The 72,089-nt window shown below is 35.9% G+C and overlaps 1 pseudogene; it reads right to left on the bottom strand.

Annotated features, from left to right (window-relative positions):
• Positions 1–11,978: 11,978 nt before the first annotated feature.
• LOC124078251 (transcription factor Sp3-like) lies at positions 11,979–60,693 on the bottom strand (annotated as a pseudogene).
• Positions 60,694–72,089: the final 11,396 nt, after the last annotated feature.

Raw genomic sequence — 72,089 nt, 5'->3', positions numbered from 1 at the left:
GGGAACAAGGAGGTAACTGGAATTTACAAGCTCTTGGTATTCAAGTTTCTCCAATTTCATAACCAAAAGAGTTGAATGGCACCCTCAAACTTTCGAGGTGGCACAATGAGGTGTTTTTCCAAGGAACACCTTCTTTCTCCAATCCCCAGGCCCAAACATCCATTTATTTCAAATTCTTGAAGACTGACAAATGCCAAAATATTCCTACTGACTCATTTACCTCATTCACATTTTTACTGGACTTAGGGTCTAATGTCAATTGGTAAAATCTCATTTTAATTCAGATTATTTCAGAATAAGCATTTTTTTTCACTTTGTACAGTGATCTATGCCCTCTTAGATTAACCATTAAGGAGGAGGAGATTTCGGGAAGCTTAAAAGAATAAATAAAGAAGGTTTTTAATGATATTTTAGATTCCATTTTTTCTATGGTTTTGGATAATTCAGTATACATCAAGAAAGAAACATTAACTATATTAAACAATTATAATGATTTTATAGTCTGCATGTTTAATACTAGTCATTGATCAAGCAATTTAGAAACCAATGGGGAAAACAAAGAAATTTTCATTATATTTCATAGAATAGCTTCAAAAGATGAAAATAGATACATTTAGATATGTAGGGGAACATTTTCCAAACTTTAGCAAAAACTGAATTAAAAACAGATCCCGCCCCAATGAAAGGTTGACTGACCGCAATGAGTCCTCTAACAAATCATGACCACCATTTAGTTAGCACTTATTATTGCCCAAGTACAGCTCTTAGTATTTTATGTGTATTAAGTAAGTCCTCACAACACTATGCAGTAACTTGGCCATTCTCTCCTGACAATTTACTGAGATAATAATATGACTTGCCCACCTGGAACATCTAGTTAATGGCTGAATTGGGATTAGGAAACTGGGTATCTAGTTTCTGACTCTGGGATACTAACCATTATATACCAGATGGTTTCTCAAAGATATCATTAAATCTGTTGACGTAACTTATACTACCATTGAGGGTATGGCATAAAGAAAGGTATCACATCCTCCTGCAGTGAGTTGTCTTTGCTGGGCCTGATGGAATGTGCCCCACATTGCTCCTGTCTCAGAAAGGTAATGATACTACTCATTCTCTCCTTCCCTGGCATATTTATTCTAGGTCTTATACAGAGTTAATTCAGAAGGTTGGGTTGGCATTTCTGAGATCTGCAAACTTTAGATGGTGTCTAAATGGTTCTGGTGAGATTGCAGGCTTCTTTCTGAAGCTTTGTGTTTACTGATGCCCTTGTTTCTCTGGGTGCTGTGTCTGTTGTTCTGACCTCCATGCAATGCTTTCCTACATATATTACAGGCAGAGAAACTAAGCACAAAGTCCTTAGAGTGGGGCTGAAACAAGAGTTGCATAATGAGAAGTGGGGAAGGAAAAGAAACTGTGTTTCTGAGTGTTGGATGCTGTAGGACCTGATGGGCTATGGTATGGCAATGTCTGCACTGAATTCTACATAAAAGGGAACAACATGGCAGATTTTTGTAGGTGTAAATACCACCAAATTTAATATCTAGCTATCAAATAAAATTTGAAGCAGAATTTTCATGGCAAAACATTTTTGTTAGACTCTCCATCTAGCAAGAGATAAGTAGCTGGGCTAGTTTTCTGAAGATGTTTAAGTTTCCTTAAACATTTCCTACAGCTTATTTTTTATATTTATTTTTAATTTTTGTTACTTATTCTTTTTAGATATACATGACAGAACAGTGTATTTTGACATATTATACATACATGGTGTAATGGTTAATTTGAATTGTCAATTTGATTGGATTAAGAGATGCCAAGGATTAAGAGGTTTATGGGGGTGTCAATGAGGGTGTGTCTATAAATGATTGGCAACTGAAATGGAGACCCTCTGTAAGCTTGGGCACCACCGTCCAATAGGATGAAGGTTTGGATGGAATAAAAGTTGGAAGAATGAGGAAGCAGCAGCTGATGCAAACTCAGTTCTTCTTGAACGGGTTCTTGATTGCTGCAGTGATCATGTGAGGATATGGGCCTCTTGCTTCTTCATTCTTCCACAGTGGACTCTGTCAATGATTCTCCACAAGCCTTTGGTCTAGGACTAGTGTAGTGCCTTTCATCCCTCTTGTTCTGGGGCTTCAGCCTCTTGGATTTTGCAGTTGCTGGTTCTTCCAGCTCTTCAATCTGAAGATGGCCATTGTGGACTACCCAGCTTCTGGTTGTGTAAGTGAACCTAATAAATCCCCTTTTTATAATTATACTTCCTGTTGATTCTGTTCCTCTAGAGAACCCTGACTAACACACATGGAGTACAATCCACTCCAGTTAGCATCCCACTCTTGTGGTTGTACATAATGTAGAGTTACATTGAGTGTGTATTCATAGACGAGAAAGGAAATTATGTCTGATTCATTCTACTATTTTTCCTTTTTCCCATTCCTCTTTGTCTAATCCAATGAACTTCTATTCTTCCCCTCACTACCTTCCCCTGTTGTGGGTTAGCATTCCAAAAGCTTATTTTTTTAATCTCATATTTTATATGCAATTTCACACACTACTCTATTATGTAATTGAGACAGCTATTAAAATTTTTATGCTTATTTTTAATGCAAAGTTTGAAAATATTACACTTTAAAAATATATGTTCTGGAATTTATTGTATTAATAGAAAATTAATACACCTAGCAAATTCCAGAACGTATAACAAATTAGCACAAAGCATAGTGGCTTAAAATAGCACAAATTTATATGGTTACAGTTCTATAGGTTGAAAGTCATAGGTCTTACTTGGGCTAAGACCAATGTGTTTGCAGGACTGTCTTCCTATCTAGGGCCCAGGGTGGGGGGGAAATAGATTTCCTTGTTTTTTTCCAATCTTTAAAAGTCACCTGAATTCCTTGACTCCCGAGGCCCTTCAAACCTAGCAATACATCTCCTTGGTCATTCTTCCATGGTTACATCTCCCTTGAGCTGGTAAAGGGTCTCTGCTTTTAAAGCCCCATGTGATTAAATTGAGCCCACTCAGATAATCCAGAACATTCACCCCATTGCAAGGTCCTTAATTAAATCACATTGGCAAAATCCCTTTTTCCACCTAGGGTAACATATCCACTGGTTCTAGAGATTAATATGGACATCTTTCAGAGGAGGGGCATTGTTCTGTCTATCTCACTATAGGTTTAAATTTTATAGAGTTCCATATAACATAAAAGTTTGGAGCTGCTTTGAATTTGGCATTCTGAATGGTGATTTTTCATTGAGGTTTTCTTTTTTCTCTATGAGATCAACAAAATATTTCATCATTTTCTGAAACCTTTACCAGCCCTGTTATGCCTTAAATGTGTACAGAAGCTTCTATATTACACATAAATTGTTTTTCTTTCAATTGTTTCCTCTCCCCAAGTATTCTTTCCTTTTATTTGTGCATTATCTTTATGTCAAAGCATTTCTCAACTTGACATTTTCTTTCCAAGGTTTTAGCCTCCCATTGCACAGGCTCTTTATTGCTTCACAGGAGAAACTCATCACAAAATTGTTTTTATTTGCTACCTGATTATGTTTCTTTTTGACACCAGCATCATTTTAACCTCTAAAAAATATAAATGTTTTGTATTTATTAGAAAGAGATTTTAGAAGGAGACAATTAAAAGTCTATTGGTGTTCTTGGTTAAGTGTGCAATTTAAAATGGATTGATTTATTTTTTATCTGGTTTGAACACATGTCTTGGACTCACAGTGTAACTTAGTGGTAGAGTGCTTGCCAAGCATGCACAAGACACTGGGTTCAATCCCCAGCACTGCAAAAACAAATGGCAAAACCCCATACACACTGCATACATACCTATATTTATGTCTATATATTTGGGTATAGATGGATGTTTTCTGTGAAATTTCACTTATAATTTCTTCATGTTATCTTATGACTTTGCAGATGACTCCTATGAGGACTGAGAGCCACTCAGAGTTCTACTGAGAGTGTAAACACATATAGAAAGGGTTCGGAATATACAATCATCAGCAGATTATATATGCTACTGCTATCTACTTCCAAAGAATGTACTAGCCTGTTATATCACAGTTGCTATTAACTCCTTCACACAGAGTTCAGATTTAGAGTTAAAGCTCTTTAAGCAAGTCTTTAACTTGAAAAGTACATGACAGCCCATTTTTGTGTCTCTTCCACTTAGTAGAAAGGACCAAAAAACTTCTCACACGTTTTGTCATTTAATTTGCTCTGTCCCCACATTTTTGTAAATGTTATGGCTGTTCTTTGACAAGTCTCTAATTTTTCAAATAGAATGAATGTTCATGGGAGGATTTCAATTTTGAGCACTTGGCTTTTTCTTCTTCTTCTTTTTTTTTCTCCTTAAATATGCAGCTTAAATTGTGAAAATGCCAGTTTGAACTTCAGCTTCGCAAATTCAAATATCAACTAAAGTCTCCTTAACTCCTGTGATATTTCATTTGTGCTCAAATCCCCACTTTCTTATGGCACCTTCAGGAACTCTGCCTACCTACTCTTTAGCAGGAGGGGAGGAGAGTCTAATGTCTAGAGCATTCTGTAAACTTCATTTTTTTTTCATCTTTTGTTTCCAAAGTTGAGAAATTATAGTTAAGCTTTTTGCAGTTTGGAAATATACTTTGAATTTCCCAAGAGGTGGGGTGGGCAGTTGAAAAATGAACATAAAAATTGACATCACCATTGTGTGGGGCTGCCAGGGAGTCCAGGTTTCAAGAATGGCTTTTAGAAAATCTGTTTTCTTAATCTCTGAATTAAAACATATGAATCTTTGGAAAAGTATATTTCAATATAAGCTAATATAATTTAAGAAAATATTCAGGACTTTAAAATAGTTACTGGGTAAATTTGAAATGATATTACTTCTCAGTTTGGGAAGATATTCAGGTCAACTTACACCAATTTGAAAATATTATATTTGCAGACAAATGGCACAAATATATCATAGGCCTAAAATTGATTTATAAAACAATCTAAACATTACATGCAGAGTCAAGATATTTTAAGGATGTGCTTGAGGGAGTGCAAACCTTAATTTCATGGGAAAATAAAGAACTCAGTGCTAAGAAAATTGATGTTATGCTAGAAAGTTCCCTATCTAAAATATGTATATAAACTGTGAAGGGGAAAAGAAAACCATCTGTCTAACATATGACTTCCAAGCCCTGTATCAAATACAAAAGTCTATACTGTAGTGGGTATAGCTCAATATTTTAATTCTTCCATTAAAAACCTTGTGATAATTAATTCTTAAATATTTTTTGTATTGAGTGGGTGAACGATTGTGTAGTTTGTTGTGGAGTATTCAAAATCAAATCCAACATGGCTTGTGCACTCATGGTCATTTAATTGGAGAAAAAAATTATTCGTGAAAATAATTATTGAACTAGTACAGTATTTAGTGCCATAAAAAAGATTAAAACCTTGTGGTGCTTCAGAGGACAAATGGTTGTATCCAGTAGGTTCAGAAAAGGCTTAGTGAATTTGGTATGTGAAATCATCCTTGAAGGTTCCCCTTAAACCTGGGCACTCAGAAGAAACAGTGCAGGGTCAGCACAGAGGGAGGACAGCAGAAGTTGTAGCTATAAGTGTGAAAGGACAGAATGCAAGATAGGACACACATCCCAAGCCATGCTCCTTAGGCCATATCTTTTTGGAAGATGTGTTTTCATTGGCTCGAGAAATATCAAGTTTTCTTTCGAATTAGTTTTCCGCATTTACAAACCTAAGGATTTTATATAAAAATACAGACTTCTGGTTTCTCTTGAGATACCAGGCTAACCTTGGTACATGGCAAAAATCAGTTGGACTTGAGTGGCTACAACTCTTTTGATGGAGCCTCTAGTCTCTACCCCAAGACCACTTCACACATTTATATATCTGCCTCTCCTTTGTCAGTATTTGAAGTCTCAACCCCTGAGTTAGGGCCAGATCATGAAGGGCTTTGCATGAACAAGCTCATGTACTTCATGTTTAGCTTTTCCTATAAGAAATGGTTTTTGAGGGACAGAGTATCACAACCAAAAAAATGCATCAGAAAGACCTGTGTGGGAGCTCTATTTTAGATGCAAAGCCACAAAATAAACAAGGCAAGAAGCTAGAAAAATGGCCACGTAGAGAAATTGTCAAAGTGGAATTTATCAGTTTTTGTGACTATTCATATGTGAGGTTTAAGAGGAAATAATTAAAGTGTTTTATTTCCCTTCACCATCTTCTCCATGGTGCCCTACCTATTCTTTAATTCATTCTTAAAGGAGATCAAAGGAAATAGCCCTATGAAGTTTTTGTTTTTATTTATTATATGAAGGCTAAGAATATTGTTCATATATTACACAGAATTTCTTTAGGTAATCCATGAAGGAAGTTTCTGTCTGATCTTTGTACTATAAACAGGTATGCTTATATGAAACTGTGGTGTCTCTTTTCTTTGTATGGACATTGTGAACAATGTTCCTATTCATATTTATCTCTCTCTCTCTCTTTATTATCTTAACCATTTAAATGTGTACCATTCAGCAATGGTAAGTACATTTATGTTATTGTGTAACCATCTCTATTATCCATCTCCAGAACTATTCATCCTGCAAAACTGAAACTCTAATAATAATTCCCCATTTTCCTCTCCCCCAGCCCATGAAAAATACCATTTTGTTTATGTTTTTCTAAATATGACTAAGGACCTCATGACTAGAATCACATAGTATTTGTCTCTTTATGACTACCTATTCCACTTAGTATAATGTCCCCATGATCCATCCATATTGAAGCATGTATCAGAATTTCCCTCCTTTTGAAGGCTGAATAATATTCCATTGTATATATACACTACATTTTGCTTATCCATTCATCTGTTGATGGAACTTTTTGCTTCCACATTTTAGCTATTGTGAATAAAGGGGCTATGGACACAGATGTACAACTATCTCTTCTTGATTGGTAATTGAAAAGACCGTGCTTTCAATTCTTCTGAGAATCTTCCCAGAAATAGGATCACTAGATCATAGTTCTATTTTTAATATTTTGAGGAGTAGCTATACTGATTTCTAATTACTTTATAACATTTTACATTCCTACCAATAGTCACACAAAAATTTCAGTTTCCTGATATTCTTGTCAAAAACTTATTTTCTGTTTTTATGACTGTAGCCATCCTAATGGGGATGAGGGAACATCTCATTGTAGTTTTGATTTGCATTTTCCTAATGGTTAATGATATTGGGCATCTTTTCATGTGCTTATTAGCCATTCCTATATCTTCTTTGAGGAAAGTTCTATTCAAATCTTTTGCCCATTTTAATCTTTTTTTCCTTTTCTTTTAAACTATTGTTGCTACTGAAGTTCTTCCAGGAACAATGCTTAGTACTCTGAAGCTCCAACCATCGTAAGAGCTCTGTCTGGCTCTGATTCTCACTTAAGGCCAGCAGCTGTTCATAGTACCAGAAATTTTGCCATTTTATTACACTTACCTTTATGTCATTCAGTGCTTGGTCACTTAATTTTCACAAATTATTGAAGTCAGGAGTATGAATTATCTTCTGATTTCACCAATATAAGAATGAGGAATTTTAGTTCCTTCTATTTTGTTTTCTATCATTTGTTCCTTCACCAATTGTCTGGATTTTGTTAAATAAAATCGCAGTTTGTGGTTTCTTAACATTTATTATGTATCTTCTCCACCTAAGAAAAATTTAAATTTCATTTATGTTTACTTATTTAGGATGATTTTTTTTAACTTTAGCATTATAGTGATTGCTTTTAATGAGCCTAACCAGTTCTTTTATTCACCACTCATTAACACGAGAACTGACATTATAATTTTCTTTGAAGTCTACTTGAGTGCATCTTCAGATAAATTTTTAAGAAGGATACATAGAAGCTACATTTTCCGATCCCTTAAGTTTATAGGAGTTTTTCTGATGCCTTTGGGAAATAATAACCTTAGTGAAAATTGAAATTATTATGTCTTAAGGATATTGTGCCAAGTTTTTATAATTATTGTCTCATTTATTCTGGTATAGAGGATGTTAGAAAAATATACCAATCAAGGTTTCTAATCGAGTTTGACTTTTGTTCTCTTTTGAGGAACATGTCTCTTATAACTAAATTAGCTTAGAATTATTCATTTGTTGTTCGTTGAATAACTTTTACAAATGTATTTTTAAAAGTTTTATTGATACATTAGAATTATACATAATGGATTCTTTATGCCATATTTGTACTTGCACATAATTTGCTCATTCTCCTTCTCAAGTACCTTCCTGTTTCCCTCTTCTCCTCCCTTTCCATGATCTGCTTATTCCACTTTGATGATCTTCCTCACCACTCTCTCTTTTTTTTTTGTCTGATAGAGAAATCTCAGAGCTACATATGTGCCTACATTAATTTTGCTACATCTACTTTATTCTTGGCTCCATCTTAAGTATTGTTTTTTTGTAAAAAAAATCTTTTTTCCTTTTGTCTTGCTTTTTTTTTTTTTTTTTTCCAATGCTGGGGATTGATCCTGGGGTCTTGTGCATGGTAGACAAGCTCTCTACCACTGAACTGCATTCTTAGCTCTATGCTACTTATTTTAAAAGTATTTGTGTAACATATGGCATTTTAAAATTGCTTTATATCCTCTTCAGTATAATCTAGTGTGTAAAGGATATGATAATATTAATTAGTTTCACATTTGAATTAGGCCTGATATTTCTTATTTTATAATTTTATAAATATAAAATAGGAAAATAATTGGATTTGATAAAAAGTAATTAACAGTAATCTTTTATGAAGATTCCTTAGGGTTGGAAATTCAGAAAAAAACTATAGATCCAAAGACATATCAAAAATGGATACTCATAAAAGGGAAACAGTTCATGGCAGGAAGAAGAGATCTTGTTCCACTATAAAAAGACTATTTAAAAAAAATGTATTCCAATGTTCTGTAAGATAACATTTATTCTGATTTTCATATAAGTTTAACCTGGAGTTACACCTGAAAAACATCATTCAGGTTTGGGAACAAAAACAAAGCAAAACACATAAACAAAAACAACAACCAAAAACCTGACTCAGTGACTGAAAAATGAATTAAGGAATACAACCCATTGAATTCAAACATTTTGCTAATAAGTAGATAAAAATTTGTTGGTTTCATTTCTTGATTCTTTTTTTGCTTGGATTTTCAAACAATTACATATCTTTTTTTTTTTTTTACAATTACATATCTTTACTCATCATCCCTTTCACTCTTTGGAAATACTGAAATAGGTGTGAGATGTTTCTGCCCTTTGAACAGAAAGAAATTGATCCTAAGACTATGATGAAAATATTCATGGCAAAACATTAAGCAGAAAGAAATAATTCAGCATGCATTTTTTGTTTATATCAGGAAAGTAATGTTATTTGCAAGGTCTGGGAAAATGGTGTGTTATTACCTATTTTGTTTGAAGTTAATATTTATGATACGATCCCAGTTTAGAGAAAAAAGCATTAGGCTGAGAGTCAGGCTTATTTTGGATCTGTTACCAATTGGCTCAATGATTATCAGCAAATTGGTTAATTTCTCTGCCGTTCATTTCTTCATTTCTGAAATGGCACAGATGTCTTAGAACAAGACAATCTGCAAACTCCCTTCCAATTGTAACATGGTATGATTGTCATCTCTATTATCCCTACATGGCAAAAAAGATTTATGCTGGACAATTTCTGTGTATTCGTGATGAGATCTTCAGTGGTTTAAAAATTTCCTTTTGGTTTGATATTTGTGATTTTGCTTTGTGCCTCCCTATTTTAAATTTCAAACTATTATTGATAGATTCACAAAATGAATGAAACTAGATCATGCTGAGCAGAAGGAAGACTGAAAAAAAGTGAATAGAGCAGAAAAATAGGAGGAATGTGTAGAAATTGAGAACATAGCTAACCAAGAGAGAAAGAAGAGAACATTGAGAACCATAGGCTCAAATTCTTCTGATGTAAGAGACATTTCTATTTGCTGTGACATTTTATCACTTTATTTGGAATTAAGTATATGGATAATTTTTTCAGACCATTTCTGTGTGTCAAGGTCCATGGGTCAGAGGTATTTGGCTCATCTCTTTCAATATTTATTATTTTGTGCTTCTTATTGATGTCTGATTGTAATTTTTGTGCGCTCAGTTCATCCACCCATTTGTATTTGAATTTATCCTTAGCATATTCTTATAGTCATTCCTTTTAAGAATAATGATGAAAAACTCCTTACCTTCTGGGGCATATTTTCTTGCATCTCCTTCAACCTCCCTGACAAATTAATTTCCAGATCTTTTGCTGGTTTTGCTCGTCTTTGAAATGGACTTCTAAATGCTAGAATGCCGCAGGCCTCATAATGTCTTTTTCTTTATTGATCGTTGGGTGATCTCATCCAGTCTTCTTGTTTTCCATACCATCTTCATATGCTGAAAACTCTCAATTGTCAGAGTACCTCTACAGAGACCACTAAGGAAACTTGCTCATCAAGTGCATTAAGTTTATTGAACTGGATGACCAAGAGAGCTTCATCTCAACAGAGAGTCAGGAATCTCTAAAAAGGGGGAGGCTTAGGGAACGGGTACATAGAGCTCTAAGGGCTGGAGTTAGTCCAATAGTAGTTGGACTGACTCACATTGAAGTGAGCAAATGTGTCTGGGCAGGAATTGGTCAGTATTGAGTGAGTTTCTCTTCCAATGCTACTTTGTCGGTGGCACTCTTGATCACTGTACATACAATGGAACAACTTCACCTTAACGTTCTTTCACTGTCACTGCTGGAGGATTCATGACATATTCTCATCACTTGACATGATCTATGTTGACCCATTTTTAATTGTTGCACTCCTTCCCCTGTCATGCAAGTGCTCTCCGAGGACAGTGTTCTCATGCAGCACTCAGAACAAAGCCTAGTACATTATCAGCAATCCAACATACACTCGTGAAAGAAGTAAGGGATACTCTTAATTAATGCTAGCTGTAATTGCAACTTTAACATTTAAGTCTCCAGTAATTAGCTATTTCAAGGATTGCATGTCAGTTGGTGCTTGCAGAGCTTCATCTGTCTGAGGACCAGTTTTCTTGTGTCCAGATAGATCTCCTCTGTCATGTGATGATAGGTCAAGGGAAGTGTTCTGACACTGTGCTTAGTGGATTTGAGAGACATGACCCATTGTTTTCATTTCACTCTCTTTTTGTTCTGTAAGACTCTATGAAAGGAAGCCAAAAGCATTTGTTTTTTGTTTTTCTAATTTTCCTCCTTTTTCATATCTCACTTGCCTCTTTCTCCCAGCTCATCTCCTTTTTTCCTTTATGAGGGAAATTGTTAGGTTAACATTTACCTTACTCACTGAAAAACAATTTGATCTAACTAATATAGTAGAAGAGAATGAATCATTATTTTTAATTTCTGCCAAAGCTTTCCAGAACTTTCTCAAGGTTGTATTTCTACTTATATAAACATTCAGCTTTAGTATAGGTAAAAAGTGGAGCATCTACTGGAGTGCCAATTTGTGAATGGGCAGACTATGTGAAGATAGATTTCATTTTATGTGGTATCTTCACTTGTGATTTGTGCTGGATTCTGGCAGAATTTATTATAGATTTGACAACTGACTAGAGCTTAGACTAACCAGGGTTGAAGGGTTGAATTAGGATTTGGGATCTGGATATAAGAAGACAGCCAGAATTGTACCTGAAGCTGTGAAGAAAACTAAGGAAGAAATCTTACTTTCATTTCATTCAGTGAATTTTCTTTTGTTTTAAATTTTTATTGGAAGGCAGCTTTACCATTTTTAACACACTGTAGAGTATCATACAAAGTAAAGCATTTCAGTGTTATGTAAAACCATTACCCTTGATCCAAATATTTTTGCACATGAATAAAAAGGTGTCTAAGAACTTAGGAATAACATTCTTTTCACAACTCTATAAAAATAATCATGACGGATAAGTATTGCCTAATATTTTCTCTATTGCCTCTTTTTGTGACCCAGCTGTAAGGGTATTTCAATGTTGGTAAGGATATCTTGATTGCTGGTGGTGGTATTAACAGTTTCTATCTCCAAAACAGAACCTTGTTGAATGTTTGCAAGGTTAAGTGTTGTTACTTCTGCAGTAATCCAAACATTGTTCAGCTTTCACAGATGCTAACACTGTACTGCTGGAATAAATAACATTTTTATTTTGATGTACTTTAATATACTTGGCAAGTGGTCACTTCTCATAAGGCATTTGAAACAGGCTGGACGAACAAAATTCTTCTCAAGTATTCTCTGTGCCTTTGTAATTCATCACTTTGAGTAAATCTTTGACCATGGAACATTTAGTTACACATAAAAGGTCACTCTCCAGAATGCCAATGCACATGTGCCTTCAGATGTGAGGTCTTCCTGTAGACTTTGCCATATCTTGGTGTATGACAGATGTGTTTCTTCTTTTTCCCAGCATTGTTCCCTCTCCCATCACCTTCTTTACAGTTGGGATAAGTGCAAGCTACCATCAGAAATATTTTTCCTTCTTGATGTTGTTGGTCCCTTCTTTACCTGCTCTCTTAAGTGTATTAGGTTATTGGTGTTCAATGAGGTGTCACTCTTCAGGATTAGGTTCTTCCTTGAGCCTACTATTGCAGGAATGTCAGCTCTCTGGATGTAGCTGGATTCTGGTGGAATCTATGGTTTATTATGACTGTGTATTTGGCAACTGAGTAGTGCTTAGACTAACCAGGATTGAAGTCAAAGCTCCACCTGCTGTGACTCAACCTAGCCCAAGTGTTTGAACAGGCATCGACATTATTATTTTTGGCAGTAATATTCTGTATTTGCAAATTCTGCAAGTTCTGGACCCTTTGTACTTAACATGTTTGCCAAATTATCTGTCCAGGAATCACTATCTGTGCCTGTATTAAAAAGGCTTCAGGATTCAGTCTCAGGTAAAAATTTTGAAAAGCCTGTTATATTTTGACCACTAGCTTGCACACCATGGCTTGTCTGTGGTATAAATCCTTGTGTAATTTGAGCATGATTGGTTGGCTGCTGAGACTCGAAGCTGTAGATGGTATACAATAGGCTGTGCTGCAGAAACCTGCATATTTTGTCTATGTTTCTTCAGAAACAGATAACTGGATAAAATTTCCCTAAAGATCTGAAGAATGGACTTTTCCACTAGAAGTAGTGAAGCTATTTGTGTCTTGTTGAAATGTACCTATACTATTTATTGTAATAGGCAACTGTGATGAGGAATATATTGGCACAAATAAATCTCTATCAGTCTTCGTTTCATTAATATCAGGAGAAACCAGCATTAATCTTTTCTGAATGTGTGAAGTATCCATAGCTTCTCCTGTGTTTATCAAGTGTCCATTAGCAATTAATCACTACAGTCACTAAGAATTGACCAGTAGTCCCCAAGAGTTTAGATCAACCCTATTGATGAGTACAAAGGTAATGGTTCCTGCAGACCAAGAGATACATTAGCAAGTACTTGAGTTTGATCACAAAAAGATGAACCAGCAGTTGCAACTCCTCAAACCTGAACTTGTCTATTCCACCATGAGATTCTGGATATTAACAGGAGGTATTCCCAGGGCAAGTAAGTTTTGATTAGAGCCACGAATGATCTGAATTTGACTGCTTTCTTGATTTATACTCCATTATCTGAAGAGCCTGTAAAATTATTCTGAAATTTCTGTCTGTTGACTGAATCTGTTGTGTTAGTTCATATTGAACCCTGGACACTGTGCCTTTTGATAAATCTGATCCTGGTGCAACTGAAAATGTTTGTTGTTTTGGCAAAGTCTGAAGGGGAAGGACATAATATTCACTGTAAGTATCAGCGCTTGGAATCTATACTAGATTTATAACTTCATCTTTTAATTATAGAGTGTCGGATAAAACCTTCCATCTGTTTGGTGTTCCTCCCAATTTTACAGAAGCCAAGTCACCTGTCACTCTAAGGGCTGTGGCAGGGGCCTGGGCTACACTAGCAGGTTCTTTTTTCTCATCTGCCAGTGAACTATCCTCCTATACTCCCGTCTTGTTTTATTTTGCAATACTGGTTATTCTACCATTGAGACACAGACTCAATCCTTAATTTTTTGAAATTGTTCAGATGACCTCATACCTGAATCCTCCTACTTCAGTTTCCCAAGTAGCTAGGATTATAGCCGAGTGTCACTAGGCCCTACTGGCAGCACCACTGCAGGTAGTGGCCAGTAGAGCTAGCAGTGATGGCTGAGTGTCCTACATGTGATCAGCCAATACATTGTATTTTTTTAGTCAGATAGACCTGTATTTGAGTGGTTATGACATTCATTGTCTGGATAACTTGGAAAAGTTTATAAACTCTCTAATCCTCTATAAAATGCACCTACATTTTTTAGTACTATTATGGGTATGTAATAAGAATTTGGTTAATATTACAAATATTAAATATACTTAGATGACCCATTATTCCCTGATGTAAGAGTAAGCCTGCTATATAATGAACACTTTTGAATAATCACTCACTTTTTTTTTTTTAGTATATACTTTTCTTTCTTATACATTCCATGGTATGGTATAGCCTTTTAAAATTTTGATACTGTTGATAGATTTTTAAATAGGAGGTTAATATCATTTTACATCACAATAAAGAATATATATTTCATTACCCTGGAGCCAGCATTGGACACTTTTCCGATGTCTTTAATCTTTGCCAATCAGATAGTTGGAAAATAACATCTCATTATTTTAATTTGCATTCTAAAATGTTTATATTTCTTTTTTTAATAGTCTTTAAATAGTCTTAATATATTTGATAATATTTTATTAGTATGAGAGCTGTTAAAATGTATCATTTTAGAAAAAATATATTTATTAAATATAATATATGCATAAATATATACAACATATATGTTTTAAGTGTTTTCTGTAAGATCGTTGGTCTGTTTTCTGCACTCCTTTTTTTTTCTATAGAAGATGCATTACTAAATATATGCTGATATTTTGATGCAGTTTTCTACCTTTTGGAAGAATTAAACTTTTTGGAATTTTAAGCTCAGCCTGAGGAGAAGACTTGGTTTTCATCCCTTTATTACCGAAAGGATATATAGATCAATACAGCTGATATGTTTTCAAATTATAGATATGAGGTCCTTGAAGTCCTGCTGGGGCTCTGAGGTAGGTTACTTGACAGACATAACTTGGCAAATCTCACAGAAGCTTATGAGTGTGTTTTTCAGAACTTAAGATATGTCATTTTCTGATTCCATGCACATTCAGTCCAAAAGTATTTAGAAAACTCTTGACTGTAAGGAAACACAAATTTGTACACATTGTTGATGATCTTGCTGCTTCCTCATGAAACACTGTGGTTACATTAAATGAGATTCAAATGATGAAATGGTGTAGTCAAAGAAAGGTATCATGATCCTCACCACCAATTTCAGAAACAGAGATAAAAACTGAAATATGCTGCCTAAAGTCTGATTCAAGTGAAATGGCATCTGTCTCTGCCGTAGCTTTTACCTGTCATCTTTCATTGGCCAAGTGAAGATGCTGCAAATGAAAGTATTTGGGGCCACTGCAATGATAGAGAATTTTTTAGAAACCATTTTTTTAATAGTCTGGTTGAACTTGCTTTAACCTGTCTGGTTTCTTGCTATCACTTTGTCCATCAAGGTATTTGACAAGATGGTGCATTAGTTATTTAAAGTCACCTGACATTGCCTTGTTAAACTTTTCTCATCACTGCTGTTCAAACTGTCTATTTCAAGTATGTCTATTGATATAAAATTCTGGAAGGCAACCTTATCTGCTTATTAAATTGGTCCCTAAAAACAGTTTATATTTCCCCAAATTTCTATTAATATTTGAATACATTCTGCTTTCCATCTGACATTTTTCTCCAACATGAGAATTACTAAGCTTAAGTTAAGTCTTAAGTGTTTTCATGTGGCCCACAGATAGCCTTGAATTCTGATAACCTGCTTCAATGCACACTGCAAACTTGCAAAGAAAGCAAATCAAAGTAAACAATATTTCTCTTGTCAATTGAGATGCATAGAAAATCTTGACAATGGTTTCAGTGTACAAGGAAATAAAAATCACTGATATCATGACTAAGCAAAACCTACTAATAAGCAAGAACACTGAGTTTAATGCTAATAAAAATTTCTCACTTGAAGTAGTTGTAGTTTACAATTTATTAAAGATAAACCATTGCCTTTTATTATCTACTCAAAATTTTATTATCTGTTCAATATACTGCATTAAGGTTTGTGGTAAGAGTGGATATATTTTATTGTTTCATAAATTCTTCTGGTTTTATTTGTCAATATTTACTATTTTGAGATGTAATATTTTTATTAGCCTAGTGCAATTAGCTTTCAACAAAGTTCTTAAATTATAATCTGTGCTGCAATAAAAAAACTAAGATTTTATTGTTGCTTTCTACTCTACTGTTTACTCAACATTTAAATACATGACATCTACGAATTCTTTGAAGAAAATTATGTGATTCAGAACAATTTTTTGTGTTTGATGTGTAATTTGCACCTGAGGGTTGTTTATATTTTTGAAATTTGAACAACTGTCTCTCATACTTCACTAACTAGTTGTTATAGACTTGTATAGGAGGAAAAAAAATCATCTATGAAAATAACAGTGACATCAGGGGTCAGCCAACTATGGCCTCTGGGTTAAATGCAGCCCAGTGCCTATTGTAAAGTTGTATGGGCACACAGTCAAACTCATTAGCTTTTGCATTTTCTTATGGCTGCTTTTATGCTACTTTGGAAGAGTTAAGTAGTTATGACAGACATCTATTGCCCACAAAATTAAATTCTATCCTATTTGGACCTGGAGAAAAAGTTTGCTAGTCTCTGAGCCTTGATTATTTTTTGAAGGCTGACTCACATGACCATCAAATATTTTATTTTTGATATACTGTCTTCTGTTTATTCATAAACACACTCTATTTTTAAAATACACTATACTCACATGATATAAAATTCAATAGAGAGTACAGTGAAAATTAAGCCTTTCTTCCATCTACTTGTCTTTGAGTTCTCCCACTGAAAGGCCATCATTTCATTTTAGAAATATTCTATATCAATTTTATATAATATAATTATAATTCACATTTTTTACACTGATTAAACATTCTTTTCAGAATTTCACTATTTTTAAAAACTATGTATTTTGCAGATTCACAATTGTACATGTAGAGGGGCATTTTATTTTTAGTTACTAATATTATTTCATTTCAAAAATTATAATTTAGGTAGCACCTTATTAATGAACTTTATAACCAGTTTTGCTATTATAACATTTTTGGATAGGCTAGTATATGTTTCTGTGAACATGTGCAAATATATCTGTATAATAATTTCCTGATACTGATTTCTACACTTGAAAGATGTATATGCTTTAAATGATTTTGGTTGTTGTTGCCAAACTCTCCTACACAGAGGGAGCACTAATTTACCTCCCTAATTAGAAAGATGTAAGAATGCCTATTAACACATACATATACTAACATAGTGTTTTATTTGTTCTCAACCTTTGGCTATTGAGAAAAAAAAATGTATCTCATTTTTCAGTCTGCTTTTCTGTCACTGTGACCAAGATGCTTGACAAGAACAACTTGGAGGAGGAAAGGTTTATTTAGGGTTTACTGTTTTGGAGGTCTCAGTTCTTAGACTGCAGACTCTATTGCTCTGGGCCCAAGGTGAGGAGCACATAATTTAGGGAAGGGCCCAGAGGAGAAAAGCTGTTCAGCTGATGATTGGGTCTGGAATGAAGAAGGGGCAAGAAGGAGAGTGAGAGCACCTGGGAGAAGGAATTTCAAGGCAGATATACACTTGCAGGACATGTTCCCCAGTGACCCACCTCCCAGTGGATGTTTGAAACCACAGATAGTATTGAAACTATGTATGCTGTGCTTTTTTTTTTTTTCTCCAACCATGCCTTCTCACCTGTCTATAGTTACAACCTAGCCATTCAAACTAGGATGGACAGATTAGATTCTACCTCTAATAATCTAATTATCTCAACTCTGAATATTCCTGCATTAAAATGAGCTTTTGGAGAACACCTCATATGCAAACTACAACATTATTTTGGTTTTAATGTATGCATATCTTGTTATGAATGAGATTTAGCATATTTTATTTATTTACTTATTGTCGTGCTGGGGATTGAACCCAGAACCTTGTGCATGACCCCAAACCACTAGCATTAATTAATATATTATAAGACATATATATATATATATATATATATATATATATATATATATATATATATATATATATATACACATAGTAGTCGCCTTTATCTGCAGGGAATATGTTCCAGGACTCCTAGTGGATGTTTGAAACCACAGATAGTACTGAAACTACGTATGCTATGCTGTTTACTAAGCATACAGCCTATAATTAAGTTTAATTTATAAACTAGTCACAGTGAAAGATAAACAATAATGAATAACATTAAAATAGAGCGACTACAACAATATACCATGAAAAATCTTATTTAAAACTTAAAAATTGGGCTGGGATTGTGGCTCAGTGGCAGAGTGCCTGCCTTGCGTATTTGGGGCACTGGGTTTGATTCTCAGCACAACATAAAAATGAGTAAACAAAATAATGATATTGTGTTCATGTATAACTAAAAACAAACAAACAAACAAACAAACAAACAAACAAAAAAACTTAAGAATTGTTTGTTTCTAGAACTGTTCATTTAGCATTTTCTGACCATGGTTGCCTGCGGGTCAGTCAAACTGAAAAGTGAAATCAAGGATTGGGTGGTGGGGGGAGAAACATTGTGTTACCTTTCTTGTGAATCGTTGGTTTATGCTGTCGCATGTATTAGAATTAAGGAGATATATGTCCTGTTACCAGCCCCTTTCTCTCCCTCAGCTTTAACAAACAAATGCATGCTTGCTCTTAGAAGTAGGTAGGTTAGCTATTTTCATCTCTATCACTTTAAGTGGACTGTTTTTGAGCTTCAGAACTAGGGGAGCGTTATGTTTAATTTCCTGTCATAATTTTGTTCTTGTATAAAATACATAACCTTTCTTTTGGGGACATGCAATTTAATATATTCCTATCCACAATTATTAGAAAAGAGAGGATAGCTTTCAATAAATGACAGCAAATTTAAACATTTTTATCATAGAACTATTTCTTTGGACAAATATCTTATACACATATCTAAATATATGAAACAAATTTGTTTTTAAAATGGATTTTAGAAGAAACTACTTAAGATCTTGTCAAGTTGAATACCATAAACTCCTTATCACCTCTAAAAAGCTCAAATAAATCCTTAGAGGAGGATTAGGGCTCCACTGTAAGCCATGAGGAGATTTTCACCATAACTAGCCATGCTAAGACTTTGGTGAGTGACTCTATTAACTCCAGATTGAGTTTGACATCTAGGAAGACCATGTATCTTACCCTAATTACTAGGAAAACTACTCAAGCTTTTTAGACCTGAGATAACTTACTGATTATAAGCAGGTTATACTGACTAATCTGGTCAGAAATACTGTGCTCAACATATCAATGTAAAACTAAACATTTGTGGCAGTATTTGTACATTAGTTTTAGTCATTCAATTATACAGACGTACAATTTGCATCCCATTTATGCTGAAGGATTCATCATGGACACTGCTTAAAATTGGACTATGTAGAGTTGGGTCTAATGGAACAAGGGTGGGTCTTTAACTTTGGAAGGTTTTCTGCAGGCTCAGAAGCTTTAAGGTGAATGTGATACTTCTTTTCAGAGTCTCAATTTTTCTTGGAAAAAAATGTTAAATGTATTATAAAGGTATATATTTAAATGTATTATAAAGGTATATATGTTAAATGTATTATAAAGGTAAATTTAATTAATGTAAAATTGCATATTGCATGTGTATATATATGTGTCTACACATGACCTACTTATGCCACTTAACATTTTCCATACATACATATATATGTATATAGATGTACATGTATATACACATATATGTATACATATGTACTATATGTGTATATATATGAGAAAATACTGGAATTCTTCCATATATATGTGTATATATATATGGAAGTTATTTTCCTATGAAAATAACTGGAAAAATGTTAACTGGTGTATCTAGGTCATGGATTCTCATCTGGGCCAGTGTTTCCTCTAAGAGAAGTGGATAATCATCCTTGAGAGACATATAAAATATAGGTATGCATAGAGTACACAAGCAGATATACAGTATATCTACAGTCATAAAATTTCACTGGATGGGGATTGGCAATTAGGAAATAGTTATGCTAAAATTCTTCTTAGGGGGGCAGTATTAAAAACGTTTGAAAACAAATAGTGAAGGGCATATTCATGATTATTGTACTATTCTGTTAACTTTTCTGAAGGTTTGAAATGTTAGGCCCTGGTCCTAATAAAAAATTATTTCCACTTGTTTCTTCCTTGGATAGTACTAGATAGTATCAAATAATCTAGGTGTAATTTACATATGTGTAAACATTTTAAAACTGGCTTTATTGTAAGCCAAACAGCAAACTCCTTTTGGACCAATCTGGTTGCTGGTTGCTTTGAAGGCCTAGAGAGACAAATAAGGACAGAGGAGCAAAAGTGAGAAATTACAAGATGGGTGCCATGACAGGCAACCTAGTACATACCCTGCAGTGGAGCCCAGACAACCTGAGCCATGCATTCTGGCTGATGGAGTAAAGGAATGAAAAGACATGAGCACCACCACTTTTTTTTTTTTTCTGAAATCAGCTTTTCTTCTCTTAAGCCATGTGTTTTAATCTTTTGATTTTACACTGAAAAAATTATTTTCTACAGATTAGTTCAACTTCTTGCTGCAATGGCACCCAAATATGTATGTTATGTTAAATATGTATGATTATGCCAAAGGTCCTCTTCATCCTATGATGTTTTTTTTTTTGTTTGATATAGTTGTAGCCTAAATTCTTTATTTGTGAGTTTGTGTGTGTGTGTGTGTGTGTACGTGTGTGTTGTGGTTTTTACAGCAACCTTTGTTCACTTCCTTAAAGTATAATTTAAAAAAAAATTTCAGTTGGTAGTAACATTTGGGGATGAAAAGGAAACACTTCAGAGTATACTTGAAAAGTTATTAAAAATAAAACAGATAATGAGAGTAAATTCATTGCAACAGGAGATCAGCAAGGGTGAAACAGACCTGGCATCATTCCTCAAAGTCCTCAGAATCAGCTCTAAAGTGGTAAGTGTATTAGCAACCAGCTACCCGTAACTGCAGAATAAAAATTTCAGATAAAGAGGAGTATATTTTAAAATTCAAGTATGAAATTATCATCACAGAAACACAAATGAGCCCAATCTATGTATCTACATTACATTTGTAAAAATGTATCAAATATATGGGTCTATTACATTTTCAGTGACATTTGCAAATCACAAAAATTTGGAAGGAAAATCTTAGAAAAAGAGAAATATCTTGGCCAGAAAAAATATCAAAGAAAGTCCAAATAGTGGAATAAAGGTATTTTTAAAATCCTATAGTCAGTTTTAGTATCACCTTAAAAGGTATCTCTCCTGTGATAGGAATCACTGTGTGATAGAAATGGCTGAATCTATTTTGGATCAAAACCGCAGCCAAACTAAAAAAATGTTCCCTTACAAAGTACCACCTATTCTAGTGTGTTGAAAAGGCATGCTTTCAACACTGATTGAGAGACTCAGGCTCAGTTGGTTGGATAAAAGCAAGGGTAATAATAGTTTGGCTTATTTTTGAAATTTGGCTGTGTTTGCTATATTTATCATGAAACTTCTGAAGAAAGGTTATTTTGTAAAGTGCTTTGTAGATAATAAATTTTCGGTAAGGGGATTTTAATAAAACTGTCCAGGCATGTGCACAGATGGGCGAAATTTATTAAGGAAAAAAATGCATCAGGAACTCTGAATACACTGATAGCAGCCTCAGTCTGCCTTCTGTACTTTTCACTATGAACTAAATTGATGGGTGGATGAGAGGATGAAAATTACATTTTGGGAAAAAAGTTATTTGATTGCTGAACTTTTGGGCAACTTTATAAATTTAAGACTACCCTCCCCCCCCACCCAGTGGAAAAGAAAAGGTAAGCCAAAGTCTGAAGAAAAGATGACTAAAATGAATGAATCTACTATTTAATTTAATGTGGCTGAAAATACTCAACAGCAACTGTTAAAAAAGTTTTTCTGCAAGAATAAAAGTAGTTTAAGAGTTAGACGCAGACAGTTAATTATGGGAACTATGAGTTATTTGAGATCCCAGAGTTGCAGTGAAAATGAATGGAGTTAATGAATACAAAATTAGATGCCCAACACAAAGCAGGCATTCAAAAAAGATAGGTTGTTCCTCTTATACATGTTGAAAAATAAAGCATTAGTGAAATAAGAAACATAATTATTCACCTTCAGTGAAAATATCATAGCATGAGTACTATTTTGCCCCCCACCCCTTAGGTAAAAGAACATCCAGTAGATCTGAGTTACCTGGCTCCTTGGTAGCTAAAAAGATAAAAATTTCCATTACTAGTAGCTAAAAAGTTGTATGCTGTATAGATAGTGGCATGCTAGAACTATCTTTTCTTGACTTGCAAGAATCAATTGTAAAGTTTTCAGAAATTTTTGTAAGCTGGTTGGTATCACATTGGCAGACTAAAATATGTCATGATGGGAATCTTTATACCATGGAAATGAGTAAACTGTATAACTCAGGGTTTTTTTTTTTTTTTTTCTATTGTATAGAACTGGTTTCTAAAATTTGCTAGTTTACTACATACATACAGCCTCTTGGGCAAATTCTAGACTTCTCAGACTTAGCATCTAGCAGTTAAAAAGCAGGTTATTACTTTTATTCTTATATTTATAAATAAGAGTTTTAAAAAATATAATATCAAGTAGGAGAAAATAAATCAGATACTAAATCTGACATATGGTGCCTCTTTCAACAATTTAGCCCATTTAAAATGACTTCATAAATGTAATATTATTTTTCCTGCTAACAAATTATTTAAAATGTTGAAGTTTTTATTTCAAAGAAGTGTGTATTAATTACAGTGTGAGAGCTAAATATTCATATAAATACCTAAGCTAAAATGAAGTATTTCAAAAAATGTTTTGAATTATGAGTGGATCGATAGTAGTTTTACCTTTTCAACTGTTGAAAAGGCATGCTTATTCTGTTTGGTCACTAAATATTTTTTCAACTAAATCTTTAAGAAGAGTAGATGTGCACTGAATAAACACACCATCTAAAATTCAACTTTGTAAGAATGTGGCATGAAGGAAACTTTTGTTTTAATGCATACCCTGCCTCACCTCAAATAGCCTTCTTTGTGAGGTTTCTTATTAGTTTCCTATTGCTGCTATAACAAATTGTCATAAAAATCAGTGGTTTTTCTTTTAGTATAAAGTTCTAAAGTTCAAAACCAGCTTTACTGGACTAAACTCAAGGTGTTGCCAGGTCTCCACTCCTTCTGAAAACTCCAGGGGACAATCAATTGTCTTGCTAATTATAGATGTCAACTGCATTCTTAGACTCTTACTCCATGTTAAAACCAGCAAGTGTAGCTCTGACATAAACACAATTAGAATTTGGTGAGTAACTCTAGTGTCACAGCATTAGCACAAGAATCGCACTCCTCATCAAACTTTGCACGCTCATACCCTCACATAACATGTATAAATGTTATGCTCGAATTCGGGACCCCCAAAAGACCACCAGAAACCAAGATCCATGTAAGCAGCAAAGAGGTGTTTATTTCGAGCTAGCTTGGTCCTCCGTGCGCACACAGCAACTGGTGACACTGAGAGGGTTTGCAGCAGTTTTATACACTCTTTGGGGAAGGCTGGGACTTCACATACATCATAGCCTCTCTTAGCAACTCATCACACATCATGGGAAAATCATAAAACAACTCTAAAACATGATTAGCACATTCACTGGCGGGAACAAGTTGGGTAAGGGTGATTGGCTGGTACAAGAGGGGGATGGCTTAAACCATGAGGGGAGTACATGCTGAACTACATGGTTTTCTAACATGTTATCAACCACCATAAACTACTGGGAGGGTCATCTGGCATCCCAGTTATTTCCCTGTCTCATGCTGATTGGTGGCTGCAGGGAGTTGCTATGGGTCCCCACCTAGCCTGACTGATCAGGGACACCTAGTGCAGCAGATCTCTCCTGTTATTTGTAGATAAACAACTCAGCAGGGTGGGTATGTGCCTAGGAGTGCTCTGTGGGTCTTTCCAAGGACAAAGGTCAGGCCCCCTTCCTTGGACAAGCTTTGCTCTGAGGTAGAGGCTGGCTTTTCATAAATTGTCGGCTTTCTTCAGAGAAATAGAACAAATAACACACATACACACACACACAAGCATATATAACACACACAACAAAATATATTTATTATAGAAGTTGATTCATATAATTAAAGGTAATAGGGTAAGTCCTGCATCAAGTTCAAAGGCCTGAAAGCTAGAGACACCCAAAGAAAGGATGAAACAGAGAAGGTCAAACAGAGAATGTCAATTCTGTCCTTCCTCAGCTTTTTCGTTCTACTCAGGCCCTCAATGGATTGGATGTCCACCCACATTGGTGAGGACAATGTTCTTTACTCACATAACCTATTCAAATATCTTCCAGAAGTGATAATGTTTATATTTATGCTAGTGAAGTGAAACACCATGACAGAATGATGTGTCACTGAGGAAGATTGGAAGAACAATTCACACACAGTAGGTAGGGAAGAACACAATGAGGATGTGACATTCACACCAAGTTATGGATGATAGGAAGGAACTAGTCTTTTTAAAATCGTGGGGCAGAGAATTGCAGGCAGTGTAACTGTGAAAAGTCCTAGGCAGGAATGAAATAGATGTCATTAAAGACCACCAGTGTGGCTAAAGACAGAGAAGATCAGATTGCTGGATCACAGGCGTTGGTAGGCTCCTTGTATGTAAAGGACTGTTTTTATCAGGGAGGTGTAAGTGACTGGAGGATATTAAGTGGAGGATGACGTGACTGTATTTGCATTTTGGAAAGATGTCTTTAGTTGATACACAGAGAATTAACTCCGTGTGTGTGTGTGTGTGTGTGTGTGCGTGTACACGTGCATGAATGTGTAGGGGTGCTCAAAAATGGAAGCTGTAAAGTTAGCAAGGAGGCTATTGTAGGAATCCTAGGAAAAATGAAAAGTGGGTTGGACCAGGGTGGCATCAATGGGGAGGGAAAGAAATAGATCTGGTTATTATTAGGAGCCAAAATTGCAAGAACTTAGGGTGTATATGTGTGTGTGTGTGTGTGTGTCCACGTGTGGGCATGGGAGGGTAGGGACACAACTCTAGGAGGGGCAGTGAGACTGAAATTACAGAATCTTACTAGGTTTTTGGTGTCATGAATTGGGTGAACTATGTGAAATGAAAATGACTAGAGAAAGACTGGATGTGGTGTGTGTGAGAATGTGTGTCTGTATGGAGATGTATGTCAATATTTTTCACTTGAGTATGTTACATTTGAGGAATGTATTAAACATTCAGAAGGAAATGTAATCAGTTGTATATATAAATTTTTGGAGCTTGGTGGTAAGGCCAGGCATAGAGATGTATATGTAGGAATATTTGACATAGAGCAGGTATACAAAGTCATGGCACTGGGTAGGATAATTTCTGGAGAAACCATGCATAGAGCATGCTCAGGTGTTATGATCATTTTCTAACCAGAGAGAAACAGGATTGGGCTTAGGGTTTAGGCTGAGACAGTGAAAAGAATTCCCTAAGGTGCTAAAAGGAAGTTCCTTAAATTACTCAATCTAACCAAGTTTACAAAAGTTTTAATGACAAAATTATATTTTGTTTTCAATTGGGCACTTCTCCTGTATCTTTGAGAGTATAGAATTCATGGTGAACTGTATTGGAAAGCTGTGATTATCAAATTTTCAAAACCGTGGCCACATGGGAGTTTCAAAAGATCCTTAGTGCCCTTAGCTTATAAACTATTACTTTCTAGTGGATTCTATCTTTGTAAAAAAAAAAATCACTGGAGAGAAAGAAAATCAATTGTAGTAAATATGTTGCTAGCAACATATATGAAGCATTTCTTTACTTTAATACTATTTTATTTTACAGAAAAATTCTCTGTATACTTGAATACAATCTGTAATCTTGATATAAGTCAGTAAGTTGAAAATTCAAAGTCCTCTAGGAAACAAATTGCTTTTATAAAATTCTAGCTTTTTACTAGTAAGTGGTACAAATAGTTTTTATTTAAAGTTATGAAAGTGACTGTCACTCATGTTTTAAGCACCTAAAATGGGATTTAAGATTTTCACTAAGGAAATCTCTCATCTAGGGAAGGGCATTGGGCTTCCTAGCCTGCATTAGGTTGTGGTGCAGAACCACGTTCCTTCCTTATATTGTAGGGTTCATAGGAAAACTTTCTTTTGTAATGCTTGCCCTCTGGACAAATGTTAACTTGTAATGAGAATGTCTTCTTTTGGCTTCATAATCATTTGTAAGATATTTGAAGTTGTCCATTCTATATTATAAGCATGAAGATGCAAATTTGTTTTAATGCTGTGCATAAATGATAAGGCTTTGGTTGGTTTTTGTGGAGTGCTTTGAGTTTTATAGTTTACGTGGACATAGACCTTGACTCCCTGGTCTCCTAAAACTTGTTTTTCTGGGTATCCCAGTTGTCAAAACTCTTATTTCCTCTGTTGATGTAGGACTCATGGAAGGGTTTCCTGTTCTCTGAAGCTACCAGGATGATGTCCACACCTTACCCATGTGCCATCCATGTGTACTATGCTCTGCCCAGGTCACTCTGGGATTTGGAATTTCTTTTCTCTTTCCCTGTGAAAAAGGTTGAAGGGATAAAGTGCTTAAATGTTTAAGGTAACTGGCATTGAAATTTTCTTTTTACCAAAATGTCTGATAAATATGTATTTTTATACAGTTTCTGCTTTATGAAAAAAAATAGTTCTTAGTTTCAACTTTGTAACATAGAAAATTTGGCTTCAAATAGGTTAAGTCATTGCCCAAACAGGGGTTGAGCTTTCTAAACAAAACCCTATACAGAAAATTAAAGATTGAGTAATTTACATTCCAAAGGTGGGAGAGAGAACACAGAGACCAAAGTTATAAATGAACAAATAAAACTTTTAATGTTTTCAGTATTCATTAAAATTAACGTGGATGAAATAAGTGAAACAAGTAATGAGGCAATGAAGTAATTTTAACACAGTAAGTGAGTAAGAACTAAAACTGACACATTTTCAGTACCTTATTTTGGTTCCTAGAAATTTATAGGGTTTCCTTAATGCCTGAGTTTTTATTTTTCATGATACTGAGAACAAAAACCAGGATCACTTTGCCACTGAGGTACATCCCCAGCCCTTTTAATTTTATTTTGAGACAAAATCTTACTAAGTTGACCAGTTACCCTTGAACTTGGAATCCTCTTTCCTTAGTCGCCTGAGTCACTGGGATTATAGGCATGTGCTACTGTACCCAGCTTCTATGTGATTTTACTCTGATCCTTATTGTGAATTATGAATACTATGATCCTTATTGGTGAATTCTCATATATTGTAGAAAATATGTATATTTATAGGCATGTATGTGTGTGTGTGTGTGTGTGTGTGTGTCTTGCTCCATTAATTCTTCTCATTATGGATTTTTGATTCAATTTTTAATTTCAGTATCTTGGGCTGTTTAATGATTTCAGATATCAATTAAAAATTGATGTTGAAGATGGGAAAAAACTTAGAGATTTTAATTTGTTTGACATTGTTGGGACATTCAAAACCCTCTAGTGAAAACATAGTCTTAATTCTGTTCATGGTCATTTCAAGCTAACCTATAAAACTTTTCATTTCTTTTTCTTTAACAGGGATCAGCTCATTCATTCCAGGGTGGGTGTTTCAGAGCTTTGCAGGCCTTCACAGAAAAATCCCTTTAGCTTATTCTTTCTCTCTATCTTTTCCCTTCTAGCCCCTCATTCCTGAATGTCTTCAATTATCTCCAAAAGAAGAATGAAATTTTAGGTCCTGGAATAAAATTCTACAAGCTTAAGAAAAATTTATACACAGAAATAATCCTATTTATATAACATTTTGTAGTTGAAGAGAGATATAAAGGGCTTTGGAGTTCAAAGTACTTAGATTGGAGGAATGACTGTGTCCTTGGGAAATTGACTTCTCAGTCCTCCAGTTTCTTTGAACAGTAGTACATTTACACACAAGAAGTATCAAATGAGTTAATACATAAAGAATGCTGAGCACACTGCCTGACATATTATGTTTAATAAGCTACTACTATTTATTACTATAAATATTATTACAGGTATTTGAGAATTTAAGTGATGTTTGGTTTGGGTATGAGGTGTACTCCAAGAGCTCCTATTAATGCAGGAATATTTGAGGTGAAATAATTACATTATGGGAGTTGTAACCTAACTGGTCCATCCTAGTTTGAATGGATGAACTGGGTTTAACTGCAGGCCCGTGGAACATAGTTGGAGGAGGTGGTCCAATGGGAGTGTGCCCTGGAAGGGTTCATCTTCCTTGTGGCCCCTTCTGCTCTTTGCTTCTTAGCTTCCATGAGTGGAACAGTTTCCCTCTGCCACATACTTCTACCATGATGAATCACCTCACCGTGGGCCCAGAGCCTTGGAGTTGGTTATACATGGACTTAACTTCTGAAACTGTGAACCAAAATAAACACTTCCTCCTCTAAGTTGTTCTTGTTGGGTATTTTGGCCACGGTGAGGAAAAGTGGACTAACACAGTAAACATTTAGAAAGATACACTTTCTTTTGCAATGAGTCACTTTTGTATCATGAAATTTCTGTTAATGAAATTCTAGGCACTATCACCTTATGTCATACCAGTTATCAAGACTTTAGTATAGAGTGGTCATTGTGGTAAGTGACTGGCTACTATGGTCACTTACAATATGAGTATTCAGTTGAAGAATTTTAAATGATAAATGTGTGGTGGGGACAAGAGGCAATTCAAGGGAATAACATTACTGAAATGGCAAAAAAAAAGTGGGAAAAGAGAATTTCTTCTAAGTTGTGATTGCTAAGTTTTGAAGGATTCTAACAGGTAATTGTTTAAAGCCAAATGTGAGACTGGTGAAAAAATAGGTTTAGTAGTCATGAATGCTGTGGTTTAAGGATGTGAAATAATCACACCTGTAGAAGAGGATCAATACTACTGGTACAGCTGAATTATAGAACTTTCCATGAACCCAAAGCTAGACTGGGCTTTCCATTTTAATCCCATGACTGAATATTTCATCTAGTCCCAGACCTGGTTGCAGACTACTTGTAGGTCTTTCTTGACAGTGGCAATATTCTACCACTTTGCTTACCATTGGATCAGAATCAAGAGGAGAACAAATACTTCTTATAGGCTTGCAGAAAGATTGGAAAGGGAGAGAGAGAGAAAATGAATTCCAGAAGACACCACCTTTTATCAATAGAAATCAGAAAGCATTTCTTTTTATGGACAGAGGGATCTTTAAGGGAAGAGAGGCTGGGGTGGGGGGGGCGGAGACACAGAGAGAGAGATCCCTAATGACAATGCTACTTGGTAAGAACTGTTTGCAGTTGCTGTGTCTCATTTTATGGCTGCTTCCAATATTGTCTTTGAACAATTCTTGACAGAATTAATTTATGAGAATAACTTTTAGCTGATAGCTTCCTAAGTTCTGGGGATGAAGAGAACATGGCTTGGTACATTTTGGGGTGAAGTTTAAGATGGTCAGAGTATGGGAAGTACAGTTTAAGTTAATTGAGGAGTGTCCAAGAGATAGAGAAGAGTGGCATACCTATGTCTAGGAGAGTAGAATGGCTTCTCTGACAACCTTTTTGTTTTATTGACCAATGGTACATATATGTTTTATATAACTTTTCTTTTTGGGATTATTGCATTGTAATTGGATGAATGAAATCTTCCTATTCTCCCCAACACAAGGTAGGGTGGAGGATGCCATGTTGTATAAGTTTATTGAGTACTTGGAAATTTTGTGCAAATCTTTACTCAGCAAGAAGGAGGCCTTGAGCTGAGTTGGCTGTTTGGATTAAAAAAAAAAAAAACACTGAGTTGAATTTCTCTGCATAAGAGAGTGGCAAATTATTTTTTCTCTTGAAGGGAAGTTGGCAGAAAATGGAATGGAGTCAAGTGGAGCCAAGAGATAGATCAGTGGCTGAGCAGCAAGGCAGAATGATCAAAGGATTTAAGAGCAGGTATGTTTGTTTTCATTGGGAAGGCAACGGAGATGATTAGAACTTGCAGTACTCTAAGGGAAATGCAACTGTCTAAGAGCACCTTACCCACTGTGAATGACTCCTGTCTCCCTAAGCTTTCATAAAAACCAGAAAAATCACAGCTTTGCTTTCTGCCTGAGTCCTGTGCTCTTGGAAAGTAGCAGTTGTTAAAAAATACCCCCAACATTTTTTGTTCTCTGGGAAATAGCCACAAAAGAAAATCTTTGTTTTGCACATTCTGAGATAAACCTCTCTGACATCCCCACTTTAGGTTCCATAAGACTGAAAATAATTTCTTGCTTACTTGCTTTTATCAAACCCCAGACCTGGGCTGAGGTTGTGGCTCAGTGGTAGAGAGCTTGCCTAGCATGTGTGAGGCTCTGGGTTCAATTCTCAGTACCACATAAAAATGAATAAGTAAAATAATGGTATTGAGTCCATCAACAACTAAAACAAAGAAACAAACAAACAAATAAATAAGTAAATACTAGGCCCGGCCGGGTGTGGTGGTGCATGCCTGTAATCACAGTGACTCTTGAGGCTGAGGCAGGAGGAATCCTGATTTCAAAGTCAGCCTGAGCAAAAGCGAGGTAAGCAACTCAGTGTGACCCTGTCTCTAAATAAAATACAAAATAGGGCTGGGGATGTGGCCAGTGAGTGCCCCAAGTTCAATCCCTGGTACCAAAAAAGAAACAAAACAAAACAAAAAACCCCACAAAATCCAGGCCCTCTTCTTTAAGATCTTTTCATTAAAGATTGTTATCTCTATAGCAATAGCTGGAATAAAATCATATCCTTAATTGTCCTGGGCATTTTTGTCTTTCACAGTTTTGGTGCTGTGAATTGCATTGAATTGGTCCTCTGAGTGAATCTCATTTATTACATTTGGGAAACAAGTCTTCTCTGAGTCCTTTGTGCTTTGTTCTGATGGGCTTTCCAGGGACCCTGGGGTGAGTCCAGCTCCTGGTACTGTGCTCTGGACCTGGGTACACTGTTAGGACAATCAGCATTTGATGTTGACTCTGGTTTTGCTTCCTTTCTGATGTCAGCTTGGTTTGGTCTGATAGTCTAAACATTTGTAGGTCTCTGTCAATGGACAAATGGCTTATGATATCTTACCTCTGTTAGGTAGAAGACAAGAGAAAATCTGGTTGGTTAGTCTCTTTTATTTTTATGGATATCTTTTTTTTTTTAGAGAGAGAGGGGGAGAGAGAGAGAGAATTTTAATATTTTATTTTTTAGTTTTTGGCGGACACAACATCTTTGTTTGTATGTGGTACTGAGGATCGAACCCGGGCCGCACGCATGCCAGGCGAGTGCGCTACCGCTTGAGCCACATCCCCAGCCCTGGATATCTTTTTTGAGATCAAATAAATTAAGAATCTTTATTGACTGGGAAAAGAGCAGCTTTTCTGCATTATGGACTTTGTGCTTCTATTTATGCTTGATCCCATGGCTTAAATTTTAAAATTGAAGTGTTTTAAGCTTTTTCTCTCTCACGTTTCTTTCTTTATATGTCTGAGATTTGGGAAGGCCTTTAACCTTTCATTCTGCTAGTATGTAATATTTTTCTATTTGTGGGTGGTATTAGCAAATTGGATTATAAAGTTTCTTGGAGGAATTTATTTTCATTGGCTTAGTATACTTACATAAATTAAATGTGCATAAGATTTCCAGAAATTAGAGAAAATGAAATAAATATTTTCAAGGTAAAAAAGAAATTAAAAAAAATAGAATCTAACTCAGTAATGTTTTTAGTATATTAAGTTCAGGTATGTCAACATAGTGTTTTGTTGTTTAATTATAGGACAATAATAAAATGGAGTTTGTATTTGTTATTTCTAGTTTGTAATATTTAACACTAAGGTTAGGTTGAAATGAAATAAAATATAGAAAAAATTTTGCAAAAAAATTTGTGTTCAGATAATTTTGATAAACTTTTGGCAAACAAGACTTACAGAAACTCCTTACTTGATATAGCTTAACTCTGTGCTTGGTATTTTTATAGTAAATGATGTCTCAGAATTAATATACATTATATCAGATTTTTTCTTTTCTTTTGGAAAGAGATTGTGCCCTTTTATTTTTATACATTAGTTTTGTAGGCCATAAAAACAAATTTCCTTGTCAATTACATTATTTTGATAATTAATTCTCACCGGATCATTCTTTTTTATTTTTATTTTTAAATTTTAATTTGTTATATATGACAACAGAATGCATTACAGTCAATATTACACATATAGAGCACAATTTTTTATATCTCTGGTTGTACACAAAGTAGAGTCACATGTACTTAGGGTAATGATGACCATAGCATTCCACTGTCTTTCCTACCCCTATGCCCCCTTCCTTCTACTCCCTCCCCTTTTCCCCTTTGCCCTATCTAGAGTTCATTTAATCTTCTCATCTTCCCCTGCATACCCCCCTCCCCCCAGCATACTATGGATCAGCATCCTTAAATCAGAGAAATCATTCGGCATTTGTTTTTTTGGGATTGGCTAATTTCACTTAGCGTTATATTCTCCAGCTCTATCCATTTACCTGCAAATGCCACAGATCATTCTCTTTTGACAATTATTAGTAATACATTAGCCACAGCTATTTTATCTTTTGTCATTTATAATTTTTTTGTTTTACTTCAATATTTCTCCCAGAGCACTTGCAATCATCTACAAGACAGAGTATTTTGTTTTCAACAAAGAAGGACTGTTTGAGAAGACCATGGACCACATACTTTTGGCATAGATTTCTGATGACATTGTTTAAACAACTTTGAGATCATATCACTAGGCAAAGTCAGGACTTCTAGAATTATAACTAAGAAATCTATGTGTTTATGAGGCTGTGAGCCCAAGATGAATAAAATAAAAATTAACTGTTTGGAGCATTATTGATGTTTTAGTGTCCATTTTCTGGATATATTAAAAAGCCTTTGTCTTTCAATTTGTCTATAACTCCTGACTAGTAAACTATGCTTTTGTAAACTAAAACAAAACATCTGTATATGATATCTTTTTCTCCCTGCCTGACGAATATTTCTGTTTTCAGGATAACATAATTATTTGCATAGGCTCCATGAGAATTTGTATGAAAAACATATTTGAAATCTTTGATTATGCAGGGCCACTCCTAGAATGTCATATTTGACAATAAATGATATGACCAAACACTTTTAAAGGACGCAGCAAATTTTTACAAAGCCCTCTGGGGAAAACCCATGTGGTACCTGCAGATAAGTTCCCTGTTGTACATGTGAGTAAGGAAGTCACTCTGTGGTTGGTCCAGTGAGTAGTAAATGGTAAATTCAACAAGTCTGTGTTGTCTATTACCTGGATATCCTAAAGAAAGTTGTGGTACTTTCTCTGGCTCCTGAGAGGTAATATTTAAATCTTGTGCTATGAACTGAATGTTTGTGTCTTCCTCATCCTGCAAAATTCATATGTTGAAACTCTTAAGTCTCAACGTGAAGGTATTTGGGGGACCTAAAGGAAAATTATTTGGGGGATCCTTTGGGTCATGAAGGTTGGGCAGTTATAGTGGGATTAGTGACCTCCCAAGAAGAGACAGGAGAGTTTGCTTTGCTCTCTACTATAATAGCACACAAGAGGGTGTGCCTTCAAGAGACAGAGTGGATCTGACAGCTTTTTGATCTTGGACTTCCCAGCTGATACTGTAAGAAATAAATATTGGTTGTTTATACTTGGGGGTTTTGGGCCACACCAGATAGGTTATACTAACTGTAACTTATGGTGGTATTAGCTTGGCCTCCAGAGGGACTGGGGCTAAATTATGAGTAAATTACAAGTAAATTATGGATATGTAAACTTCGTCTTTTCTAGTAGAGCTTTAACTGACTGCTTACTTTAACAAAACCCAGGTTTTGTACCTACCTATGAATTGGACTGTGTGCTAAGTTTTTGTTGCTATGGTCCAAAAAAACCTGACAAGAGAACCTTAGAGGAGGGATAGTTTGGCTCACAGTTCTAGAGGTCCAATCCATTGCTCTGGGCCCAAGATGAGTCAGACTATCATGGAAGAAAGGCATGGTGGAGGAAAGCTGCTTCCTTCCTGGCAGCCAGGAAGCACAGATAAAGAGAAGTGGGAAGGGGCCATAGGGAAGGTGCACCCTTCCAGGGCATGCCCTCATTAATCTACCTCCTCCAGCCACACCCCACCTGCCTACAGTTGCTACCTAGTCTATTCAAACTAGGAGGAACTGATTAAGTTACATTTCTTATAACCCAGTCATTTCACATCTGAACATTTCTACATTAATACAGGAGCCTTGGAGGGACACCTCATATCCAAACCATAACAGACTGAAAACTGTTACTTTGCTCAAATTATCAATAATTTCCAAAGTTTCAGTTTTTCTAGTTTCTTTCAAATATGGTTACAATTCATCAGAATTTCAAAATAATTTCTCCCTCACTCCTGGCTTAGTATCACTGAAACTAAAATATATATTCCCAGATCCCTACTGGGACTGGGTTGCCTGGCAATTGGACCTATTCCCCAAGATCTGAAGAAGTTCCCTGAACTGACATTTTGATAAACACCCAAATCCCTGACCATGTATGGGACAAGTCATTGTTGTGACTACATTGGAAGTGTGGTTAAACACTCTGGTCAGGCGAGCCCTTATATGAGAGGTAACCAAGACTTTAATAATACCAATAGCATCATCGTTCTGGCTTGAGAGCTTTGTGACACTCTCATTTTTTAGGCATCCCTCTATTAAGATGCCTGATCCTTAGGATATCAAACAAGGAACCTTTACCATCACCTCTCAACAAATGGTTCAACCAATTTTGTAGAGGAAATGTCAACAAGTATCCTTTAGAAACTGTTTCTTAGACCTGTTCTGTCCCACTTAGGAGGTTTATGTTTACTTTTAGATTGTTCAGCAACAAATGGCATTTGTCCTGACAAAAAGGGAGGATGGACAATGTTGAACTTTACCAGAGTCTTGTTCTCCTGAGAAGCAGTGATGATTAGGAAGTTCTCCACACTTTGTGTCCCTGAAATGTCTAACCACAAGGACTATCTTGTTGTTTCCTATTCCAAGACAAGATCCATGTCTATTTTTCCTCCTGACTTCCATAAGATTTGCAGATGACAAAGTCTTGCTTACCAACCTCTAAAAAAACCTCAATTTTCTCCATTTTCTTTACAATGTTCCTCTTGAATAAATGTCATTCATATTGCACTAGTCTGAATAAATAAAATAATCTCCTTAATTACTTAATTTCCCAGTGTGTTTTGTTTTTCACATCAATTGTAGACCTTATAAGTAGCCTGTGTGTTGTATGTGTGGGGGTTGTGTGTGTGTGTGTGTGTGTGTGTATTGGGTAAATCAAGGACAGAAGTTGTTTTCTACTTTTTAAAGAAAATTAAAAAGAGATAAGAGAACAGTAGCAACATGCAGAGAGAATATTATCAATGCAAAAAAGTTAAGTGAAGTGACCATAAGCAGTAGGCCCCCTGGGATTTCAATTCTCTTGAAATCTTAGGGGCGACTTCACAATAGTGCTTCTCAGACTTTAATACAAGGACAAATCTTTTCAGGAGTTTTGTTAAAATGCAGATTTTGATTCAATAGAGCTGATATGGGGTCCAAGTTTCTTCTTTTTTCCCCAGGTAATGTTGATGCTGCTGTCCAGGCTATGCACTTCCGGTAGCAAAGCTCAGCAGGACTTGGAATGAGAGTTTGAGCTAATCTTTTCTAGAGTTCAAGGATGACCCCAGCTGACATTGGGTTATACAACCTATGCAATGATGCCAGTTTATGTTTGATCACTTTGTACTTTTTCAGAAATACTTGGATCTATAGTATATAGACCACTCTCATGACAGTGTTGGGAAGAAGAATAGCTGACTTGCAGCTTTGTTCCCAGGAGGCAAAATTAATAACCACAACAAAAGGTGGTGACTCTTTTCAAGGCTATCTCATAATAGGTAAAATCAGTCAGTAAGAGAACTGAGATTCCAAGCAATAAGCTTGATGCAATATATCACATAAATTTATATCTCATAAATCATAATAAATTTTGAATGTAGCAGTTTTAGTAGCTACAGCCTCTACAGAGATTTTTTTTAAGCAAGGTAATTAACATTGTAATTTTTGAATTAAAGGAAGTATTTATTTCAGTTTTCCTATTGCCTTAAAAACAGGTATGAGAAATTTGTCTTTGTAGCATGATACTAAAAGCAGTGTTAATATTTAAACTATTCTCCACCCATGCAAAATTATATTATCTTTTAAAAATACAATTTCATCTTGGCTTCTTATATATGCGTGACTATCTAAATGCAGATTTTTTTTTTCCCAGTTAGATCTTGCCTTACTCAGTTATCCAGCCAGGTATCAGATACTGTACTCATCTCCAGGATAAATTCCCATTAGAGAGCATGAGATTGAATTTACAGTACAGTATGAGCCCTTCCTAGCACAGATTATACTTTTGAATTTACAACATGCTGTTTCACAGGAGATGACTGAATTATAGATACATTGAAATGAGACTGTCTCCTCTATTGTCCCCACTGTTTGTAAACCTGGGAAATTGACACCTACCTGTGTGGTGGTATTAACCTTGATGCAAAACACAGTTCCTGGTGTCTGGATTCCAAGGAGTTATATGCACAAATCCAGTTAACAGAAATAAGAGTTTTGGGCAGATAAATCCTCCACCATAATTTTGAAATTATTGCTCCAGTGAATTCACCCACATGCCCAGCACTTTCAAAAGGAATAGAAAGGGATGACTACTACTGTCACACTTTTCACCAAAAGGGAATTGAATTGCAATGTGCTGCAAAGAAAGACAAATAGACCAGACATGCTTAAATAATTTTAGTGGCCTAATGAGATGAAGAGAGTGCATTTAATTGTATAGTGAGCAGAAGCATCATTACCTTTTATATGTAGAGATGAGAGTGTGTGTGTGTGTGTGTGCAGGCATACTCATAGGGGTGTATAGATCATTCAGACTTGTATCTGAAATAATAGGTGATAATTTTTAAAAACCTAATTATGACCTTAACAAGATAGTGTCAGAAAAACTAAGCATTTAATTTACACATTTCTATTTACATATTTAAAACAATGTTTTACTTGATTTTTTAAAATCCTCATTTACTTAGAGTCACAAGTATGGAATTCAAAGAATGCAAATTTACCCATTTTGTCCTCAGTGTAAGAGTCACATTGTACAAACTCAGCAGTTACACAATACTATTATTCTAAGTAAATTTTCAATAGCTCATCTATACTGCAAATTAGGCAAAAATAAAAGAACAAAGGAACAAGATAACTGTGGGACATTTTGCTTTCTTGTGAAAATCTGACGAAGTTAAGCAGATTGACAATGACAAAGCAAATCAATGATCATAGCACTTGTTTTAATTCTCTATCAATTTCACTCTCTTTTCATCTCTTATTTAAAAATTTCCTTTGTCTTAAAACAAATTGTTATACTCCATTCCACTAGGCCCAGCATAAAAGTTTTAGAAATGAAAACAATCAAACAGAATTTGAGACCTCTGTCATTGTATATAAACTCATCTTGACTTCTAATATTTGGTCAGCAAGTATTGCACTCAACAGAGGTATTCTAGATTTTCACACAAACTCTCAAGTACTTTGATCAACTCCCAGCAGATACTGATCTTGAGAAACTGATGTGACTCCATTTTTGAGAAACCAGCCTCTACCTCAGAGCAAAGCCTGTCCAAGGAAGGGGGCATGACCTTTGTCCTTGGAAAAACCCACAGAGCACTTCTAGGCAGATAACCACCCTGCTGAGTTGTTTGTCTGTAAATAACAGGAGAGATCCATGGAGCCAGGTGTCCCTGACTCAGGCTAGGTAAGGACCCATAGAAATTCCCTAGCAACCACCAATCAGCATGAGACAGGGAAAATACCTGGGATGCCAGATGACCCCCCAGTAGTTTATGGTGGTTTATAAGATGTTGGGAAACCATGTAGTTTAGCACATACACCCCTCATGGCCTAAACCAATCAGTTCAAAGGAATCCCCCTCTTTTACTAACCAATCACCCCTACCCTACTTGTTCCAGCCAGTGAATGTGCTAATCAATGTTAAGAGTTGTTGTTTGATTTTCCTTTGGTGTGTAATGAATTGCTAAGAGATGCTATGATGTATGTAAAGTCCTTGCCTTCCCCAAAGAGTGTATAAAACTGCTGCAGACCCTGGGCTTGGGGCCTCTCAGCATCACTAGTTGCTGTGTGCACAGAGGACCAAGCTAGCTCACAATAAATGCCTCTTTGCTGCTTACATCTATCTTGGTCTCTGGTGGTCTTTTGTGGTCCCGAACTTGAGCTTATCAATCTAATCACAGAGGAAACGACATCAATTGTGCTTATTCCCTGGACCTTACTAAGGCAACATTCCTACATCCTTCTCACAGTGTGAGCTAAAGACATGGCTCCCTACTCAAAGCTTATGGATAATCTCTCTCTCTCTCTCCTTTTGTACTTATATTAAATCAACCTTACAACCCTCCAATATAATTATTTATCTCCTTTTCAATGTGTATATTTCATGTTTTTCCTATAGTATTTTGCAATGACTATAATCTCCAGGATAATGTTAAATAATTTTTTTTAATTTAATGCAACTTCCTTTAATATTTTACCATTAAATATTAAATAATGATGTTTTCTCTAAACCAATTTTCTTCTACTTTATTTATGCTTATTTGATTTTTCTTTTATCTGGCTTCTCTAATTGAATTCTGCTTAGTGCATTAAATTTTTTTTTATTCCTGGGTTTCTGTTAAATACATTGTAGTCTGCTTATTTTTCTCCAGGTATTATTTGAGATATATCCAGTAGGTTTTGATATGAAGTACTTTCATGTCATTCATTTTTGGAAGTTGAGAATTTAATTTAGAATGAAATTTTATAATTTCCTAGTGAATAGATTTTTTTTCAGAAGTCTTACATTTCAGTCAGAAAATATGGCCTTAATCATTATCATATATTTTGTAGACTAAAATTTTGTTTGTGCATATACACATAACCATATTTTTATGTTACATGGATGTTAAAAAAACCCTTTATAGTTTAATATTTCTTTCATTGTCACAATTATGTATAAGGAAGAGAAAAAATTTCCTTTTACCCTTCCAAGTTTTGGGTTGGTAACATCTGTACCAAAAAACAAACAAACAACAACAACGAAAACAAAAACAAACCCAAACAAAATATCACAGAAAAACAAACAGAAATATATCAATAGGTACACCTCATATATACATGGAAATGGGAAAAAATAAGTAACTCTCAAAGAGGTGGCTTGGAATTCAGCCTTATGTGGCATTTTTAGCTAAAAGCAAAGAACGTAGGCTACAGGGAAGCCCAATCACAGCGAGGTGACCAGGAAAGACTTGGCAAAGGAGAATAAGGTTTGTTATGGAGATTTAAGCCAGTGCCTTCTCCAGTAATAAGAGTTCTCTTGTGGTTTAGTCATCCTTCTCTTTTTGGTACAGAGAAGGAGGCACTCTTACAATAGGAAATTTCATTTATAGATATAAATTTCTATTACAAAAATGTAACTTCTACTGTGCTTTCAGTCTTCTTTTGTGCTTGCCGTTTCTCAAAATAATTGGCCTGAAATAATTCTTATGCTAAAGAGGCATATTTTAGCATATTCTGGTCTCTTACATTTATATTTTGGGGTGGCATATTCTGGTCTTTTACAGTGATATTTTGGGGTAGCATATACTAGTTTTGTACAAATGTTGATCTCTATGTTCTTAAAGCTCTCTCAGGACTTTGGGATCCTCTTCTAGTTTGAGTCCTTTATTTATTTATTTTTCCTTTTTTTGTTCCCCTTGTAAATCTTCTTGAAAGAGTGAACACTTACTTGCTAGATCTCCTTTTATACTTGCCATTGGATTCAATATTTTTCAGTCTGCCTTTCATTTCCAAAAGGCATTCTCAGTTACTAATAATTTCCTAAGTGCTATCTGCAATGGAATTTTCTCAGCCTTTGTCTCCTCACTTTGTCTCAATTTGCAGTCACATTTTGAAGAGTGAATATTTACAATCCATTGTCTACTCTAAGAATATATGCAATGTGTGAGAAATCTCAGTTTAGAGAAATTATTTAATTTATGGTAATTTTAAAAAGTGGTGTAACCAGAGTCTAGGCCAGAGACCTAACTCTGAGCATCTCAATGAATCAAGTTTAGTCACTCACCCTGGAAACCAAATGGAAAAAGTAATGGTGAAGGAAAAGAAAGGAATGTGTTCAATAAAAGTATATCAGGAAGATAAGGAGATCAAGCATCCTCAGCTCTTTCTTTGGGGATATTGATCAGTTCCAGGTTTAAATAGGAAATTAAAAAAAATAGGGGTGGGAAATGAGGAGCACTTGACTGGCCTGGTTGATCATTATCTCAGGACTGGTCAGGCAGAGGTTTGTCTGAGATAAAAGCTGCCATTCCCTGGTGAGGGCAGTTTTCACTTTCCTCACAAGATGTTTTTTCATCAGATCCATTGCTCCTGGAATCCAAGATAACTGCAGGAGAGAATGACTCAGAGCAAAGGAGACATGTGCAAAATAGATGTAGAGATGCCAAGCTTTTATTGTGCTTTTAGTTACCCATTAGGCATGTGCAGGCATCTACAGGCCCAAGAGTCAGGACTTTTACCAAAAGCAGCCTCTACGTCCTCATGACAATAGTTGATGTGCTTCGTTTGGAGAATAGAGTGGAATTTTAAAACTTATCTACAGTCCTAGATTTAACCTAAGTCAGTGTAAAAATCCCTGCTGCATGGTATTGGATCTTCTAGCATTCTGGTTATCCCCTTGCCACATGTCATGCTTTGCATATCTCTAGAGGTCACATTGGGAGCAGTGATGAACCCAGCCTAATTCTGTCTTAAGATTGGGAGCTATCTTATCACAAAGTCATGAAAAGTTTATTTCTGTTTTACTGTAAAATACTAAGATTTCTATTTGGTCTCATCATAATTTGATGTTTTAAAAACTTGCTTGGGATTCTTGCCCATGCTTTAAACTTACCCATGCCTGGCTGTCCTTGACCAGATAACAACCCTCCCTGAAATCCCAGCTGCTCCTCATTAACTTTGATGTTGAAATCTGAGTTAGCTCTCTACCTTAATATTTTAAACAATATAGATCAAAAACCTGCTATCTGCCCTTGTATTACACTTGCCTGAACTCTGTCAGCTGTGAGTTCCCAAGAAACCCCCCTTTTTGTAACTTTTGTGTTATAAAAACTTCCATGTAATCAGACCAGTTGCTGTCCTCTGGCCCTGTTTTTCTGGGTGAGGCAGCTGCTGGCCAGCTCTCTTGTGTACACAACATAAGCTTGCTTTAATTTGGTTTAAATTGGAGTCGACAGTCTTTTCTTTGTGTTGTGTTTCAACAGCGGGAGGAAGAGGCAAGGATGGAATTTTACATCAGTCTGGCAGACCCTCCACCATGCTTTTTTTTTTCCTGTTTTTAAGCTCAGGAGTTTTCAAAGTGCCTTCATTTCTTCAGATTCCACAATGGTTTCATTTGCAGGGTCACTGGAACTCTAGCTCTGCAAACTATACCTTGTGTTGATCTCCTGAAGTCAGATTTCTCATTGCCAGGAGAATGAGGTAGATGCAGACCTATGAGACACGACAGGGTCCACCCTTCAGGTCTAATTGGTAAACTGAACTAGCAGAAGAGAACCAGGAGAACAAAAAGGGGGTATAGAAGTCTAGGCACAAATTCAGGTAACAGAATCCTATAGCTAAAATTGTTAGAAGAGCTGGCAGAAGAATAGGTAACAGTAATGAGGAAATCCTTGATTCCTCAGCAAATTTTTGATCTAGCCAGGAGCTTTTTATGTGCTGCCCACTTAGTAGAAAGATGTTTAGAAAATATACAGGATGTGGAAGGAAGGAATAAAGGGTAGCAACCAAAGTTTATCTGGAATTTCACATAGTGTTTCTGAGTTTGCTTTGAGAGAAGCATTTCTCCATTCTTTCTATTCTTTCATGATCTTTGAAGCAAAAAAGGTCATTTTTACATAAATACCTCTCCCTTGAATATAGAAATGTTGATGGAACTTTTGAAGATGTTAATTTCAAGTGTTTAATATCCCCCAATAGCATAAACAACACATGAATTGGATTACCATATGGAAAATGACAAAATTTTCCTCCTTTTTATTTTGAAGTCAACAGGATGCAGAAAATCTATTGTGCTGTTTTGCACATTAAAAATAATAGAGATAAGTGAAGCTGAGGTCAATCTGGGCTTCTATTCTGCAGTTCTTCTATTTTTCAAGGTTACTGTGTTACTCTTTCAGGGTAGACTTGAAAAGTATCTGCTGACATTTAGAAAAAATGAGATTTTTTGTTATAAATCATATAAGCATCATGCTTCTTTTTCTTTTCTCCCAGAAAGTGAGAAAACAAAAAATTTCCAGGTTAGAATGAAATTTAACAGACTCTGATAATTAACAGCTCAGTGTTTAGATCAAAATTTCTCACTTCTTTTCTTTCTGAGGAAATAATTATCAACCTTGAAGCTGGAACAGGTTACAAAAGGTGAGACTGAATTCGTGGGCTGGGAGTTGTAGGTCACAGAGAGGAATGCTGCTGAAATATATGCTTGGAAGTGTCTATCTTCATTGTAGCCTTTATTTTCATAGTAACCTTTCATTGCAACCTATATAATTGTAGGTGCCTCCTGTCTTTTTTCCATTTTCTTATCCCAACTTCTCTCAGCTCAAGATGTTTTCAAGTGGCCCTTATCCTTGAGCTCAGAGTAATTATAATAGGGCAATGTGGCAGCCAGAGTGGAAATGGTTAGGGAAATAGACAGATTTGTATTGTAACTTATCATATTACAGGTTCAAAACCATCCTCTGGAAGACTGATTCTTGTTCTGATTTATTTTCAGAACCATTTTATGTTCTGTTTTACCAACAACAACAAAAAAAGAGTAATATTTAATAGATATTAGAAAACCAAGAATTTATTATATGTGCTTGGCATATATTAAATAATATAAGAGATATAATAGTTAAGGTCTCTTTTTACCAGAGTTTAGATGGTAAAAAGAGACCTTAACTATTACTCTAAAAAAAAGTAATATTTGTTACTCTAAAAAAAGAGTTCTCCTGTCATAGGGGGAGCCACTTGCTATTTGTGAGTAAAAAGCACTTCAATGTAGGTAATCAGAAGTGAGATGAATGTTAAGTGTAAATTATACACTGAATTTTGAAGGATTAGTATGGGAACATATCAAATACCTACTAATAGTTTTATACTGATAACCATTAGAAGAAATATTTTGATTAAATATAATAGTAAAGTTGATTTCACTTGTTTCTTTTCATATTGTTAATATGGCTATTAGAAAACCTAAGATTATATAAGATGTTTGTATATTTTGGCTCACATTATATTTCAATTGGATAGTACTGTTTCCAGGGTGTTGGTTAAAATAATATATCCTAAGCCTAGGGATGTATGTAGTTGAGTCGTAGAATGCTTGTCTAACATGTGAGAGACTCTGGGTTTGATCCCAGCACTGAAAACCAACCAACCAACCAATAACAACAAAAACAAAAACAAAAACAAAACTAAATTAAAATAATAACAACAACAAACATGTTCTCTCATTTCATTCTCAGAGAGTCTGATTCAGGCTTCTGGTATTTAACTATGACTCGGCATTTTCTAACAAACATCTCAGATATGATCTAAGGACCACATTTTGAAAAATTAAAAGTGGAGTACAGGGCAGCTGTAGAGACCACTGAACAATAAACAAAATGATTAAAGAATGATAAAAACTACAGTGGGAAAAACTCCAGTGTTGTTCAGTGCTATGTTGAGACACGTAACTGAGGGGTTGTAAGCCCAAGTAGTTTTTCCAGAGAAATAAATTGAGTTAGAATGCTCAGTAAAAGTTAGATGAAGGTGAAGTCTCTATTCCAATAAATGGATGAGTGCAAAGATCAGAGCTTTGAGCATGACAGATTGGTGTATTGCAGGACCCAAAAGTAATAGCATGGTGGGAAAGTGAATAGAAGTTGGGAGAAATAATAGATAATTTTAGAAAAATAGGTGGGAACCAGTCCAGGAAATACTTATAAACTTAGTTAAGGGATCAGATTTTTATTTTAAGATAATGAAACATCATTGAAGGTATTTTAAGGATGAATATTTTGTGGATGAATATTTTGTAGTCACAGATATACCACGATATGCCAAGATACACATATATACATAGATATACCAAGATTGCCCATGGAACCAAGGAATCAGAATACTTGCTTGAAGTTCATTTTTAATCGTATTATAAATCTTATGATTTTATCTCCTCTTTGCAGTGCTTACTTGGAAATGTAAACCCAATTTGTGACCCTATTTAGGACTATATGTGATTGAATGGTTAAAATTTCTGTGCTGCAGTTTTACTAGTAGAATTACAATTTTTCTATCCTTAAATTTCTTTGACTCCTATCCTCTCAATTATTTTATTCATTTGTTTTCTATGAGATTTTAAACAACCTCATTTTGTTTGTGTAGTGACTTAACAAAGATATAAATAAATATGCAATAATGTGACTTTGGAAAAATAATGCTGAATAAAGATGTGACTATAAACAGTGTTTTTTTTTTAATTGTGAAAATTAAGAATAATGATATAATTCTTTGAAAAATATAGATATTGTTTTGCTTAACCTATCATATTTATTGCTAATACAATAAGAATTATTGTTCCTGTTGCATGTACAATGTTCTGCTAGGCTAAAAGTAAAGCTATTGTTCATGCTTTCAAATATATTTCTTATCTGTTTTATTTTGCATGTTACCTTTCAGTTTTAAACTCATGATGTGAATTTATTTATATTTCTATAAAATAAATCCCCCAAACATGCTCTCCATTTCCTAACACTCAGGCGGAAAGGAACTGTCAATAAAAATTCTATCAATCTCTGGTATCGATCTTTCCAAACTAGGTGATAAAATTATGCATTATTTTTTATATTGTTGTTGTCATATGGGGGATTTATTTCATATACAGTAATAGAACTTGACATTGATGTTGATATGATAATTTCCATTTATCTCATCTTTTTTATTCTACTGCATTGAATTACAGAGTTCTGGGGAAATTGTTCTGAGAATTTCTTTCTAAGCTAGGAAAGAGTATATATCCCAGACCAAATTACAAAATGTTTTCTCAACTTTTTCATTGCAAGGTTCTAAAATTGGTGTGGAGCATTGTTACAGAGAAGTTGAAATTGTTTCTGTGCTTTTAACTTTTATTTTATTAGAAAAATATAACTGTTCATTATAAAATAATAAGTGTGAGTTAAAACTTTAGGATCCTTCCCTGGTTTCCAGGACACCACACACTTCTTGTTTACTAGTTTTTCTGCTAACTCCCTTTTCCTTCCTTAGTTGAAAATTTTACATTATAAAGGGTTTAGCCTTTGACTTTTGACCTATCTTTCTTTCTGTCTACACTATCTCCTCAGGTGATATGTTCCAGTTCCAGATCTCTGCATTTAAATATAACTTTATGCTGATGATTCTCTATTATGGTTTAGATGTGAGACGTCCTCAAAAGCTCCTGTGAAAGACAATGCAATAAAGTTTAAAGGTGAAATGATCAGAATTATCAGAGCCCTAACCTAATCAATACATTAGTTCATTTGAATGGATTAACTAAGTGGTAACTGTAGGCAGGTAGGATGTGGCTGGAGGAGGCTGGACAGTGAGGGTATCCCTTTGGGATATACATTTTGTCCTGGGTGAATAGCACTCTCTCTGCTTTCTGATTGCATTGTCCTGAGCTGCATTCCTTCACCACATCCTTCCACCATGATGTTCTGCCTTACCTTGGGCCCAGAGTAGTGAAGTTAGCCATTTATGGATTGAGATCTCTGAAACTGTGAGCCTGAAAAAAACTTTTCTTCTTCTTCATTGTTCTTGTCAGGATTTTTGGTCACAACAATCAAAAAGCTGACTAAAACACTCTCAAAGGCCTATCTCCACCACTAACTCTTAAGTTCCAAAATTGTATATCCATTTAGATTTTTCACAGATATCCCAAATTAACAAATCCAAAAGACAACTCTGGATTTCCTCTTCTTGAAATTCACATCTTCCCAGTTATTTTCTACTCCAAAACAACCTTGCCTTTTATTTCTTTGATATTTGACAGGATAACATTCTGCATTGTTATCAACTGAAGGGCAAATTATTACTAACAAGTTTGTCTGCTGAGATTCTCTTGTTATCTCCTTCAGAGAGAGAGAGAGAGAGAAGATGAAATAAATATTATCATATTTAATATAAGTAGTTGAGTTAGAAATCTACTGGGTTGATAGTAAGATGAGGAAAATATACTGCCCTGGGGAACGTAAATTGACACAATGCTTTTCAGAAAATTTTGCAATATATACATTTATATATAGTTTTAAAGCAGTATAAATCGATTCTGTAATTCTCCTTTTGAGATTATAATCTATGAAAAACTAAAATGAGGAATAGACATATTCAGAAAGATAATTGCTACTGCATTATCCAAAATGGAGCAACCTAGATGCTCTCTTGCCGGTGTTCAGTGCAGGTGATGGAATTTGGGGTTCCTCTGCAGGAAGAGAGCTGGCTGCGAAACAAAGCTAAGAAAAGAAGGCGGGGGAAGAAACCACAGGACATGGAAAGTAATTTTAGAAAGCAAGGGCGGGAAGACTCTTTGAGCTTTGAGGTCCAGCTTCCACACTGGAAAAAGAGAGCTAGAGCATGTTTGCTTTATTATGTGGGGGAAACTTCAAAGGTTTTCCATAGAATGTTCTTTGTCAAATAAGGTAGGAGGTGGGCTGTCGGGTTTCCAACGGGGGACTCCCAAATCCAGAGCTACTAGATGGGTTTCCCTAGCCCAAGGAAGGCAGAGGTCAGTGCCTTGTGCAATCCATAGAGTGGGAGGAGCCACAAAACAGATTGCAATGACAAACCTAAATCTCCTTGTCTCCTGGCTGAGTGAAGATGCTCAAATAGCTCACGGGTGGCTTTCCATAATGCCCCACATGAAATAAATGTTAAGATTAAATAATAGTAAAACCTGGTGACTGATTATTTGACACATTTTTGTTACTATAATCAAACACCAGAGGCAAGATAACTTGCTAAAGAAAAGGGTTTTGTTTCCTCACCATACTGGAGGTTCAAGGGTATGGTGTCAGCATTGGCGTGGTTCTGTATAAGACCTCATGGTGAACTGCAGATGTGAAGGAAGAGATGATATCATCTCAAAACAGGAAGTCAGGGGTGATTCTGGAGTTGGGCTTAGTCTTATAACAACTCACTCTTGTGAGAGCTCAGGGGTCATGAGAGCTATCTTAAAACGTTCTGAGGGCATCTCCCCAAAGGACTTAAGGAACTCTCAGGGGCCCCTCTTAGAGGTCCTACCATCTCTTAATGCCACACACTAGGGACCGGGCTTCCAACACCTGAACCCTTGGGAGACACACAATCCTTATCCAAGCATAGCAGGTACACATCAGAGTAATATTTTAAAGATTTTCTTTTTTAGCTACAATGGAAAAATATTCTATGAAAGATCCAGGGTATAAAATTGTATATAAAGCTAGATCTTTAAGTAAAAAAAGAAAACAAACCAGCAAACAAAAGAATTGCATAGACAAATCTCTCTAAAGTGAAATCTACTGATCTACTGCACATATAGTAGGCTTTTAGATGATGAATTCATAAGTAATTTTAAATTTTATTTATTGTTTATAAAAAATGATCTTTAGAGGAAATATAGGTCACTTTAATAATTGGGAGAAACAAACTGTTTTTTTTTTTTTTTTTTTAAGTGCAGTAGCTCCTCCTTTGATTCAGGATTATTCCCTGGAGTTGTGCTCCAGTTGTGACTGCATCCAGAACCTTAAGATTCCTCAGCTGCCTAATAAACCAGAGAACTGAGTGATCTGGATGATTCATCCAGGATTTGGCTTGAGCTGCTGTATTCATCACAGGGTCCTCCTGTTCCTGAGCAATGATTGTGGGGTTTATGAGCCCTGGAAGGGATAGCAAGTTAGAGCTGGAATTAGCTGCATTCTGATCTCAGTTACACAGATGCGGCTTTCATTGATTTTTATGGGAGATTTGTGCACATAATGGGGAGAAAAATGTCACTGATTTGTTTTAATTTAGCTTGAGCAGTAACCCTTTACTAATGGGACTCCTTCTATACGAGGCAAATCTGCTCTCATTTTTGTTTCTTCAGCCACAAAAAGCACTGGTTTAGATTTCTGTGATGAAGGAAGTCTCAGGGATTTCAGATTAACCTAGGCACTTGCAGATGAGTCATGCTATTTAATTTCCATTGGCTCAAACATGTAAAGATCTCAGTTATAAGTTAATGAAACCAAGATATAAATAGTGTTGCTTCCTTCCTCCAGTTCAGATTGGACATTAAAAAAGGGTTTCTCAACCTTGCCACAACTGACATTTTGGGAGGGATTTCTTTTGGTGGGGGGGTGGGTGGTTACTGGGAATTGAACCAGAGCCTTGTGCATCTGTGGATGCTGGGAAATTGTTTTGCCTCTGAGATACATATGCAGCCTTTTTGTTTTTGTTCCTTGTTTCCCTAAGTTACCTAGGCTGCCCTTGAACTTTCTATCATCTTGCCTCAACCTTCCAATTAGCTGGAGTTAAAGGCATGGGCACTGTACTTGACTGGAGGGGCAATTGTTTGTTGTAGGAGATTGCCTGTGTGAATGTTTAGCAAAGTCCCTAGCCTCTACTACTTCATGCTAATAGCACTCTTTCCTCCAGTTATGACAAACAAAAATGTCTCCAGATATTATGAAATATCCTCTAGAGTCTCCAGGCAAGAAATATTGGATTGGACAAAGAATAAAGAAAAGGTGAAATGGAATGTAATAATTTCAAATTGCAAACATGTTATTAAAATCATTTATATTCTTATTAATTTAGGAACTAATTTAAGATGTCTAGGAAAAACATATATACTTCTCATAAAAGTTTATAAAAAACAAATGAAGTAATCAGCATAAAGAAAAGTGGATAAATTGGACTTTAGCAAAATTAAAAACTTTTTATAAAGTGATTGGTAATAAGATGAATAGAAAAATCATAGATTTGGAGAAATTATTTGTAAACCATATATGTGATGAAGAATTTTTATCCAGAAGATATGAAGATTTCCCACAATTCAGTAACAAAAATGCAATGAAAAAATGAGCAAAAGACTTGAATTGATAGCTTACAAAGGAAGATACACAAATAGCCAATAAGCACATGAAAAAAGTGCTCAACATCACCAGGTGTAGGGCTCACAATTTAAAATGAAAGTAAAGTCATTTCCCTATGTACATGTATGATTGCACCAATGGTGTGATCCTACTTTGTGTACAACCAGAGAAGTGAAAAATTGTGCTTCATTTGTGTACAATGAATTGAAGGGCATTCTGCTGTATAACTTATTAGAATGAATTTAAAAAATGAAAGTAAAGTGACACTACCAACCTACCAAAATGGTTAATGTTAAAAATACAACAAAGACCTTAGGGTATAGATGAGTAGAGGGATAGCTGGGTCAAATGGTGGTTCCATTCCCAATTTTCCAAGGAATCTCCATAATGCTTTCCATATTGGCTGCACCAATTTGCAGTCCCACCAGCAATGTATGAGTGTATATTTTCCCCCACATTCTCACCAACACTTATTGTTGTTTGTCTTCATAATAGCTGTCATTCTGACTGGAGTGAGATGAAATCTTAGCGCAGTTTTGATTTGCATTTCTCTAATTGCTAGTGATGAAGAACATTTTTTTCATATATTTGTTGACTGATTGTATATCATCTTCTGAGAAATATCTGTTCAGGTCCTTGGTCCATTTATTGATTGGGTTATTATTATTATTTTTTTTGGTGCTTAGCTTTTTGAATTCTTTATATACCCTAGTGACTAGTGCTCTATCTGATGTGTGAGGGGTAAGGATTTGCTCCCAAGATGTAGGCTCTCTGTTCACCTCATTGATTGTTTCTTTTGCTGAGAAGAAACTTTTTAGTTTGAGTCCATCCCATTTTTTATTTTAATTGTTGCACTATAGGAATCTTATTAAGGGCCTAATCCCGCATGATGGAGATTAGGGCCTATTTTTTCTTCTATTATACACAGGATCTCTGGTTTTATTCCTAAGTCCTTGATCCATTTTGAGTTGAATTTTGTGCATGTTGAGAGATAGGGGTTTAATTTCATTTTGGATTTCATTTATGGATTTCCAGCTTTCCTAGCACCATTTGTTGAAGAGGCTATCTTTTCTCCAATGCATGTTCTTGGCACCTTTGTCTAATATAAGATAACTGTAGTTTTGTGGGTTAGTCTCTGTGTCATCTATTCTGTAGGAACACAGCCACATCAATGTTTATAGAAGCACAATTCACAATAGCTAAACTGTGGAACCAATCTAGATGTCCTTCAGTAGATGAATGAATAAAAAATGTGGCATATATACACAATGGAATATTACTCAGCAATAAAAGAGAATAAAATCATTTGCAGGTAAATGGATGGAGTTAAAGAAGATAATGCTAAGTGAAGTTAGCCAATCCCAAAAAAACCAAATGCCAAATGTTTTCTCTGATATAAGGAGGCTGATTCATAGTGGGGTAGAGAGGCGGAGCATGGGAGGAATAGACAAACTCCAGATAGGGCAGAGGGGTTGGAGAGAAAGGGAGGAGCATAGGGTTATTAATGATGGTGGAATGTGATGATCATTATTATCTAAAATACAGGTATGAAGACACAAATTGGTGTGAATATACTTTGTACACAACCAGAGATATGAAAAATTGTGCTTTATATGTGTAATAAGAATTGTAATGCATTCTGCAGTCATATATAAATTTTAGAAAAGACAACGAAGACAGTTGAACAGTACATGGACAGATGAAACTAATAGAAGGTGAGGATGTGAATTGTATACAATAGAAGGAACCTTTAAAAAAGGTTTTCAGGGGTTTTGTCTGGTTAAAGATATGTATATATATCTCCTATGACCAAAAGCAATAAGCCTAGGTAGTTACACAAGAGAAATACAACAGTGACAAAAAGACTTGTGTAAGTATGCTCATAACATTATGGTTCACTGAACTCCAATGCCAGAAACACCCCCAGTGCAGACTTCATCTGCTTCCTGAATAGTGCCACCGGAAAGACACAGCATCATCTCTGTGGTGTCCCTGCCCATCATGAATATGTTGAATCCAGTCATGAAGAAACTCAAATAAACCCTGATTGTATGCTTAGAAATGTCAGGTCAAGAATGACAGAGACAGTCTAAGAAACAATTCTGGAATAAAGGAAACAAAATTGAAATGACATGAGTATAATCTGAATCCTAGAACAAAGAAATTAGCTTCAAAGGACTTCCTATAGTTTGAATGTGAGGTGACCCCCCAAAACTTCCATAAATGCAGGAATATGCATAGTGAAGTGATTAGATTATGAGAGCTGTAACCTAATCAGTCCATTCTAGTTTGAATGACTGGGTGGTAACTGTAGGCAGGTGGGGTAGTGCCCTGGAAGGATGCATCTTTTCTGCGGGAGGGTGGAGTGAGGGACTCCCACCTTCACCCTCTCTGCTCCCCTGTTGCCATAAGGGGAGCCGCTTTCCTTATCCCATGATGTGCTGCCTCACTTGGGCCCAGAGCAATGGAGTCATTGTCTGTGGTCTGAGACCTCTGAAACTGGGAGCCCCTAGTAAACTTTCCCTTCTCTAAGTTGTTGTGGTTAAGTGTTTTGGTCACAGCTATGGAAAAGCTAACTAAAACAGCACTTTATTGGTACAATTATAGTTCACTATGAACTATAGATTAGGAAACTAAACATAAATCACCTGTTTTTAATAATTGAACTAGAAGGCAACAAAGTGCCATTTCTTGAGAGGGAGAAATACACACTGAAGTATTTAGTAAGGATAAACAAACATTTTTCAATTTATTCTCAAACACTCAGAAGAAAACTCATACACACATAGGTAAGAAAGTAAACAATATAGCAAATGGGCAAGATATGAACAATTGACGAATGTGAATAAAAGGTCTATTAGATTTTCTTGTGATTTTTCTGTGTGTTTAAAATTACCAAAACAAAAAGTTTCAAATAAAAAAGTGATAAAAGTATGCAAAAAATAAATAAGGGTCATAAAATTGAATTGTAATAAGAAGATGGATTAGTGTTTATTATTGTGTACTCAGTTGTCACAAATTTAGAGCTTAAAATAACACATTTATTATTTCAGAGCTTTCATGGGGTAAGATGTTAGGGACAGTTCAGTTCACTGTTTTACAAGGCTTCAATCAAGGTATCAGTGGGGTTCCTTTTTATTTGGAAGCATGAATGGGGAATAATCTTCTTCCAATAGCATTAAGGTTATCAGTGGTTTATTTCTTTGTGATTGTATGATGGAGGGTCTCAGTTTTTAACCAGTTGTCAACTGAAGGCTGGTCTCAGATTCCAGAGAGCACCAGCAATTCCCTGTCATGTGACCCTCTCTATAGATTGTTCACACATGTCTGTTTCCTTCCTCAAGGTAAGCAGAAGGGTGTCTCTAGTTTGCTTAGATTTTACATTTTACTATATAATGTTACAAAATCAAGAGAGAGACACTCCATCCCCTTTGACACTTTCTATTTGTTAAGGAACATTACAGGTCTCTCCATGCTCCAGCAAAGGGAATTTTACATGGATGTGGTCACTAGGAAATGAGAACCTTGCATTTCACTACTATACAGGAATTTACGACTAAAATTGGAGTGCCAATGTAATAAAAACCTAAATTTATGTATCAGTTTAATAGTTGATCAATTGCTGGTGAGAAAGTAGAAGTTGGAAGAACAGAAACATGTCATCTTCAGGAAGGAATTGTTTGATAAAACCTCTCCTAGGAAGCAAATGATGTGCTTAAAGATTATGCAAGGGGAAGAAGTTAGAAAGTAGAATGTGAGTGCCACATATTGACTTCATTGGCAAAGAATAGCAAGAAAGATTTAAGGTACAAGTTCAGGGACCAGTGCAATGCAGTGTCAGCAGGGCAAGCCACAGTGTCTGTGCTCAGTGGCAGTAGCAAAGGACTGTCCTAGAATAGTCCCGCTCTGTTTTGAAAATTATTTCTGGCTACAGAACTGTGGCACTTGACCTTCTGGTTCTCATGGGAACTCTGGGGTTATCTGATGTCATCTAATAAATCTAATTTCTGCTTAAACTGGCCTCAATATATTTGCTGTTTTAATGAGGATTCTGATGATACAGAAAGTATTCATACTTTCACACACATTGAGGCATTTTTATCAAGCAATCTCTGTGTACTAAATTCTGGTACTAAATTCTAAAACTAATAATAAGTATGATAGGCATAGATTTTTATTTCAAGAGGCTTAAATTTTTTAAATGTTCAGATTTGTTTTTGTAGAGATTTATGAACTTAAATTTAACATACGCAAATAATCTATGATATCAAAGCTAATTAATCTTATAATTCCAGTTGAAATGCCATTTTCATAAATAAATACATCTGTTATTATATAACATTTAATAATGGGATTATTTTTCCATTGACTCAAAAACTAATCAGAAACAATAGTAAGCAAGGAAACATTTCTATCACTTATAGCAACTTTTTCTAGTTTTTAACATTCACTCTAATTTACTTTTGTTATACTTTTTAGTTTATTTCTTTCTGGAGCATTATTTCACCACTCAACATTGAAACAATGTTTTTAAATGTTAGTGCTTATTTTTAAATTTGACACAAGATGTTTTATTTTGAGAAAAAATATTGTAAGAACAGAATACAACCACATCTTTTAAAAAGATCTCCTTTTTACTGTTTTCTCCATATATGATGAATTTTGATTAAGGAAATCAGAAATTTAGACTTTCTGTTGCAATTGGAAAATTCATTTATGCAGAGCTGCAAATTATATTTGACAAAATAGAAAATTAACATTCCTTCTGAAGCTATGTTTTGCAAACAGCAATACTTCCCTGGAGTTTTAGCTGAAATTTTATTTATTTATGTATTTTTATAAACACTCAGATGTATTTAAGGTATAATTAGTAGGAAGTCATTTACCTAAGTTAAATTTCTTGGACAAGTGTGTTTTAAAATTCTTGGGAGTTGAATTTTGATCATTGGAATTAATTAATTTTTAATAAGAAACGTTTTTACGTAAGAAACACTTTTGAATATAAAGTGTGGACTTCAGAGGTAAACTTTCGAAGTCAAGATCTATTAGCACATTTCAAATGGTTCAGACATGATTTATATGAGGTTTCTTGTCAGAGTAGTCTTTGGAAGGTGCATTCTTAATGGCAGTTGAGAACAAGGTGAAGTTTCCCCTCAGGAACGCTTTGTGGTAGGGAGGAGATGGAACAAAGGGGCAATAATGTCAGGTTTAGGATCATGGAACTTGCCCTGTTATTAAATGTCTTTATTTATTTATTTTTACTGAACTGTAAAATTAGTGAATTGGATTATATGATCATGAAATTTCCCTTGGGCTCTACTTTCTATTACTATGCAACAAATAGGGTAGAAATAATAAAAATAATCGATACTTCTTTAAGCTGTTAAGTTAAAAAAGAGACTGAAAAAAGAACTCTATATTCAAAAACATGATTTTACCATGGATACTTATTAGAATTATTTGATGTTTATACCTATGGGGTTGATTACATGAAAACAATTATTCTGTGTTTAATTTAACTAATTCTATAGCAAGGGAAAATAAAAACTATCCCACTAAGATAAATGGAAAGAGATAAGAAGAATAGGGCCAAAGATAAAAATCCATTCTCATTTATTTTCTTTTTTTGATGAATTCATTTTGTAAATATAGTTACTTACTACTCTTTGACTTGTTTGAACATAAGGAAGCTAAGGGTAAAAAGAATCTGCCTCATTGTCTGGAGTGAGAAATTAGGATTTGTTTTTAAATATGCCTGCTTGGAAGTCTGGTCATGATTCGTTTTAGGTGGAATTTTGTGACTCAAATAAAGAGTTGATGGTTATGGTACTTGGTGTATAAAATAAACATTTCCTTCTTATAGGGAAAACAGGAAGTGTTCAGAGTGTTTGTCTTGATGTAGGCAACTTCTTCATATCTCTACAAAAAAGAAAGCTTATTCTTCCTGGAAAACTTTTTAATACTCTGAATTAATCGTTAATCTTGCCTTTCTTTTTCTTATTGGACTGATCCAGCTGTGGAGCCTCTAATCCTGATACTTTTTCTGTCACCAAGATACAATCTCTCTTAGAATCATTTGCTGGCCTTCTTACAAATTGTGCATCTGAGCTGATATAAAATTGGTACCTCTTAATATGTAAAGCACTGGAAATGGAGTGACCCTGGGTGAGAGTTCCTACCATGTCCCCTTATTGCAACTGGATGCCTTATTTTTAAGCTCTTTGAATTCAGTCTCTTTTATTAGGTTCCCAGGGAATAGTGGATGCTTAATAAATAATGATGAAAGTTTTAAAAATCTCATTTTACAAATGAGAAGTCAGAAGTGTTTTGACCGATGAGGATTAACGAGTCATCCAGTGAGGCAACCTTTATCCTCAGGATTCCCACTGAGTGTATCCAGTTCAACCTGATGTACAACATCAGGTGAAATTATAAAATGAGCATATCTGCCCAGCTCAGGATGGGAGAAGTAGGTCTTTCTAAAAACAATAAAATGTTCATAAATGAAGATATTTCAGTTGCTAGTGGCAAGGAATAGAAATATGTACAGTATTAGGGTACCACTATGCAATTATGCCTAATAAATATGGCAATAACGATTTGTTTCACACAAGAAAATGGGGGATGAATATTGTGATATTATTTAAAGATAATTATGGCATATGAGAGGTATACACAGGAGAAAATAACCTGCAGACCATTTTATATGAGTATAAAATCAAATTAAAATAATCTGAACTCCTGATTACTAAGATACTATGCCTTATACCAGAACAAACAAAGGGCCATAAAGATGTATATGACCTTCAAGGACTTTATAGTACATGGGGTTCAGGGATGGTGTGGGATGGGGAAAAAGAAAAGAATAAAATAAAATAACAGATGTCTTTATTTCACACTTATATAGATAATCACTACCAAGATAATGGAACACAATGAGTATTCTTAGGAGGCAGAGAATTGATGTAGACAGAGGAATTAAGAAAAACTTTGTCAAGGATTCACAACATGTATACAGTTCTTTTTTGTTTGTTTGTTTGTTTTGGTCCCAGGGTTGCTTATGCACTGAGCCACATTCTCAGCCCTTTTTATTATTTTTCTTATTTTTGAAACAGGGTCTTGTTAAATTGCTGAGGCTGGCTTTGAACTTGCAATCCTGTCTCTTCAGCATCCCAAGCAGTTAGGATTGCAGGCATGCGTCACCACACCCAGCTACAAGTATACATTTTTAACAGGCTCAAATAGAGGTAGATATGGCAGCATTTTAGATAAAGATATCAACTCTGTTTCATTCATTCAGAATACATTGTTAAGCTGATACCTTCCTGGGGTAAAAAATGGCACATTAAAGAAGAAAAATATGCTCTTTGACTTCAAGAAACTTCCAGTCTAGGCAGACTTATCTAATTGTTTTTCATGTTGCAGGCAGGGTCCTGGTTGCCATAGGAGATTTATGCTATTATGATGCCACTTACGAACCTCAGTAAGAAAGACTTCCCCTCCTCACCTACAGTTTTTCCCAAGGTGATTGGGAAGTATTTAGCCTTTCTTTGGAACACACTTCCTGACCCACCACATGGCACTGGAGACTTGTGATGGGAAGGAGGCACTTTAAACATTTCCCTTTAACAAAAACATGAGCCTATGATGTCCTGTGTGTTTCGACCTCCAGATCTCCATCTCTTCTCTGTGCTCCCTCCTTTCCCTAGAAGTACTGTTGTCAGATGCATGGCATTGGGTGCCTTGCCATCTTTCGGGAAGTTTCAGTTCTCTGAAGGAGAAGGTTACATATTTTTCTGAATATTTTAGTGGTTTGTAAATATAGGACTTCGATTCTCCTTTTTCCATCAGAATTTAATGACTCCAAAGGTGGAGTGGAGAAGTTGCATAAGCAACCCTGGGTCCAAAACAAGCTCCCATGGTGCAGGCAATGATGCAATCTTCAATCACCATCACTTTTTCCCATCTACCTAAGGACACAGCATACTTTTTCAACCTGGGCAACCATTTTATTTTCCCCAAAGAAAAATTAGTAATCTACTATATGGAAATATATTTCCCCTGTTGAGTTTAACCCTGCCTTATAAATATAGTGATGGGAGCACAACAGACACTAGTATGGCAATATGTAAATCAATGGATGTGTAACTGATGTGATTCTGCAATCTGTGTATGGGGTGAAGGTGGGAGTTCATAACCCACTTGAATCAAAGTGTGGAATATGATATGTCAAGAAATTTGTAATGTTTTGAACAACCAACAATAAAAAATTAAAAAAAATAAATAAATATAGTGATGAGAGCATTGGGCTACCAGGTTTTTTACATAAGAATCACCATTTCCACTCTAATTGGATGTTTCTCGGCCACTTGAGAAAGGGGTGCCAATTCTAGTTAAGTGATTTTTGGTTCCAAATCTCCTCTAATATGTGTCTTATGTGTATGCACATATGTGTATATGTGTCTGAGTCTTCTCTGTGTGTGAGAACATCAGTTTTTTTTTTCTGAAAAACTTGATATGGGGCTAGTGTTAAAAGAAAGCTGACATGCTGTGGACGAAAGAGTTTACCACGAAGTAGACATCTATTAAGAGATTTTGCAACAAACTGTATAGTGTTTGTATAGGTTGCACGATTCATTCATAGATTATACAACATGGTATCAGAACAAGGCCCAAGGGATTAGTGAGCCATCTCTTTTGAAATGAGGTTCAGCTGCTACCCAGGATACAAATACAGCTAATGCAAAGGAGTGTGGAGAGGAATTTTCCTGAAAAAGGAATTTTAAATGGTGTACCCTATATATAGTTCCACACCATTTTACTCCCACGGAGAAGATGGCATTTGTTTTAGGGAGGTAGATTTGAATAAATTTGCCTCGTTGGGCTGCTAATCAGTATGCAGAGTTGCGTCCAAGAAAAGCCAAATTCTCTACTATAATTTTAACTCACTTGGAAAATTTGGGGGTTTATACTTCAATTGCTCAGGTAGCCTCTCTCCTTTTTTTTTTTTCTGCCTGATCGTGAATTAACTGTTGACAATTATTAGAGGCACAACCCTACTATTAATATCAGTGACTTCTATACCAGAGGTGCTAGCTTCCAACTTTGGGTGTGAATTATCAGATCAGATGTAAACCCAGTGAATTTCTTGGCTCCTGAGTATCTACAGAGGTGCCTTCACTCTGCTGTCAATGGTTCCTCTCATTTTAATGTCTCAAGGACTCCAAAGGCCACCTGCATATTTTGAGTTGCTAGAGGGATTCACAGATTTCAGTAGAACACACACAGTCAAGATTTATTACAGAAGCACAGTAAGGATACACTGCCAGATCAGTAAGGGAAAAAAGTACATTTCTCAGGCAGAATCTGGAGAGTCCATGCGTAGGCTTCCTATGCCCTGTCCTTCCTGTGAGATAGGTGCGTACAACACTTTTGCAGTAGTAGTTAAAATGAATTCACATGTGTGCAATGAATCTGATTAGGTAAGACTGTGACTCAAGGTCGAAGTTTTCACCTGGGGTTGATCACAAAGGCACCTGTACCCATCAAAATTCTAAGTTCTCAGACAGAAAGTGGATGTTCACCATAAAAAAAGATTCATATATTTTCAACAGTCAGATTTTACCACTTAACCTATGTTCTAAAAACCAAGTTCCCAGATGCTAGGCAAGGGTGAATCTTGAAGGCAGGAGCCTAAAGATAGTAGCCTCAGGCCAATGTATTGACTCTGTGGAAAACTTCCCCCTTCATTTCTGTTTGGTTTTGAACAAATGATATAGGTTTGAGTCTTCCTAGATCTAGGTTTCCTCATCTTGAAAGTAGGTATGAAAACCAGCTACCAGTGGTTATCATAAAATAATTTGGTTCAAAATAATTTGTTATAAAATAGTTTGGTTGGCATGACTTTATATAAAATAAATTCCTTTGTTAAAATTAGTTGGGGATATTTCTATCAAAATGCTATGTAAATTATAGATTGAAATGCTTTACAAAATACTGCCTATTATTCCTAACTTTTTGGTCACCAGCATGATAGCCTGCAGCCTCCTCTGGGTGGTTCCCAGGTCTTCTTTGTATTCTGGGTTCTGAGACACCTTAGGAGACAGCAGTGGTGGTGGTGGTGGCGGGGAGGACAATGATGCTTCTGCAGGAATGTTGCAGTGTGATTTTTCTGGGGGGTATTGACATCATTTGTATTTTACTTATCTCACTTTAGAAATAAAGGACTCATCTGAACTTACTTGTAATCCATAGGATTTAGAAACACAGATTCTAAATCCAGATGGCCTGGTCTTGAATCTCACATTTTCTACATACTGGCTTGGTTACCTGGATAAGTTACTTACCCTCTCTGAGCCTTAGCTTTCTTATGTACAAGATGAGATTAAGCACCAGTATTGGTGGTTGTCATAAAAATTAATTGATCTAATACATAGTACTTTATAAAAGTTTCTAGTACTTGAGAAATATTATTTTCAACTATTATTTTTAACATTTTTTTTTGTACTAGGGATTTAACTCAGGGCCACTTAACCACTGAGCCACACCCACAACCCTATTACGTATTTTATTTCGAAACAGGGTCTCACTGAATTGCTTACTGCCTCGTGATTGCTGAGGCTGGTTTTGAATTCCTGATCCTCCTGCCTCAGCCCACCAAGCCACTGGGATTATAGGTGTGTGCCACCATACCTGGTTTTAACTTTAATATATTTAAACATTGTGTTTTACAATAGAAAGAAAATAGAGCCTTAAGTTCTTTGGATTTCAATATTGGCTCAGTCACTTATTTTCTATACTACTTTGGGGAAATTTACTCAACCTCTATGAACACTTTTCTTCTTATATAAGAAAATGAGAATGTTTATCTGATGGGATTTATGCATTTTTGTGTATGTGTGTGCTTAGTATTAAAAATACTATAAATCAGGGCTGGGGTTGTGGCTCAGAGGTAGAGCACTCACCTAGCATGCATGAGGCACTGCATGTGATCCTCAGCACCGCATAAAAATAAAATAAAGATATTGTGTCCACCTATAACTAAAAAGTAAATATTTAAAGAAACACTATAAATTAGCCAGTGCATGGTAGATACTAAATTACTATTCCTACTCATTCTGTAACTATTTACAGACTGTCAATTATGTGCCAGACATTATTCTAGACTTTGGAGAGATAGTGTTAGGTAAATAAGATGAGTCCCTGCTGCTTGGTGCTTACATTAAAGTGAGGGAAGACAGGTGATAAACAAAGAAACCAGAGCATACATAAAACAATGTCGGATGGTGATGAGTGCAATGGGGAGGTAACAGGTAGGAAGGTGAAGCCAGGGTGAGGTTGGGAAGATAGGGAGGCTGAGATGGAAGAGTGGGTGCAGGGGAAAGGTCATAGAAGGGAATAAGGAGTATTAGAGAAACATGCAAAGACCTGGGAGAAGGTCTAGGCAGATGCAGTGGGAAGGGCAAAGGCTCTGAAATGTGAAGGAGCTCTGTATATTAAAAATTAGTGACAATCCAAGTGTCAGGAGAAAAGTGAGCAAGGGGAGAAGGGTGGGCATGACAGGGACAGGCAGGGACAAGTCAGGGCCTTATGGCTCAGGGTAGAAATGTTAACTTTTCTTCCAAGAGGAAGGAGGAGCCATTGCAAAGAAAGCAGGAAAGAATCTCATTTACACTTCAGAACTCAATCCAGCAGCGGGGAAAGTTTGGAACCTGGGAGAGCAGGTAGGAATCATTTTTAGAATACGAGGTAAATAAAGATGGTGGCCAGGACTGGGTGGTGGCAGTGTGGATGCTGAGACGATGTGATTACCAATATTATTATGACCAGTATTACTGTTTTAGCTTATAATTTTTCTTAATATTGTTAGCATAAAATAACCGTCATTTTACTTGGAGCAACAATAATGCAAATTAACCTTTGCCAAACTAATATTTTTGAAGAGGTTTTTTTTTTTTTTTTTGTATTTCAGAAAAGGAAATATCATAAAGGAGGCATTTTATGAAGTGGCCTTATTTTATTCTCCTTACAGCTATATGCGAGTGAGACTTATTACTTTTGTGATTTCTCATATTTCCTCATTATAAAACTCCCAAACAACTTAGAAGAGGAAGGAGCATAAATGTCTCGGGTGTCATGTGTGCAGTGATGATTCTGAAAATGTCGCATCAATTTGTCTTGGCTGGTTAGAGTTTTCCTTCAGGATGTCTGCTTCCTGCCCCTCTAATGGGGTGTTGAATTTCCCCAGAGTAGGTGTGAGAGCTCTGTTGTCAGGGTGGTTATGGTGTTTTATGCAGGTTGTTGCTTACCCTTCTGTTAGGACGTTTTTCTTTTGTTAGCATTTGATTGGATTCTTTCATCTGTGATTCAGTGTCCACATTGAACTCCATTTGAGTCCCTGCTCCTCTTTAAGACTCTATTATGTGGGGAAAAAAGCCGACACACTTTAGTGCTGATTTTTTGGTCTTTTGGGAGGCAGTCACTAGTAATGCTACACAATAAAGAATATTTAAGGTTGATTAACCTGTAATGGGTTATTACAGAGAGGGTTCATCAGGATGATGGTTGTCAGGTTTGCCATGTAGGAGTGAAGTTCAAGGAAACCTTTAAACACCCAAACAGGTCACTTGGGTAAGAAACATAAAACCATTCCTTAATGTCACATATTTACCCGGAGGCAGAAAACTATGGAAGCACGCATGTGTGTACTTCAGAAAAGTCTTACAGCATGGTGGACTGAAATCATCTTCCTTTGTGAGGCAATAGATCCCTTTCTAGTCAGAAGGCAGAGAAAGCACAGTATTTTCCCTCTTCTTTGAAGGGATCTGCTGGAAGTCGTAGCTTGGTGCTTGCTCTGCCAGCTCTTTGTGATATATTTGGCACATCATTCCTCCTCTGTGGGTCTAATTTGTAAAATAAAAGGCTGGACTAAAAGATTTTAAAGATTTTTTTTTTAAGTTCCCTTTATCACAACCCCTGGGATGCACCTGATGATTTTTCTATTACTATTTATGTGAATATCTCTAGCTACTTCTGAACTTGGTTATTATTTTTTAAATTGCTCATCCAAAAAGTAATTTTTTGATCTTTTGTTGTCTTAAAATCTATTAGACAAGCTTAAGTATTTTCTGAGTAAAACCTGCTCTTAATGAATAAAAATGTCTGGTTTGGTGTAACAAGACCATTTACATATCTCTACAGGTGGCCCAGAGTAACAATATTTTACTGAATTCTATTAAACTTTTTAAAAATAGTCTTTAAAATGAAAGTTTTCACAAGGTTATGTTTCATAAGAGAGTCAATTAATGCAAGACTTATGAAAACATTTCTTAAAAACAACAATAATGGCATTAGATAGAGCCTGTTTGTTGTCTCCTACTTGGTAGTATTTTATATAAATATCATTTTATTTACTGAATAACAAGAAAGTAAATACTGGTAATGTCCCTTTCAGAGGAGGCAACTAGGACAAAAGTTGAAGGATTTTGCTTACCATGTTGTTTTCACTAATGAAGTCAAGTTCAGCCAAATTCAAATTCATAGTTCACAATGCCAAATACAGAATTAAGTGATAAGGAGTAGAGAAGGAGAAAGAGATGGTCTCAGGACACAAGACACTTCCAATGTGGAAGAGGAGATTGAGAACTTAGAACAGGTCCTCCTGCCTCTGCCCTGGACTTTTTATAACACCTGAGGTACTATGTATTATTATTATTATTATCCATCTCTTCCAATTAGAATGCAAGTTGGATGAAAGCAGAGAATATACTTTTTGTCATTTAATCATTTGTGTCAAAACTTGACAATGTTGGCCATACAGTAGGCATTCTAAATCTATTCATTAAATGAAAAAAATGAACTGTCTAGAGTCTGGGGCACAGTGAAAAGTGATACACAGATTTTTAAGGGAGATTCTGTGGGATACAGTGCTGGGGGGCATTGATTTTGACACATCTTGAGTAAAATTTCACAAAGGAAGAGGCATTTGGATTGGATCTAAGAGACGACTTGGGTTTGATTTGGTAGAAATTCTGTGAAAAGTGTTTCTCCAGGAACAGCCAATGCAAGGAAAGCAGAGGGCATACTGAGAGTAAATTTAACAACCAGGAACACTAATTAACTCTTTCTGCATTAAGTGTTTCTCTAAGCTGCTGTTGCATACATTGTCTTATTTGAGCCTCACAGTTACATGGAGAAGTTGGTAATACATCATCTCACTGCTTTGGGAATGGTAAGGCTATATGGGATGGAGAGTAGGCAGAAATAAAGATACCAGCTTAGGTTTATATTTTTGAACACCTTTCATGCCAGGGTAAGGAATATGAACTTCTTTCTGAAGGACACAAAGAGACATTTGTAATCAAAATGGTTTCATCAAACCCATGTCAGGAAGGTGACATTGATTTTGGGGATGACAGCTTGGAGGTTAAAGAAACTGCTAGCAGGCAGGTCAGAGAGGAGACTATTTCACCAGTTCAGAAAAGATAATGAAGGTTCAACTTCTCTAAAGAATATTGGAAAGAGAGAAGTGGTATTTGAGTGGCATTGTGGCCTTAGAATTAATCAGATAAGAAACCAACTATGACTCTGAGGTTTTAACACTGAGTGATCCATGAATGATAATCAAAATTGGAATACTTGAGAATAACCAGATTCTTTGTTTAACAAGTTTAAATTTATTTTTGACTGTTTTGGATATGATATGCTATTAGCTATCTATCATTGTGGGAGGTAATCAACCTAATGAAAGAAAAGTTTCATCTTGGCTCATAGCTTCTGCTTGTGGTTACTTGGTCTTGTTGCTTTGGGAAGCACAATATATCATGGTGGGTTGGGAGGTTTGTGGTGGAGGCAGCCTATTCACCTCATGGTGGCTGGAAAGCAGAGAATGGGAGAGAGAGGGAGGGAAGGAGGGAGATAGAGAGATAGAGAGAGGAGGGAGGGAGGGAGGGAGGGGGGGAGAGAGAGAGAGAGAGAGAGAGAGAGAGAGAGAGAGGGGAGATGGGGCCAGGATTTTTACATCTCCTTCAATAGGGCCATAGGCTGGGGACCAAGCTTTCACTACGTGGGCCTTGGGGGGACATTTCAGATCCAAACTATTAGTATATGCCTTTTGTATCCTTAATGTGGTACTAGAATCACAAGCTACTTAAGTTGTACAGTATCATAAAGGTTATTTCATAATATAATACCTTCTTTTCTATATGAGGAAACTGAAGCCCAGAGAGATGAGTATCCTGGTCTACAATGAAATATTTTAGTCATTGGTGGAGGAATTTAAGAAAAGACCCAGGAGGGCTGGGATTGTGGCTCAGTGGTAGAGCGCTCACCTACCATGCATGAGGCACTGGGTTCGATCCTCAGCACCACATGTATGCAATATAAAGATATTGTGTCCACCTAAAACTAAAAAAATAAATATTAAAAAAGAAAAAAACTCAGGAATATGGATTTAGGTAAGCAATGTGATTGAGTCTTGAACCCTGAAAAGTTTACAGAGACTGAACATTGTGATTTCTTATTACTAGTCCCATAAAAGTATTGAATTCAAAAGAATTTCTGAATTGCATATAGTGGCAGGGAGAAAAGATGGGACTGGGGAAGTTTGTCTCATATATTTTAACACAAACAAAACAGAGAAACTAACAATCCAAACTCCAGAACCGCATCCCTTTCTGCATAGTAGATGTTGTATTTCTCTGCTTTAGTGAAACTCTAATGTGATGAAGCAATTTTGTTGTTCTGTATGGTTCACTAAAGCATAATTCTACTACTTTTATGAATTCTTGTACTGTTGCCCAAAGCAAGTTAAATATTTTTGTGGAAACACTATCCTCACCGGTATATCTTAGAACTACTCTGTTTTACATAAGGAAAGGCATTCTACAAGTTGAGTAAGATCTTAAATACAATACAATTCCAGTTCAACACAGTTGTTTCACAATGCTTATGTTAGTTTCTCTCTAATCCTGTAATTTACATTGAAAACAGAGATATTCTCTCTCCCATTACCTTTTTTAAGGAGAGTCTCTTAATAAAAGTATTGGATCATCTAGAAAAATGGTTCTTGGGCTGATAACAATCAACCAACAGTACTGAAAACATATGAATACTATTTGTCAGAGTAGGGGGAGAGTGCACTGTACTCCTGGGTTCTTCAACATAGATGGTAGACCCAAAAGTCATGACTGTGGGAGGTGGCTTGAGTTTTGCTGTTCAGCCATCAGTACTGCTCCTAAATTTCTAACAATTTCCTTATGAGCATATCTATGTATGAATATATATTTATCTATATATAAAAATTTATATGTAATATAAATATAATAAGTAATAATATATGTAATATAAATTTATATGTAATATATAATATATCCATATATATGTATATATCTTTTTTTTTTTGCTGTTAGATGAGGTTTAAAAGGGTCCAAAACTTTAAAATTCTACTTCAAAATATTTTCCTTTACTCCCAGTTATACTTCCAAGAATTCAGGCATCCAGTGGACAAATCTGCCTGGTGTTTGTTTTACATAATGAGGCAAGAAGATAGATCTCCCATAGGTAGCCAGGATAAGGGCCTTGGAGAAGGACAGGAGGGGAGGACATCATGCCAACCTGAAAGGAGACATCAGGTCTGAAAAACATGCTGCAATTTGCTACTTCCTGACAGCTTCACCACAGTGACTCCATCTTATAATACCATTTCTGTTCCTCACAGCTTTAACTACCGTAGCCCTTCTTTAGTTACCCTTTCCATTACCCTTAGCAATGGCTGACCAGAAGCAGACCCCTACTGGAAATGTTTCTTCTCCCCCACAGACATGTCAAACAACAAGGTTGAACCTGTTCTCTTAATGATGTAAATAAGGGACTGAAATTATGCACTTCTGATTGGCTTAGCAACCTTGGAGCTTGAAGAGCTTGATTGGTTCATGCTGGCATCCCTTACCCTACCAATCATCTGTGCTGAGCCATCAGATACGCCTTTTAAAACCATAGACAACAGACACCAATTGACATCCCTCTTCTGAGACCCTTCCCTTCTGGAGGTCTGCTTTCTTTCTTTCTCTTACTCAAAGAAATCCTATTACTTTGGTTTCACCCTTGTGTTTGTGAATTTAATTCCTTAAATCCATGACACAAAGAATCTGCCTAGATCCATGTTACAATAACAAATATTGATTCAGTAATTTTTGCAAAAGTACCTTTCTAGACACTAAAATCACTTAAGGTTAAGGTCATCCTTGGACCCCTCTTAGCAGGTATTATCATTGATATTATTTCATAAATGAGGCAAACAAAGATGATATATGATGTGGGAGAATTCTTGTCAATTTTTCATGACTTCCTTTTGCAAAAATGAAATGAGTGCAATTTTTCTTTTGTAAAGGGCTAGAGAATGAGTGAAAATATGTGGAGTAATTTTAACAATTTGGCCTTGATCAACCTAGAAGACATGCAGTGTTGAACTGATAATAACTTCTATTGCAATGTTTTGATTAGGTTTTGAGTTCAATCCACTCTTTTTTTCTGACTATTTGAAATGAATTCTAAGATACTTTTTTATTCCCTGAGTTGCATTTATTTGTTATTTTTTTTTCTTTTTGATGGTCCCTAATGTACCCTTTTCTTCAGAGTAAAGATTCTCTTCTGGTGATCAAATGCTTGCTTATCCAGACTGAGATGATATGAGGCTGCATATGCAATGAGATGAAATCCATTGCCAAACTGAGATTAGAGAAAAGAAAATATTGAGATGTAGGAAGTCCTGGTATTGGTAAGGGCCATATTTACTTGAATGGAGGTTTTTTTCTTAATCTCCTCTTACGTTATTTGAAACACATATTTCTAGCACTACTATGGGTATGACAGTTAAGTGGAATGAGACAAAAATCTAATGGAGTGATTATTTTTGTCTCCCTGGTCTTAAGTTTGTGCATAAACTATATATGAATTCCAATGACTGGTATCAAATAGTTAATGAGGTCATTTCCATAATTATTCATCTTCCTAAAGTGGAGAGAAGCAGGAAGCCACTTCAGCTGTCAAAATTAACTGGGGCATCAATCAAAAGCCCATAGATTTTGAGATAATTCTGTATTTAAACTCAATTTACTTTTCACAGGGGGACTCTAACCTGCCTAGGAGGCTTAATTAGGCTAACTGTCTGAAAAACAGCATAAAACATATGGGTGGGTTCCCATTCAAAACTGGGTTTATGAGCATTCTCAAAGCTCTCACAGAAAATGAATGAACTTGCAGAGATCTTCGACTAAACCTTCTGTTTAGTAATTCCATAAGGGGACTGGCAGCAGCTTGGAAGGAATTGATTTTTTAAGAGTCATCTTTATATTTTGCTTTACTGTTTGTATAACATGATTTGAGCTCTGAGAACCCAGGAGAGACAGAGTACATTCAGGGGGGCTATTTTTTTTAAAGCTTCCAATGAAAACTGAAACTTTAAATATCCCAAGGGAATGCCACTTTGTTCTTGTACCTTCTGAAAAATTCAATAAATCAAATATGTATTAAGCATTTCTTATGTAAATTTCCAAGGAACACAGAGATAAATAAGATAAAATTTTTGTCCTCAAGAATCTTAATGATAGTGATAGATACATATACAGTCAATTAAAATAAATATTAGACTGTGGTGAGCACTAGAGATATAAATAAACATAAATGAGAGCATAAGGTAAGGAGTGACTAATTCTGCATGCTGAGATCAGAGAGGGCTTTGTTGAAGTCCTTTGTAGCTGGGTTTTGTAGACATACTGCAGAAACAGGATGGATCCCACTCAAAATGTGGACCAAATGTGGAGACTCATCATGCCACACAGGGTATAAAATGGTTTATTACTTACATAATGAGGTTTTTTTGGAGAACAGGGCAGGCTTCTCAAACTGGTCAGCAAATAGCTTTTGAGAACTAGAAAATGAGAATAACTTGGGGCTTTACTGTGGTTAGAGGGTGAGGCAAGACTTAGTGTATCTAAGCATGGGTGAGTGCTTGCTTGATTTGACTCTCCTGCCAGTATCAAAGGAAGGAACATTGAGGCTTACTTAGCAGCTTGCTCAGATGAAAGTCAAAAGAGGGAAAAGGGAAGAGGTGGACTTAAATGCTGTCAGCAGTCAAGCCTCACAAAGTGTAATCAGACTCTTCATTACATCCAGATTCCTCTAGACTCCATTTTATAAGGGCATCAAAACATTGCCTCATTATTTTTATTTGAAACAGTAAAGGTTTTAGGTAGCTCATAGTGGTCAAAAACTGTGAACCTCATCAGTTCTCTGGTTGGTATCACCAAAGCTCTTTTTCTGGAGAATCCAAGCCAAACAAACTCACCTTGCTTTAAATTTGTCCCATATGACTGGTGTCACCTCCCGTCTCTGCCTTATTCTCTACCTCACCTCTTACCAGCACCACTTATTGCCTACACACACCTAGTCTGCTAAAGAATGGTAGGCATTCACTATTTGCTTTTACACAGTGTTTCTTGTCATTACCCCAGGAATATTCCACTTTTGTTGAGGGAGATAAAGAAGGGCTTAGGCAGCCAAGGCAAGAAGGTGAGTAAGGAGGTGGAAGGAAGGACCACAACAAAGGAACATGGAGAGGGCCTTCTAATGAGATCAATTTCCTGGTTGACAAAAATGCTCTTGGATCCAATCAGACAGACACGTCCATACTTGTGTCCCTAAGTGGGTGACTCCAATAGAAAAACTAAAATAGACACATGGACACAGGGGACACTGATCAATAATAGTGAGGAGAGCAAGGAGAGGGGAGGAGATAAGGAACACAGGAAATGCCAGAGACATAAAAAGAACAAGCCAAACTTTCCCCACCAGACTCCAGGCTCTGTGGCCCTTCTCTTCAGATACCTGCTGCTTGCTTGCTACCTCTGTATCCTGTTGTTCAATTATTTGCTGAATGAAGACAACAAACCCAGCACCTCTAGATAGTAGCACTATGAGCACAACCCATCTGTTATGATTTAGTCGTGGTGTTCCCCAAAACCTCACGTGTGAGACAACGCAAGAAGATTTGGGGAGAAATGATTGGGCTCTATCTTTAACCTAATCAGTGAATTAATTCCTAAGGGGATTAAATGAGTGGTAACTGGAGGCAGGTGGGGTGTGGCTAGAGGAAGTGGTTCACTGGGGGCAGGGCTCTGGGGTATATATTTTGTAACTGGAGAGTGGCGTCTCTGCTTCCTGATCACCATGTGAGCAGCTTCCCTCTGCCACACTCTTCTCCATGTTGTTCCTGCCTCACCTTGAGCTCTGAGGAATGGGGCTAGCTGTCAATGGATTTGAGACCTCTGAAACCATGAGCCCTTAAATAAACTTTTTCTCCTAAACTTGTTTGGATCAGATCTTTTAGTCACAGCAGTGAAAAAGCTGACCAAAACACCATCCCACATCTAAGTGTAAGAACTTTCTGGTTCTCTAAACTCCTCTGCTTCACCATGGTTCAGGTATCCACTCCCCAGGTCGCTTCCTGGATTGTGGCATACATTCTGAGATCTTAAACCTGAGTTCTTTATTCTAACCATAACCCTCATCTCGACATTGCTTTGAATCTCTTACTGTTGGCAGTCTGCTCTTGGGTCTCTGTTTTCTTTCTGTCTGACATTCTGTAACTTCACTAACTTATAATCTCTTGTATACTGATACATTTTTTTCCTTATTTCATTCATTCACTTAACCAACATTTAACTGATTACCTACTGAATGCCAGTCACTTTTTTAGAAACTTGGGAATACGGTGTCAGAAATAAATAAATATTACTTTTATTTTGGAGTGTATATTTGAGAAGAGGAAGGCAGACAATAAGAAAATAAACAAACATATAGATGTATATGCATCAGAATATGATAAGAGCTATGGAAAAATATAAAGCACGTTAAAAAGGGGTAGAGTGGGCTAGGAATGAGGGAGTTATTGTTACTTTATATGCTAGAATGGTCACAGAAGTCCATACTGAGGTGACATTTGGACAAAGACTTGAAGGAACTCAGGGAATAAGCAAGGCAGATCTTATGAGAAATGCTTTATAGGAAGAGGAAGGAGGTTGTACATGATCTCAGATTGAGAGTGAATTTGGCATGTTTGTGGACAGCAAAGGAGCACTGTGTTTGAAGCAGAGTGAATGGCAGAGGGCACAAGGAGAGGCACCATGAAGGAGGTGGTTGGGGACCAGGCTGCATCCAGTTCAATCTGATTCCTGATAGGATTTTATTTATTCTTTTTTTTTCTTTTGCTTATTTTTATACTCTTTAATGGATCTTCCTCTAAACATATAAGCGTGCTCTAGTACTTCTCCTGGACTAAACGAATAAACCACAGATACACAATTTTAACTACCACCTGATCTTTTTCCTCCTCTTGCTAATTAAGCCTCTCAAAAAAGTAACATTAATTTATAGTCCCATCCACACATGCACATCTCTTATTCCTTCTTTAATCCACATAATCATATGCTACATACTGAACCTGCTGTTGTCAAGGTTGTTGCTAAAATCAAAGGACATATTTTAGTACTGCTTTTACTTTATACTCTCTCTCTCTCTCTCTATGAATTATTGACCATTCTTTTCTTGAAATTTCCTCTATTGGTTTTCAGGGCATGATATGTTCCCCAGGGTTCCATTTTTGGACCTCTTCTGTCCTCCACATCCTCTTCTCACAATGCCATTCACTTTCATGGCTCCAATTGTCATCTATATGCTGATAAGTCTTTAATATATAATTCTAGGCCAAGCTGCTTTTGTAAAATTTAGTTCCAGGCCATATATCAAAGTTCCTACTACCTCCCTTGAATGTCTCAAAGGTACTTGAAACTCACTGTGCCCATAATTTATCTTCTTTTCTTCTACAAGCTACTTCTCTCCTCTTTCCCCATTTCCCAAGTTAATGATGAAATCAAGAGTCAACCTAAGTTTTCAAATGAAACTTTGTTTCAGTCCCTTGCCCAAATGGTCACTAAATCCTGTGATTCTACATACAGCTAATACAGTCACATCCTTGATGAAAACCTCTGTAGCTAAATTCTATTTGTCTTTTCAGAGTCCTCTCAGTTGTCTTTCCATCTTAAGTTATTTCTTAGATTCCAGGTCCCTGCCCTTGGCTAGAGTAAATAGCCTTCTTACCTGCTTCAAGTGCTTAATATACTCTTTGGCAATCATTTTGAAGTGTCTTTGAAGAGTGTAAGCAACTTGAGGGTTGCTTATGTGTCTGTAGTGTTTATCATAGTGCCTGAAATATTGGAGATGCTGAACAGATATGTGTTGAAAGAATACAACTGACAGCCGACACTTGATAAAAGGTAAGTGAGACTTTATAAGGTGGAGAACAATTTGTTCATCAGAATTCTTATGATAGCAAGTGGCAGGAACTCACTAACAGTTAAGAAGATACTTGGGTAGTTCCTAGAATGAGGGCTCTATATTTACACTCCAGCAAGGCAATAACTAGAGCAGGTATGGGACCTGGAGAATGAACTAGGG

The sequence above is a fragment of the Marmota monax genome, unplaced genomic scaffold (genome assembly GCF_021218885.2).
Source record: "Marmota monax isolate L192 unplaced genomic scaffold, Marmota_monax_Labrador192_F-V1.1 WCK01_AAM20220418_F8-fsc00175, whole genome shotgun sequence".
NCBI classification, from domain to species: Eukaryota; Metazoa; Chordata; class Mammalia; order Rodentia; family Sciuridae; genus Marmota; species Marmota monax.
Note: the sequence above shows the minus strand (reverse complement) of the source record. Positions and strands in the feature narration are given on the sequence as shown.